Source organism: Prionailurus bengalensis, chromosome A3 (genome assembly GCF_016509475.1).
Source record: "Prionailurus bengalensis isolate Pbe53 chromosome A3, Fcat_Pben_1.1_paternal_pri, whole genome shotgun sequence".
NCBI classification, from domain to species: domain Eukaryota; kingdom Metazoa; phylum Chordata; class Mammalia; order Carnivora; family Felidae; genus Prionailurus; species Prionailurus bengalensis.
The window spans coordinates 33,847,426-33,919,514 of record NC_057354.1 but is presented as its reverse complement, the minus strand read 5'-3'; the positions used below and the strand labels follow the sequence as shown (position 1 = coordinate 33,919,514).

At 38.6% G+C, this 72,089-nt stretch overlaps 1 protein-coding gene and 2 long non-coding RNA genes across 3 annotated transcripts in view; all 3 read left to right on the top strand.

The window, feature by feature from the left end:
* The first annotated feature begins 480 nt into the window (after positions 1 to 480).
* LOC122466958 lies at positions 481 to 2,101 on the top strand. Its single transcript, XR_006292797.1, has 2 exons — positions 481 to 592; positions 1,660 to 2,101. It is a non-coding gene; the product is annotated as an uncharacterized LOC122466958 (long non-coding RNA).
* Positions 2,102 to 14,762: 12,661 nt separating this feature from the next.
* HAO1 (hydroxyacid oxidase 1) lies at positions 14,763 to 61,727 on the top strand. Its single transcript, XM_043602864.1, has 8 exons — positions 14,763 to 14,937; positions 21,331 to 21,482; positions 38,281 to 38,536; positions 46,193 to 46,368; positions 52,367 to 52,458; positions 59,162 to 59,320; positions 59,432 to 59,501; positions 61,359 to 61,727. The coding sequence occupies exons 1-8, from the start codon at positions 14,801 to 14,803 to the stop codon at positions 61,427 to 61,429; spliced, it is 1,113 nt and encodes a 370-aa protein (XP_043458799.1). The 5' UTR covers positions 14,763 to 14,800; the 3' UTR covers positions 61,430 to 61,727.
* Positions 61,728 to 70,195: 8,468 nt separating this feature from the next.
* Positions 70,196 to 72,089, top strand: part of LOC122496556 — a 2,814-nt gene continuing 920 nt past the window's right edge. The window contains exon 1 of the long non-coding RNA XR_006300854.1: positions 70,196 to 70,337. This is a non-coding gene — a long non-coding RNA (uncharacterized LOC122496556). The remainder of the gene's footprint in view (positions 70,338 to 72,089) is intronic.

Sequence of the window (72,089 nt, the reverse complement as noted above, 5' to 3'; positions counted from 1 at the left end):
TTTGTCTATGGCAATTCTGAAGTCCTCTCTTGCTTTTTTTTTTTCTTGCTTTTTAATAAAACACATTTTGGTTCTTAAGATTCACAATTAAAACATACATATAATTTCAATTGTTTGGACAATTTTAGAAGTCAAAATGTATATTTATGTCCCCCAAATGCAACTGAACATTTTAAACAAAATTATGTGGGTAAAAGTCTTGCATTACGTTCTGATTACAATTTGTAAAAGGGCAGAAACACATGCAGATGTTTTGAAAAGTGTGCTGAGGGTCTTCAGGGATGTGACCTTGTTAGTGAGTACAAAGTAATTATATGTTTACCACGTTTTAAATTGATCATTAGAAAATGATGTGTCTTTTGTTTTGTTTTGAGACAGAGAGAGAGTGCACACGCGCAAACACAAGTGGAGAAGGAGCAGAGAAAGAGGGAGAGGAAGACAATCCCAAGCAGGCTGTATGCTGTCAGTGTGGACCCCTACATGGGGGGCTCAAACCAACAAACAGAGAGATCATGACCTGAGCCAAAAGCAAGAGTGGGACGCTTAACCGACTGAGCCACCCAGACACCACCATCAGGAAATGATGTTTTAAGTAAGCATTTTATATCCTGACATGTAGTTTAGACTTTCACGTAGATGTTCTACTTTATTTTGTCTCTGTTATTAGGACATTGGTTGAGGATTGAATTTTGGCATTTAATGTATTATAATTTTCCCCATTTATATAATGAAGTAGGTTTCCAATTTTTATTTTCATGTAGAATTTCTGATTTTCAAGAATGGATTCCTAAATAGTTAAGGGGAAGTATTTCTTTACTTTCTTCCCCTGTGCTGTTCTGTCTCTCTTTTGACCTCACTGGGAATATGTTGGTTTTAAAATGTGACTACCAGTTCTTAGACACACAATTCATTAAGAGTTGGGGTTTCTGTCTCCTTCCCTTTGATCTGGGTGGACTTGAGACTGCTTTGACCAAAAGACAACTTCTGATGCCGGCTGATAAAAAGCCATGTAGCTTATGCATTGTTTGCTAGAACATTCACTCTTGGAGTGCTAAGCCATTGTCATGTAAGAAGTTCAAGCACCCTAGGCTATCATCATGTTGAGGAAGTTCTAGCAACCTGAAGAAGCTTAATGTAGTAGATGTTCTAGATGACAGTCTCAGCTGATCCTAGCCTTTGAAACATCCCAGCCACGGTGCTAGATATGTGAGTGATTAGCTTTTTGATGATTCTAGCCTCTATCCATTCATGTCATACCATCGGAGGCCCCACATCACAGAACAGAGTAAAGCCATCCTTGCTTGCTTTGTCCAAATTCCTTACACTCAGAATACATGAGCATAACAAAATGGATCTTGCTTTATGTCATAATTTGGAATAGTTTGTCATGCAGCATTGGCTATTTGGAACAGTATATCTTGGGTATATTAGCCACATGTTTTTATTCTTTTCCCCAAGCTGTCTTGTTCCTTTAAAAGGATTTATTGAGCATCATATTCTTATTTGGGTCTTGCTTTGAAATGGCTTCACTTACTCAGTTGTGTTAACAAGGAGTGTGAGAACTGTGTCCTAGATTTGATCCTTGCACAAAACCAAATTTGAAATGGCCTTTATCACTCACACATCTTTTAAATTTTATATTTTATATTTTATTGACAGGGTTTGGGAACCACTAGCCTCTTCAAGCTTTTCAAATCCAAACATCTCTGAGCTCTTTCTTTGAAGAATCTTTTGCGTTTCTCCATTGGAGAACCCGGCCAAGACTTTGTGAGCTGATTTATTTTCTTGTAATAATTCACCCAATGAAGTCAATAGCAGCCAACTCATGATGCATATTTTGCTTCCCAATTCCTTCCCTTAATGGTACATGTTCATTAAGTACATAGTCTATCTCCAAGTTATTGCAAATGACATGAATAATAATGGTTTTGCCACTGCATGACATGCATTTTTACCTTTTTTTTCCCCTCAACAGTTATCCTATCACATATCCCCTAACCAAATACTTAACATTTTTCCTTTTTTTGTTACTCCTTTTCTATGTTTTAAGTTTGTCAGAGTGTGTTGGATTCTACTGCAACAATAAAAATTCAAAATTTCAGGGTCTTAAAACAACAGAAGTTCATTCTTGCTCACACTACATAGCCATTTTGGTCTGGCTAGAGGTTATGTTCTATGATACTCACATTTGGAAACTCAGTCTGATGAAATAGCCACTATTTGGAATATTAGTAGTTATTGTGGCAGAGGAAAAGGTAGCCCCAGATGGTCTCAGTTGGCAATTAAATTCTCAGTCGACAAACTATACTTCCACCTGTGATTCCCTGGCCAGAACAGATCTTATGGCCCAAGTGTACCACAAGCAATTCAGGACATGCAATCCCAAGATGGGCTTAGGAGACAAAGAGACCTATTTGCCAAAGAGTAGTAATGACAGCTTCAGTGCACAAAGATCAGTTCCAGATGGAAGAAAATACAGGAAAATGCTTTTATGAACCTTAGAGAGCTTTCTAAATAAGACAAAAGAGCCCACAACTAATGAAAAATTTGATTACATTATAAAATTTAAATTTTTGTGCAATAAAAGATTCATAATTAAAGAAAAAAAAACACAGACTCCAGCTTTTTGAAAATACTGTGCGTTAGGTTTACTAAAAAAGTCCTTCACAAAACACCTACAGATGTGAAAAAAATATTGAAAGCATATTTTACAATGTGTTGCTGAAATGGCAAAAAGGTAACGTATATTCTCAAGACGCCAAATAAGTAAATGAATAAACATATCAAAAAAAAACCCACAAAATAAAAAACTTAAAGCTAAGCAAAAGCCCAACAGACTGATAAATGACACTGAACCTGAGGGTTGTCCAAAGGACATCTGTGAAACCCTGTCCACTGAGAGTCTGCGTGTGTGGGGTGAGGAGACAAAGCCATGGAGATTCCTGTATGAAGAAAGGAACTAAACAGGCCACCCCCTCAGTGAAGATAGTGGTGATGGGCATGAGCATGGGCGACATCCCTTCCTGCAAGGAGAGACCCAGAGGAAAATGATCTGTTTACACATCCTAGACCTGGGAAATTAGGAAAAACAAAACTAAAATTAATAATTCATGACTTTCAGTTAGTAGTCAAGTGAGTTGTCACCCACATTCGTACTGAATGGTCTAAAACATGTCAATACAATTATCCTGCTGAAGATAATTTATAGCCATTTTAAATATAACACATATTTCTAAATGCATTAAAATGTTCATAAAATAGTAAGGAATAAACTGACTAAAAATTGGGTGAGAGCAAGAGCCCAGAGAAGAAAGCATAGAGACTTGTCCCCCAAGGGTATGTGTTGATCCCAGTAGTGGATCTCTATTTTAAGGGCCTCATGGACATTGGGAAACAGAGGGCAAACCATACAGCTTTAAATGTGGATGGGGTAGTGGAGAAATGCAAGTAAACTCTTCACACCCCTCATCTCCATTTTCAGAACACCCGTAAGTGACTGCTTACAAAGTCAGCCCTACTGCACAGCATGAAAGAGGGAACCTTTCCAGAAGTTTGTAATGATTGCATACCCTTTCATCCCAGCTTAAAGCCAGGACCTCAAAGGGCAACACATTTAGTGGGTGAACCAGAAAAAAAAATCCACCTAGCTCAAGGCAACTTGCCTGTCTAGGACTTGGCTCTAATTAGAACAAGGTGGGAAAAATAAAGACGGATAATAAGAGAAGGAGGAGAAGGAGGAAGAAGAGGAGGAAGAGAAAGAGGAGAGGGAAAATGGGAAGGAGGGGAAGGGGGGAGGGGAGGAGGAGGAGAATGGAGACAATGACAAAGGAAACTAAGTAAAAGGTGACACAGAGAAAGAGAAGAGAGGAAGGGTGTGGAGAGAGAGTAAAGAAGAAAAAGAAAAGGAATGGAGACTATCTAACCACATGCTATCACACAGCTTTGAGGCTGACATTAGCATTTTTCCTGTGTGAAAAAAGTCAAGAGCTTAGTAAAAACGTACCTCTATATGTATACTTACAAAGGATCTGTCTCCAAATTTTATAAAGAAATTCTGTCACTCAGTCACAATAACAAATCTAATATAAGAAATTGCCAAAGACACAAGCAAGCATTTCATAAAGTGGGAAAATAAAAGGTCAATAAATGAGCTCATAAAATATTATCAAACTCATTAGTAAGCAGGAGAATGCAAAGTACCACCACCATGAAATAGTTTTTACCCTTGTGAGAAGTATTCTCTCCAGCTGCCCTGATAGGTTGGCATCTTGCTGGCATTGGTGCCTAGGACACTGTAAACAGCCCCTCCTAGTGCCTAGAGAAAGGGGAGAGACTGAGATTCCACCAACCCTACACTTCATTGAAGATGAAAAGCCTCTAAAAGGGATAAAAACAGGAAATAAGATATTTTCCAAGCAATAGTGTAAATGACACCTTAAGGCAAATGAGAGTGAAGACCAAGGTCTTCTATATGGAGTTCTCTACCAGTTCAGGCTCGAACTGTCCTTGAGATGAAGACAGAACAGTTCCCCGTGGGTCGGAAAGTATCTAAATGTTGTGGAGATGGCGAGGCATTATTCTGCTGAACATTTTATTGGGGCATTAGGAAGGGCTGGAAGTGAATTAAGATTTCATTGAGTCTAGTATAGTATAAGAAAAAAAAAATATCTATTCTTTGGCCACTGTGAAGGAGAGTGCTCAAATCCAGCAGGTGCCATCAAGCCGCAATTTACAGTTCTGATCCCAGACTGGGGGCTGAGGAGGGAGGTGTCATGTGGGCAAGTGCAGCCTGTAGAAGCTTGAACAAGGCTTGAACTTGTTTGGTCACCTTCCACTGTCAGCATCTCACTTCACAGAAGCCTAGAGAGGAGTGCGTGTCTCCAAAAGAATGTGAGGTATTTAAACAATGCAATTATCACAAATTAAGAAAAGCTTTTTAAGCTCCAACTGCTTCTTTCCCCCAAGAGATTAATTAAGCAACATGAGGACTATATTTTAATTTATTCATGAAGATGGTTCTCCAAAATGAGCTGTTGGCCTGCCATTGTGCAGGATGAGAGTAGATTTTTTTCAACCCTAAAAAAAAAAAATCTTCCTTTACTCTCCATCTTGCCAAAGTGGTGGTTATCAAACAATATTATTCCTAAGAATCACTTGGAAGGCTTGTTAAGGAACAATAGCTATAGAATTTCTGATTCAGCAGGACTGGAATGGGGCCTGAGAATTTGCATTTCTTTTTTTATGTTTGTGTATTTATTTATTGAGAGACAGGGAGAGAGAGAGTGCAAGCAGGGGAGGGGCAGAGAGAGAGAGAGAGGGAGAGAGAGAATGCCAAGCAAGCTCCATACTGTCAGCACAGAGCCAAATGTGGGACTCCATCCCACCAACCATGAGATCATGACCTGAGCCAAAACCGAGAGTCGGAAGCTGACTGAGCGGACTGAGCCATGCAGGCACCCTGAGAATTTGCATTTCTAACAAGTTCCCAGGGGGAGGCTAACACTGTTGGTCCTGCTGGTTCAGGGCTACACTTTGAGAAGGACCGGGCCTTCTCTTCCTTAGTTTCACCGGAACTTGGCCTGCTTAAGGTTCACTCTAGAATATTAAGTTGCCTATGCGCCAAAATTACATTAGTTGCAAGGTGCTTACAGTTTTACTCTTTAATTTATTTGTTTAATTTACATCCAAGTTAGCATATGGTGCAACAATGATTTCAGGAGTATATTCCTTAATACCCCTTACCCATTTAGACCATCCTCCCTCCCACAACCCCTCCAGCAACCCTCTGTTTGTTCTCTATGTTTTTTTTCAATATATGAAGTTTATTGTCAAATTGGTTTCCATACAACACCCAGTGCTCATCCCAAAAGGTGCCCTCCTCAATACCCATCACCACCCTCCCCTCCATCCCACCCCCCATCAACCCTCAGTTTGTTCTCAGTTTTTAAGAGTCTCGTATGCTTTGGCTCTCTCCCACTCTAACCCCCTTTTTCTTTTCTTTCCCCTCCCCCGTGGGTTTCTGTTAAGTTTTTCAGGATCCACATAAGAGTGAAAACATATGGTATCTGTCTTTCTCTGTATGGCTTATTTCACTTAGCACAACACTCTCCAGTTCCATCCATGTTGCTACAAAGGGCCATAGTTCATTCTTTCTCATTGCCACATAGTACTCCATTGTGTATATAAACCACGACTTCTTTATCCATTCGTCAGTTGATGGACATTTAGGCTCTTTCCATAATTTGGCTATTGTTGAGAGTGCTGCTATAAACATTGGGGTACAAGTGCCCCTATGCATCAGTACTCCTGTATCCCTTGGGTAAATTCCTAGCAGTGCTATTGCTGGGTCATTAGGGTAGGTCTATTTTTAATTTTTTGAGGAACCTCCACACTGTTTTCCAGAGTGGCTGCACCAATTTGCATTCCCACCAACAGTGCAAGAGAGTTCCTGTTTCTCCACATCCTCTCCAGCATCTATAGTCTCCTGATTTGTTCATTTTGGCCACTCTGACTGGCGTGAGGTGATATCTGAGTGTGGTTTTGATTTGTATTTCCCTGATGAGGAGCGACATTGAGCATCTTTTCATGTGCCTGTTGGCCATCCAGATGTCTTCTTTATAGAAGTATCTATTCATGTTTTCTGCCCATTTCTTCACTGGATTATTTGTTTTTCGGGTGTGGAGTTTGGTGAGCTCTTTATAGATTCTGGATACTAGCCCTTTGTCTGATATGTCATTTGCAAATATCTTTTCCCATTCCGTTGGTTGCCTTTTAGTTTTGTTGGTTGTTTCCTTTGCTGTGCAGAAGCTTTTTATCTTCATAAGTGTTCTCTATATTTAAGAGTGTTTTATGTTTTGTTCCCCTCCCTGTTTTTATATTATTTTTGCTTCCTTTCCCTTATGTTCATCTGTTTTGTATCTTAAATTCCTCATGTGAGTGAAGTCATATGATATTTGTCTTTCTCTGACTAATTTCGCTTAGCATAGTACCCTCTAGTTCGATCCGCAGAGTTGTAAATGGCAAGATGCAATCTTTTTGATTGCTGAGTATACTCCATTGTATATATATATACAACATCTTTATCCATTCATCCATCAATGGACATTTGGGCTCTTTCCATCCTTTGGTTATTGTTGATAGTGCTGCTATAAACATCAGGGTGCCTGTGCCCTTTCAAAACAACACACTTGTATCCCTTTGATAAATACCTGGTGGTGTAATTGTTGGGTCATAGGGTAGTTCTATTTTTAATTTTTTGAGGAACCTCCATACTGTATTCCAGAAGGCTGCACCAATTTGCATTCCCACAAGTAGTGCAAAAGAGATCCTCTTTCTCCACATCCTCACCAACATCTGTTGTTGCCTGAGTTGTTCATTTTAGCCATCCTGGAAGCTGTGAGGTGGTATCTCATTGTTGTTTTGATTTTTATTTCCCTAATGATGAGTGATGTTGAGCATTTTTTCATGTGTTGGTTGTCCATCTGGATGTCTTCTTTGGAGAAGTGTCTATTCATGTCTTTTTCCCATTTCTTCACTAGATTATTTGTTTTTTGGTTGTTGAGTTTGATAAGTTCTTTATAGATTTTGGATACTAACCCTTTATCTGATATGTCGTTTGCAAATATCTTCTCCCATTCCATCGGTTGCCTTTTAGTTTTGCTGATTGTTTCCTTCACTGTGCAGACGCTTTTTATTTTGATGAGGTCCAAATAGTTTATTTTTGCTTTTGTTTCCCTTGCCTCTGGAGACGTGTTGAGTAAGAAGTTGCTGCGGCCAAGGTCAAAGGGGTATTTGTCTGCTTTCTCCTTGAGGATTTTGGTGGCTTCCTGTCTTACCTTTAGGTCTTTCATCCATTTTGAGTTTATTTTTGTGTATGGTGTAAGAAATTGGTCCAGATTCATTTTTCTGCATGTTTCTGTCCAGTTTTCCCAGCACCATTTGCTGAAGAGACTGTCTTTATTCCATTGGATATTCTTTCCTGCTTTGTCAAAGATTAGTTGGCTGTACATTTGTGGGTCCATTTCAAATTTCTCTATTCTGTTCCATTGATCTGAGTGTCTGTTTTTGTGCCAGTACCATACTGTCTTGATGATTACAGCTTTGTGAGATGTCTTGAAGTCTGGGAGTGTGATGCCTCCAGCTTTGGTTTTCTTTTTCAAGATTGCTTTGGCTATTCAGGGTCTTTTCTGGTTCCAAACACATTTTAGATTTGTTTGTTCTACTCTGTGAAGAATGCTGGTGTTATTTTTATAGGGATTGCATTGAATATGTAGATTGCTTTGGGTAGTATTGACATTTTAGCAATGTTTATTCTTCAAATCCAGGAGCATGGAATATTTTTCCATTTTTTTGTGTCTTCTTCTATTTCTTTCATAAGTTTTCTATAGATTTCATTGTATAGATTTTTCACCTCTTTGGTTATATTTATTCCTAGGTATTTTATGGTTTTTGGTGCAGTTATAAATGGAATCAATTCCCTGATTTTTCTTTCTGTTGCTTCATTATTGCTGTATAGGAATGCAACCAATGTCTGTGCATTGATTTTGTATCCTGCAACTTTGCTAAATTCATGGATTAGTTCTAGCAGTTTTTTTGTGGAATCTTTTGGGTTTTCTGAGCATCATGTCATCTGCAAAGACTGAAAATTTGACTTCCTCCTGGCTGATTTGGATGCCTTTTATTCCTTTGTGTTGTCTGATTGCTGAGGCTAAGACTTCCAATACTATGTTGAATAACAGTGGTGAGAGTTGACATCTCTGTTGTGTTTCTGGCCTTAGGGGGAAAGTTTTTTCCCATTGAGGATGATATTAGCAGTGGGTCTTTCATATGCGGCTTTTACGATCTTGAGGTATGATCCTTCTATCCCTACTTTCTTGAGGGTTTTTATCACTAAAGGATGCTGTATTTTGTCAAATGCTTTCTCTGCATCTTTTGAGAGGATCACGTGGTTCTTGTCCTTTCTTTTATTGATGTGATGTATCACATTAATTGTTTTGTGGATATTGAATCAGCCCTGCATCCCAGGTATAAATCCCACTTGGTTGTGGTGAATAATTCTTTTATTGTTGGATCCACTTGGCTAGTACCTTGTTGAGGATTTTTGCAACCATGTTCATCAGGGAAATTGGTCTACAGTTCTCCTTTTTAGTGGAGTCTTTGTCTGGTTTTGGAACCAAGGTAATACTGGCTTCATAGAAAGAGTTTGGTAGTTTTCCTTCCATTTCTATTTTTTGGAACAACTTCAAGAAAACAGGTGTTAACTCTTCCTTAAGTGTTTGGTAGAATTCCCCTGGAAAGGCATCCAGCCCTCAACTCTTGTTTTTTGGTAGATTTTTGATTATTAATTCTATTTCCTTACTGGTTATGGGTCTGTTCAAATTTTCTATTTCTTCCTGTTTCAGTTTGGTAGTTTATATGTTTCTAGGAATTTGTCCATTTCTTCCAGATTGCCCATTTTATTGGTATATAATTGCTCATAGTATTCTCATATTATTGTTTGTATTTCTGCTGTATTGGTTGTGATCTCTCCTCTTTCATTCTTGATTTTATTTATTTGGGTCCTTACCTTTTTCTTTTTGATCAAACTGGCTAGGGGTTTATCAATTTTGTTAATTCTTTCAAAGGACCAACTCCTAGATTCATTGATGTGTTCTACTGTTTTTTTGGTTTCGATAGCATTGATTTCTGCTCTAATCTTTATTGTTTCCTATCTTCTGCTTGTCTGGGGTTTTATTTGCTGTTCTTTTTCCTGCTCTTTGAGGTATAAGGTTAGCTTGTGTATCTGAGAACTTTCTTCCTTTTTTAGGAAGGCTTGGATTGCTATATACTTTCCTCTTATGACCGCCTTTGCTGCATCCCACAGATTTTGGGCTGTGGTGTTATCATTTTCATTGGCTTTCATGTACTTTTTAATTTCCTCTTTAATTTCTTGGTTAGCCAATTCATTCTTTAGTAGGATGTTCTTTAGTCTCCAAGTATTTGTTATGTTTCCAAATTTTTTCTTGTGGTTGATTTCGAGTTTCATAGCGTTGTGGTCTGAAAATATGCACAGTATGATCACGATCTTTTTGTACTTGTTGAGGGCTGATTTGTGTCCCAGTATGTGATCTATTCTGGAGAACGTTCCATGTGCACTGGAGAAGAATGTGTATTCTGCTGCTTTAGGATGAAATGTTATGAATATATCTGTTAAGTACCTCCAGTCCAGTGCGTCATTCAACACCATTGTTTCCTTGTTGATTTTCTGTTTAGATGATCTGTCCATTGTTGTAAGTGGGGTGTTGAAATCCCCTACTATTATGGTATTATTATCAATGAGTTTCTTTATGTTTGTAGTTAATTAATTTATATATTTGGGTGCTTTCATGTTTAGAGCATAAATGTTTACAATTGTTAGGTCTTCTTGGTGGATAGACCCCTTAATTATGATATAATGCCCTTCTTCATCTCTTGTTACAGTCTTTATTTTAAAATCTAGATTGTCTGATATAAATATGGCTACTCTGGCTTTCTTTTGTGACTATTAACATGATAGATGGTTCTCCATGCCATTATTTTCAATCTGAAGGTGACTTCAGATCTAAAATGGGTCTCTTGTAAACAGCATATAGAGGCATCTTTTTTTCTTATCCATTCTGTTACCCTGTGTCTTTTTATTGGAGTGTTCAGCCCGTTGATATTTAGAGTGGGTACTGAAAGTTATGAATATATTGCCATTATGTCACCTGTAGAAATGGAGTTTCTGGTAGTGTTTTTTGGTCCTTTCTAGTCTTTGATGCTTTTGGATTTTGGGGGTTTTGGAGTTGTTTTTTTTTTTTGGTTTTTGCTTTTGTTTTTGTTTTTTCATCTTTTCTCCCCTCAGAGAGTCCCTCTTAAAATTTCTTGCAGGACTCGTTTAGTGGTCACAAACTCCTTTAATTTTTGTTTGTCTGGGAAACTTTATCTCTCCTTCCATTTTAAATAACAGCTTTGCTGGATAAAGAATTCTGGGCAGCATATTTTTCTGATTCAGCACATTGAATATATCCTGCCATTCCTTTCTGGCCTGCCAAGTTTCTGTGGCTAAGTCTACTTCATACCTGATTTATCTTCCCTTGTAGGTTAAGGACTTCTTTTCCCTTGCTGCATTCATGATTCTTTCCTTGCCTGAGTATTTTGTGATTTTTGACTATGATATGCCTTATTAATGGTCAGTTTTAGTTGAATCTAATGGGAATCATTTGTGCTGCCTGGATTTTGATGTCTGTGTGTTTCCCCAGATTAGGAAAGTTTTCTACTATGATTTGGTCACTTAAATTGTCTGCCATTTTTTTTTCTCTCTTCATCTGGGACCCCTATGATTCTGATGTTGTTCCTTTTTAATGAGTCACTGAGTGCTCTAATTTTTATTTCATCTCTTTGCCTTAGTCTCCCTCTTCTTTTCTGCTTCATTATTCTCCATAAGTTTGTCCTCTATATTGCTGATTTGCTGCTGTGCCTTATCCATCCTTGCCACTGTGGCATGCATTCGAGATTGCAGCTCAGTTATAGCAATTTTTATTTCATCCTGACTAGCTTTTACTTCTTTCATCTGTGCAGAAAGGGATTTTAATCTATTTTCAATCCCAGCTAGTATTCTTTTTATAGTGATTCTAAATTCAAGTTCAGACATCTGCTTATATCTGTGTTGATTACATCCCTGGCTGTCATTTCCTCCTGTTCTTTCTTTTGAGGTGAATTCTTTCATTTCATCATTTTGGAGGAATAAAAGGAATTAATAAGGTAAAAAAATTAAAAACAACACAAAGAAATCAAATAAAGGGTACCAGATCCTAGGTGTGTTTCGGTCTGGTTGTTGAAAGAAGCTTGATAGATTAGAGAAAAAAGGGAAAGATAAGAAAGGAAATAAAAGATAAAAGAAAAAAGGGAAAAAAGGAAAATGTTTGAAAATTTGAAAAAATAGAATAAAATGAAATGATGAAAGTAAAATATAATTTTAAAAATTTACAAAAAAGTAAAAAATGTAGTAGAACAAAATTAAGGAAAAATCTTTTTAATAAAAATGGAAGATAATAGATTTTTCACTTTCTGTATTCAAGAATAAGAATAGAAAAAGAAAAAAAATTGAATAAAAGGACCAGTGAACAGAATGAAGTACAATTGAAATTACATCTGTTTTCCCATAGATGTCAAGCTATGAAGCACTTTATAGTCCATAAACTAAGCAGGTGGAGAGACTTTGTCAAGAGCATTGTAGGCCCAGTTGGGTGGGGTTTAGTGCAATGGTTCCATTCTCCACTAGATGGTGCTGCTTAGCTTACTAGGGTGGATTGCTGGGGCACTTGTAGGCAAGTATGCGCATGCTCCGGAGGGGTGAAAATGTCATTACCCAGCTACCAAGCAGTGTTTCAGGGTTTATGGAAAATCACAGCACACATCTGGTGCCAGGTATCACCCTTGACATCCTTGTTCCAACACCAGTGAATGTGGTTGTTCCCTGGGGTGTGCTGGAACCTATGATTGTGGGGTGGCCACACAGCCTCTACCAAATGTCCTCCCAGCAGGGGAACTGCCTCTCCCCGTATGGCCCAAGGACCACTTGGACCTCATTCTCTCGTCCTGTGGATTCACCCTTCCCACCAGAGCACCACCAGGTATGAGCTGTGGACTTTCAGACTTTGCACTCCCCCTGTTTATAGAGTCTTAATGGAATTTAAACCTCTACTTTCTCTTTTCTCCCTTTTTTTGTTCAGTCCTTGTAGCTGTTTCCGCTTTTCCACTTTCTCTCCATCTGCTTTGGGTTGGGGGGTGCTTTTCCCATATTCTCCCCCACCCCCCACCCTGCCTCTGTTCTCTTTCTGCAAGCAACAACAGCTCCCTGCCCTCTGTGTCTTCTCTTTCCCCCAGTTCACCTCTCCCCACTGCATACCTGCCGAATTCTATGGTTCAGGTTGTGCAGATTGTTGTGTTAATCCTCAAATCAGTTTCCTAGGTGTGCAAGATGGTTTAGTGTTGATCTGGCTGCATTTCAGGGATGAGAGATGAAAAAAAAAAAAGCAAGGTGCTTACAGTTTTAACAATTATTAAAATTGTAATGAAAATGTATTTTAATCTGCAAAATTTGAATTAATTCTTAGCAGAATTAAGATTCCTTAGTCAACTTTCTCAGTAACTTCAGTAACTATAAAATTGAGTTATGTTTTGTAGGACTCTCTTATCATATTAACAGATGTTTACATTCCAATAGCAATTAAAATTTTTTTAATGTTTATTTTTAAAAGAGAGAGACAGAGCATGAGAGGTGAGGGATAGAGAGAGAAGGAAACACAGAATCTGAAACAGGCTCCAGGCTCTGAGCTGTCAGCACAGAGTCCAACGCAAGGTTCCAATTGGGAATAGCAAGATCATGACCTAGGCCAAAGACAGATGCTTAACCAACTGAGCCACCCAGGCATCCTGTTCCAATAACAATTTTAATGTCATTTTACCTATTGCCACACTGATGCAAAAAGTACTTTGGGAATGAACCTATGTTCAATTCAATGCCCAATCCTGACAGCTTAAAGCTTTTAATTAAATTAAGGGGTAGGAAAGTGAGCCCACACGGTGGTTTAGCAACCAACTCATACTGTGGGCAACTGAAGGCTGCAACAGAGAATACACACCAAGGAGGGGTATTTATGGGTATTTATGTACCAGCTTCCTTGAGTCTTTGATTGAAGACTTGGTGGAGGGCTGTCCCTTAGAGCATTGACTCCATAGCACTGTGGTATGACAAGTGGATAGAAAAGTAGGGTCCAAGTTGAAGAGAACATTCTTGTGCAGAGACAGGCAGTTGGAATGCAGCTGCTGAATGGCTGGTGAGCAGCTTAAATTGGAGACTCATGGACTGAAACCCAGGTCTGACTGATGTCAAAGCCATTTTTTTCTAATTCAAATCTTCCCCCAAGTATTCCATGATTGAGTGAAATTTTAGATGGAGACCACAAGGTCTTTGGAATGGCACCTCTCTACATATTCCCCAGAGTGAGACAAGACTCTTTAGAATTAGCTGTAGGGGTGCCTAGTGGCTCAGTTTATTGAGCATCCAGCTTTTGATTTTAGCTCGGTTGTAATCTCAAGGGTGATCTCAACGTTCATGGGATGAAGTCCCCTGTTGGGCTCTGTGCTGACAGTGTGGAGCCTGTTTGGGATTCTCTCTCTCCCTCTCTCTCTCTCTCTGCCCCTCCCCTACTCACACGTGCATATCCTTTCTCTCTCAAAAGAAATAAATAAACATTAAAGAATCAGCTGTTAAATGTGGGCTTACTGGTCCTTGCTAAAGCCAAATTTCTGTAATCAGCTGAAATCGTATTACGTAGAGACCTATTTTTACAGATCCTCCATTCTATAAGCTCTTTGTCACATGATATGTTCATGGTCCAAATGTGGAAGAAAACTGAGCCAGCAGCCCATTCTAGGTTCCAAGCAAAGTGCAAACATACATATCGTGTGAAAGAAGCAGCCTTAGTTAGAACTGGGCCAAGAGGGGTCATGCAAGTACTTCTCTATATCCTTCAGTTTTGATATAACAGCTAATCCCCTTCTGCTCCTCCCCAGGCCCTCCTCATGGCTTAGATGTGGCTGTTCTTTGGCAGACAGCTGTTACATGAAATTGCAAAATCTAAGCACATATTTGCTCACTTAATGTAAGCAACAGAGAAATAAATCTGAACTTTGGAAAAAGTCTATTAATAATTAACAGATAGTGAAATTATCAAGATATAGAATGCTATCCGGAAAAAAAAAATCCCAAATCTTGGGTTTGGAATAAACTGTGAAAATGTTTACCCGGTTAGTTTGTATCAGTGATTATGAACAACATGCTAAATCAGTACTTCAGAAGTCTGTATATGACTATTACAGGTCTGGGGCAAATGATCAGGAAACATTGGCTGATAATGTTGCAGCATTTTCCAGGTAAGAAAATTTATTAATTTTTAAATCATGTTTTGTGTAATTACACGAAGACATTCTATCAAAATAAGACCTCAGGTTTTAATGTTGTTGATGTGAAATTATCCGTCTAGATAGATGCTTAGTAGAGAGGGAACAATTCTTGGGGCTGTGAGAAATTTTGGGCTATCAAACTGTTTAAAAATATCCCAAGCCTGGGAATCTCAAACCATTGACTGAAAAAGCCACCCCTAATTGTCCTCACATGGAATTATGTGGATAATTAATTTGACTATGTATAAAAATAGTGATGCATTCTAAAGACTCTACTGTCTTTTTCTCTGAGTTGGACAGTGAGGGTCTATGAGCATGGTGTAGGAAGCGGTTAGCACTAGGTTCAAGATAGCCATCTTATCTGGTTGAACCAGATCGGATTGTTGCCTCAAATGTTCCCATCCTGCTGGCTTTCCCTTATCATTCATTTTGATTATTGTTGTCTCAACTTTCACTTTAGATTTCAATTTGTCTATATAACATTAATCTTTCAAGTTGCTGCTTCATCCATCATCCAAAGTGCTTCACCTACCTCTGTTTCCAAATTAGTTTTCCCTTGCCTTTCATATTTCAAAGCACAAGATGGTAGGTGTCATGGTTTATGTTTTCTGTTTGTAATAAAAACAATAAACAAAATAACTTTAAAGGAGTGTTTTTCTCTCAGCAGTTACAAAATGGTTTATTTGCTGGAGTAGGGGAGGAGAACCCTCCATACACTATACTCTCTCAAACTCATCCATCTTACATTATAGTCTTTAGTAAAGCTAGTGAATATTGTGGGTGTTCATTGATGGTGATAAATTAAAGAAAAAGGGTAGAAAATATCCAGAAGAAAGAATCTGCTTTCCTGCTTGGCTTCTTCTGTCTAGAGCAAAATCTCTCAAAAATCACTTTTCTATGTGTAAATTAGGAAAAATGAGATGATTCTAACCAAGGTGGTCCCTGGCAAATAGCACCGATGTACTGTCAGGAGTCTGAGAATGGGGTGAAGGATGGGGCCTCCCCCAAACTTCTCTAAGCCTTGACTTTGTCTCAGTTCTTCTCTGGAACCCACATGGCTCTTCTGTGGAAGAGCCACAGAAAGGGAAAATTTGGCTAAAAGTGGAGGGGCTTAAAATTCTGTATGATCTTTTTCAATCATTTAACATTCTGGGCCTCTCCAAACTTTTCTGTTCCTGGAAGATGTCCCTTCCTGGGCCCAATAGCAGCTCCGTTCACCGGGTAATATGGCTTACCTCCTGGTAATCTCCTGAAAACAACACTTTAACCCAAAAAGGTTATTTTAACCAAGGAAATTTCAGGCCCTTGACAGGTGTATGGAGTTGGTGTCTCCTTGCATTTCTTATGTCATAATGCTCAGGTGACCATCTATTTCCTCAAACCCCCTTTAACACCCTTCCGCTCATGCTACTTAATTAATGGACTCATGATTATTAGGAATCTCTATAGGCTAGGTTCTATACTACATGCTGAGGATAGAGCAATGAGCCAGACAAAGCTCCTGTTCACAGGTGCTTACATTCCAATGGATGCACATTGACCTTTGACTTCCATAATGCTGGTGGGTTGAATTGATGCAAAATGTACCCCGAACAGCTGGCCTAGTAGAGGCCTTAAAGAGAGAGCAAAGGGGTGCAGCACATACAGGCACCTCTGCAACCCTAGAAATTCTGGAAGCTTTGTCAGACATGGAAGGCATTGTTGAGTTCCAAGTTGTGGACTGGAAGAGTGCCTCATGCTTGTGTGGGTTTCATGGTACTCCAGTAAGTATTCCCACCCTGTGCATGTACTCAGTAACTTCAGGACAGAGCACAGATAATGAGAAAGAGTTTGCAATGCCATCCTTTCCATGAACCTTGATCTTTCCTTTTTGTTCAGCTTGAAAGGGAAAAAACATGGATTAATCAACTTTCTCTGGAGGTTGGCTGATGTTATTTTATGATCAACCACTTGAAGAGTTTTTATATTGCAACAAACGTTAGCAGCCATTGCTTATCTAACACCTCAATTCCTCTTTTCTTGTGTAACTTTCTGGGTGACCCTTCATTCCTCACCTTGTATCATTGAGCTGATCACATGGAACTAAGAATAGATTTTCTGCCAGAGTTGTGGTGACTTTGGGTTGACGGGATGAAGGAAATCAATCTGAACTCTCTCATTCTGATTCAAATGAAGACTGCAAAACAACCAAACCTCAGATAACCTGTTGTGACACAGTGTCAGGGCATTTTAAAGACATTTATGAAATGTGTACACTTTCCCTCCCACAAGCACAACAAAAGGTCATTCACAGTGACAGCTGTTATCTCTCTGTGCTCAGCTCTGACAATCACATTTTGGAGTTTTGGGGATATGGCTCACTTATGTGACCTAGCAGTTGCTTGTAAACGTTTCTGGGGTAAGACTTGCGACTCTAATGTTATCATGGCTAAAAACTGATAAAATAAAATAAAATACAAAAAGACACATGAAGTCAAATAGATGGAACCATACTGAAGAACAAAGTTACCTATCGTAAACATTTCGAGAACAGTAGGTGTTAGCTTGCAACATTTTGCATGATTGGAATCATCATGACCTGATTGGAGTTAACTTAAACACACACACACACACACACACACACACACACAGTATGTTGTTTCTCTTACACATTAACTCAGTGTATCCTTCTCAACCATGGTCTGCACTTTGTGGCTTCTGGTGAAATCATCACTAGTGGAGACTTAATTCTGTAATTTGGGTGTCTAGAAGTCCTGATGAAGTTAGAAAATGAAGCTCCTTTCTTTTCTGTTGTGTCATTTATTGACACTGAAAATGGGGTGATTTTCTTTTAAATAACAGGTGATAAAGTGATGTCATTATTCCTTTATTGCAGTGCCTCACAGGTTGATAGTGATCCAATTAAATGTTTTAAAGATGTCACAATATTAAGAATGAAGGGTAAAAAATAAGATTACAGGGGCTCCAGGGTGGCTCAGTTGGATAAGCGTCGGACTCTCAATTTCGGCTTGGGTCATGATCTCAATGTTCGAGAGTTTGAGCCAAGTTGGGCTCTGCGCTGACTGTGAAGAGCCTGCTTGGGATCCTCTCTCTTTGCCCCTCCCCTGTTCTCCCTCTCTCTCTGTCTCTCTAAAAAAAAAAATTTAAAAACGTTTTAAAAATAAGATTACAAAAATTGTGTTTTGTATACGTATTTACATACATTTTATTTGCTTTAAATAGTTTAAACAATTAATGTGAAGAAATTGGACTGCAGTATGATCATCTTACAGACTTATGAAACATTAATTCACTGTGTTCAGTTGATGGGATTCAGTAACAGCACTTGGCTTTACAGCTGGGTGATAAGTGTCTTCTTTCAAATACAGTATCCCATCTTGGGGAGTGTATACATCACCAGATTTTTTTGTAAATTAAATGTGAGGCTTTTGTTGGGTCAAAAGTTCTGTGAAAAGATCCCCACCTTTACCCCCTACTTCCTTTACTCGGTCATCTTATTTTCCATCCTTCGACAGAGGTTTATTATTTGATTGGTTCAATTGTTTTGTCCATCTTCATATCCTTTTTCCAAAGTGGAGGTCTCATAAGAGCACAGTCCAAGGTTACATTCAGCTACTATTTGATGTAAGACTGTGAAAAAAAAAAAATCACTTCTATTGGGGGTGGAGTCAGGTGGGACTCAGAAAGCTATTGGAACTACTTGACAAGGTTAGTTGTAATTGTTCTTTGGAAAATATCAAAAAATGGAAAACTTTTTAGAGAACATACACTTCCCACTAGATCGATCTTATATAATTTTGCCTGAAACTTGCATTTTGTGCATTGGTTGGTGAGTCTCCGTAATGTCACCGTCAGAACAGAAAATAATGTGTGTGGGAAAGCCAAGAACACAGTTATTAAAGGGACTGCGCCACCATGTGGACAAGCATAAATAAAGCTACTGTCTGGAGATAGAAGGGTTGAGCCTTGCCTTCTACATAGGAATTAACATTTAACAATGTCCTTTCTCTCTCTCTCTCTCTCTCTCTCTCTCTCTCTCTCTCACACACACACACACACACACGATGCCCAGCAGCTCTGTGTGTGCTCTTCATAAAAGCTTTCATTGTTTCCTCAGCTCTAAGTAAATATTAATGCCTTCCAAGGCCAACAGCTGCTATTAAAATCGTTTTATCTCATTCTCATAATACACTTAGAGATGATTGGTAATAAAAACTCTCTTCAAGGCTTCTGCCTTTCCCCCTTCAAAATGGAGATCAAAGAAGCATGCTGTGAGGGTCAGTCCAAAAGAAAAGACTTCCAGCAGCAAAGCATGTGGTGTGACAGAAAATAATGACAATTATGATGTTCAAAGGAATTGCAGAGAAATCACACAGTGAAACTTCTTTATTATGCTTTTCAAGGGCTGGATGTTTTTACTTTATTATGTGGGGAAGGGTTAGATTACAGACCCAAAGCAACATGAAGGCAGAATTTCTTCTTCCACTACAGGAAGTAGGCTCCAGTTAAGACCTTGGAGGTTCAATTTATTTTGGTTACTACATTTCTAAATCACACTTCAGTATATTAACTAAAAATCTTGTTCTCTCTGGAAGCAAAGTAAAATCTAGGTAATAAAAGGTGAGGGCTGGTTAGGTAAGTATGTATGTGTTACACACATGTTTGTTTCTTAGTGCTCATTAGAAAGACAGCTGTATTTTCTTCAGTTCTAATGAGTTACTAATGAGAAAAATAATCCTGAACAAATAGGACATACAAATTTCGCTGAGAGGAAAGAGAACTTGTTCTCCTGTAAATTTTACTAGTAAAGTTTTTGGTTCTTGGTTTATTGATAGTTTTCATCACAACACAAAAGAATTGCAGGAAAAGTCATTTAAGATCGTGTTCAGGAGTCAAAAATTCTTCAAACCAAAAGTCCAGTTTCTACCAAATACCCTTTTAGGAGAAAATGCACAATTAAACTAAAAAGAATTATCTTCCCTCATCACCATACTTCAGTGGATACTGACTTCCGTTTAAGAATTTTGAAGAAACCACATTATAATTTTATTTTTTTAAGTTTTTTTAATGTTTACTTAATTTGGAGAGAGAGAGAGAAAGAGAGACAGTGTGAGTGGGGGAGGGGCAGATAGAGAAGGAGACTCAGAATCCAAAGCAGGCTCCAGGCTCTGAGCTGTCAGCACAGAGCCTGACCTGGGTCTCAAACTCACCAACCATGAGATCATGACCTGAGCCGGCATCAGATGCTTAACAGACTGAGGCACCCAGGCACTGAACCACATTAAAATTTTAAAAGTAATTACCTGAAGTTACTGTCTGTTATTTGAAAAGAAAAACAAAAAAACAAAAAGGACAAACTGTACATAATATATCTTTTTTTTTTAATTTTTAATTTTTTTTGAGAGAGAGCAAGTGCACAAGTTGGGGAGAGAGGCAGCAGGGGAGAGAGAGAGAGGAGAGAGAATGTGTGTGTGTGTGTGAATCTTAAGCAGGTTCCACTCTCAGTGAGGAGCCTGACTCAGGGCTCAATCCCACAACCTTGGGCTCATGACCTGAGCCAAAATCAAAAGTCAGATCCTCAACCAACTGAACCACCCGGGTACCCCTCTTCTTAAATTATAATCTAATCCATGTTTTTGTATACCATCTTCAAAATGACCTGGAGGAAGTGAAATGAAAGCTATGTTCACACAAAAACATTTACATAAATGTTTACAGCAGCTTTATTTAAAATTGCTTCAAACTGGAAATGTTCCAAATATTTCTTAGCTGGGGAATGGGCAAACAGACTGTGGTACTTCTGTACAGCAGAATATTGTTCATCAACCAAAAGGAACAAATTATAGATGCACATGGCAACATGGATGAATCTCAAATGCATTGTGCTAAGTGAAAGAAGGCAGACTCAAGAGGCTACATACTTTATGATTCCATTTATATGTTCTTGCGAAGTAAAACTATATGGACAGAAAAAATACCAGTGGTTGTGAGAGGGTTGGTGGGAGACAGAGTTTCACTGCTAAGGGAAATGGGGAAATTTTTAAAGATGGTGAATTGTTCTTGATTGTCTTGGCACTTATACGACTGCATGCATTTGACAAAGCTCCCCAAACCGGACACTCACGTGGGTGAATCCTACATATGTTAACTACACCTCACTAAGAAGGATAGCTTGTGAAATTCATTATTATCTTATTGCTAACGTGCTATCTTAACAAGCATTGAAATTGCCCCTTTTCCTTCAATTTTGTTATTTGCTGGGTGGGAAAAATACAAGAATATTTTCTCTTTTTAAACTAAAATGTAATATCAAAGCCTTGGTTATGATTTTAAAATTCTGAAACGCTTTTTTAAAAATTCTAGATGGAAGCTGTATCCGCGGATGCTCCGGAATGTTGCTGAAATAGACCTGTCGACTTCTGTTTTGGGACAGAGGGTCAGCATGCCAATATGTGTTGGGGCTACTGCCATGCAGTGCATGGCTCACGTGGATGGGGAGCTTGCAACTGTGCGAGGTAGGAAGAAAGTCCTCACTCAAAAGGACAGAAGAGCACTAACATTTAGTGACTCTTTTCTGTGTATGCATCAAGCAAACACTTCCCTAGATATGTTTACACTCACAAAAACTAAGCTCATTGACTCTGCCATTAAAATACCTGTTTTTGCACCTTCTCCTCCTCTATTTTCTAGCTGTATGACTCTGGGCAAGATACTTGTGCCTCAGTTTTATCAGCTGCAAAATAGGGATAAAAATAGTACCCACCTCCTCAAGTTACTATCAGGATTAAATGAATTTGCACAAACAAAGCACTTAAAATAGTGCCTTGCACAGAGTGGTGGTTCAATAGCTTTTAGTTATATTATGTGTATTAATACCCATATTTCAGAAAATAGAGGTCTGAGAAATTAACTTGGCTCACCCATGGTCATACAGCAACATAGTGGCAGAGATGGGATTCAACCTCATGGCTACCTTATTTCAAAGCCCTTCCTGCTTCCCCAAACCATGTGAGTCTCACAGGGAAACAGCAAATGCAGTGACCTGGTTGGTTGCATTTTCTGCCATGGCTTTGGACCATGATTCTGTTTTACGAATGGGTTAGATTCCCAATAGAGCATTTCTAACTGCCTTAGGAGAGAGAGATGAGAAATTCAAATATGATGTAAAGAAATTCCTTCTTAGGGCTAATTTATTAACTTTCAGTCCCCTAGCAACCATGAACATTTGAAAAGGTATGTACAGTGATAAATCTACCCCCCCCCCAACTTCAAAACCTCCTATAAAACTCCTATCTGACTTCTTTTGATACTAAGCAGGGCAGGAAATTCAGGCCCAAGGAGAGGGAACTAAATACTATTTTAAAGCATTTCAGTTCTAAGTATTACCGATCTTATGGATTTACTTCCCTTCTTGAAACGTCTACCATAGAATTCTGCTAGGGACATCAGCATGACAGAGTGAGATTTTGCTGGACAGACTTAGGTTAGAGTCTAGAACTTTTTTTTTTTTTAATTCTAGGACCACACACAGAGAAGTGACCTTAGGACCCAGCCATTTGTCTATGAGAAACCTGAAATATGGGCAGGGAGAAGGAGAAGGGAGGAGGAGAAGAAAACCAGTATCTGTCTATTTACAGTTGGAATAAGAAAGGCCTTTCCTTTCTTATGGCTTTCAAAGGCCATAGACAACAACCATTAAAACAAAAGCCAACAAATCAACACAAAAACCCAGAAACTTCTATGCTGTCAAAGTTCTACAAAAATTGATAAAACAAGTGGCAAACAAAACAAATTGAAATTACGAGGCTGCAAAGTGTTAATGACCTTTCTGTCATTACACTTGAATAATGCAATAACATCTAACCCCAAATAGATGAAGAGATATAAGTGGAAAAGGACAAATAGGAGATTCATAAATGGACACATAAAAATGGCCAATAAACATATGAAAAGTATTCAATTTCCCCAATTATCAAATGCATACAAATTATAACTATGTGTTTTATTTTCTGAATATCAAATTACCATTTTCAGGTTATACAGTGTGATGCGGTTGTTTACAAATATTGATAAGAAGAGTGTAAGCTGGAATCATATTTCTAGAAAATTGTTTGACAATTGTTTATCAAAATTTTAAAGTATGAATTCCATAGGATGCTGTAAGTCCTCTTCTAGGCATTGCAAGGAAATAATTATGACTTTGAAGAATAACATCTCTGCATGGATTCTCCTGCCTTTGTTATTTTTAATAGGAGAAAAGTTAGAAAAAAGAAAAACCCAAATGTCCCCATATTTGGAGATTGGTTGTAAAACAAAATAGGGTGCATTAAAAATGGAATCAATTTTTTTAGTGATATGAGAGAAAGAGTGTGGTGGTGTGGAAAAATGTTGTGGCATGTTTTTTAAAAAGCAGTTACAAACAATAGTCAGAAAGATAAATATATGATTTCACTCATATGTGGAATTTTAGAAACAAAACAGATGAACAAATATTAAAGAATCCATCCTCAGAGCAGCCCAAAGAATAGTACTATATTAAGCCCATTTTACACCTGGGAAACTGAGGCATGCAGCAGATGAATAACTTGCCCAGAATCACACAACTCATAAATGGTAGAAACAGGATTCAGACCTAGACAGCCTGGCTGAAGAGTCGTGGCTCCTTACCTCCCTGAACTGCTTTTAATTTCCAGAAAATCCCATAAAATGTCATGAGAAGAAGCCCATTTATCTGTCAGTTACAATTCCCTAAAATAACTGATTTATCACGTTATGCACATGCAAAGCAGCCCCCCCCCCCACCCAGGGGAGTGAGATACATGATAAACATTGGGACAGGGTGGAACAGTAAGAACGAAGAGGATGTCGTGACACTGAGGACACAGAGGAACTGGCAATGACATGTTACACACAATGCCCTTGAGAATCTAAGACCCTGGATCAGGTTGTTGTGAGGGCAGTGATATCACAGTTTAGATCTAGATTTGTAGTAGAAATCTCCTGTAAGGATTTTGACATTCCTAAGGTTTTTTTCTATGGTCCAATTACCATCTATGGATTGATGATTTATTTAATATTTAAATTAACCCTGGGGGTGCCTAGGTAGCTCAGTCTGTTAAGTGTCCACCTATGGCTCAGTTCATGATCTCATGGTTGGTAAGTTTGAGCCCAGTGTAGGGCTCTGCGCTGACAGCTCAGAGCCTGGAGCCTGTTTCGGATTCTGTGTCTTCCTCTCTCTCTCTCTGTCTCTGCCCCTCCCCTGCTTATGCTCTCTCTTTCTCAGAAATATGCACATAAACTTTAAAAAAGTGTAAAAAATTAAAAATAAAAATGTATCCTTAAATTAACCCTGAAAGACAATGGTGATCCCCCCATAACCAAGAGTACTCCTTGGTTGGTATGTTTGGGTTGTGAGATGGATAGGTTACTTGGAAGGAAAGAAAGTATATGTACCTGGAGCAGATGCTGTTGGTGTTCAGGTTATATCCCCTTGTTACTTATCATTTCTATAAGAACTTGCAACTTTTTGCCTGTATTTTCTCTGGCAACAGGAGCTGATAGATGGGTGGGTTGGGGGTTACCTTCCCATTAACACACCCTTCCTTGACTGCCTTATCTTCCTTCTTTCACTTTCCTATTCTTCAACTCACCTTGTGATTATTCCCAAATAAAAGACTTGCACTCATATCTTTGCCTCATTGTTGGCTCCTGGAAGAATGCAAATCAAGGTGAGGACCATTCAAATCCCCAGGGAATGATCAGGCTTGAATAATTAGAATGGACATCCAGAAAGTTCTCAAAGCTGCCACAGTACCACAATCTTGCCTTCTCAATTGGCTCTCTAGACTTCACAGCACCTTGCTTAAAGGGTCTTTTGGGCTTTCTTTTCACCACTGTGGAGCACATCCCCAGTATAACTGGGCCTGAGAATGGAGCTCTATTTTCTTATACAGCTTTGTGGTTGTAGAGTGACCAATGGAGCTACTCTTTCTTCGTTTTCAAAATGGCAGTGAATATAAGGTTACCAAATAAAATGCAGGGAACCAGTTGCATTTGAATTTCAGATAAACAGCAAGTCATTTGTAACTGGGTCATCCTATATGTTTATTTGCTGTATCTGACAACCTTAGTTGAATAAGAGCTCTTACTTCTAGGGGTCCTTTGAAAATTACCTGAGAATAATGCTAGGAAAAGCTTCCCAAAATGGGGTGCACTTTTTATTTGCCCCTCAGAGTCCCAAAAATGTCTTCCACATATTAAAAAACTTACTTTCATAAAAGTATACTCCCGAGGTGCCTGGGTGTCTCAGTCAGTTAAGCGTCCAACTCCTGATTTGGGCTCAGGTCATGATCTCAGGATTTTTGAGTTTGAGCCCCACATCGGATTCTGTGCTGACAGCGTGGAGCCTGGTTGGGATTCTGTCTCCCTCTCTCTCTGTGCCTCCCAAGCTTGCTCTCTCTCTCTCAAAATAAATAAAAATTAAAAAAAACTTAAATAAAAGTACACTCCATTTACACTTTAGTGGGAATGAAAGTTGCTCTTTTTACTTTGCTAAAGATATTTTTAATTTAAGCTTTATGCAGGGACCTCAAAAATGACTTTAAGGGTCAGATTGGTAACATAAATACCCAGAGAGGGATGAAGTTAGGAAAACAACAATGCAGGCTCGATGGTGGAGACTGTAGCAAACCTGAGATTGCAGGTTCCATAGAGGGGGGCAGCCACATTTTAGTGCTAGCTAACTACTGCCCCAAGGGATTGAGGATGTTGGGCTGCCAAATCTCCAAAAACTTTAAGAGAAGCCAAAACCCTTGATTTTTATGTGTAATCTCCTGGTTTTTAAATGTTGGCAAATAAATCAAAAATTCTCTAAAACACTGTTTGGGGCAGTAATGTGTGGGCCAAAGCAAATACTTTTGCGGGCTACAACTGTCCCCTGGGCTGTCAGTCTGGGACATCTGATTTATGTGGAATTCACCACTAACTAGTTTCACTTCTGTAGCAGGCCATTTTCACTCTCTAGGAGGATTACGTTTCCTCACTGATAAAGTCAGCTGCTTAAGCAAGATCAGCGGTTTGCGTATCATGTCCCAAAGAGGTTGGGATTGTTCCCAAGAGTCTTGGGGAAGTGAGGTGTGTCACCAACCATGGAGCTACTTGTGTTGCATGTTGGGGTTCAAAAAGACAGTTAAAAAAAAGAGTTCTGCTGTGAAGCCAAGAATGCAGACAAAATCTCTACAATGAGAAAACTCAAAAACCCAAACCAGAAAATTCCTAACAGGAAGATGATTTTACCATTTTTTTTTTCAGGTTAGAAATGAATGGTTCTGTCCTTCTTTAAGATTTCATGAACTAGAGAAGCCATTCAAGGTAGAGAACTGTTCTTCTGAAATCCCACCCTTATCCTCTACCTTCTTCCTCCTGTGCCAGCCCTGGAGAGTGTAGACGGTGGAGTGAGCATTTATATGTGATTGCTTTTCATTTCTCATAGCTGCATTCTTGGGATAGAGGAAAGCAAATAGACATATATATTTCCGGCTCTTGCTGAAAACACAAATAGATGCTTAATAAATGCCACAGAAATTAACTGTTGTGAAAAATGATGATAGCCAACATTTTGGCAATTCACGTATGCCAGGCAATTTGCATTTATTAACTTATCTATGTCTTACCCATCTTAAAACATGAGTGTAAAACTCTAAAGATCTTCTTTTTTTTAATGTTTATTTATTTATTTTGAGAGAGAGAAAAAGAGCGTGAGCAGGTAGGGGCAGAGAGACAGGGCAGAACCCAAGTAGGCTCCACACCGTCAGCACAGAGACCGATTTGGGACTCAAACTCACCGACCACAAGATCATGACCAGAGCTGAAATCAAGAGTCAGACGCTTACCTGACTGAGCCATCCAGGAGTCCCAAAACTCTAAGGATCTTTTTCCAATTCCTGTGGTTGTGGAAACTGAGGCTTGCAGAGGTTAAATACCTTGTTCAGGGATATCAATCACTTTCTCAATGCTGTGTATAAGATCCTGATCAGTGACTGATATTTCCAAGTATCATTAACTACAGCAAGAAGCCTAAGGCAAACTCTATGTTATAGTCTCAGAATATTAACTGCAATTATGTTTTGCAAATATGTTAATTATGCAAATATTAACTGCATTCTATGTTTTTATAGTTTTATCCCTTTGATTTTGAGAGGATGGACTAAGCCACCGAATATGAAACTTATTAGGAAATATGAGCCTTCAGCAAAACTCAGGAGCATAAATAAAGGGGCTTGAATTTTAAGCAAAAATTAAAACTCCTAAAAATCTTTTAAGATGGAAGGAAACTAACCAAGAAACACTGAGTGGAGAGCAGTTTGTCATGCATTGTGTTATGAATAAGGGATTTATTGCAGTATATGATTTAGTTAACATTTTAATAATTGACAATTGTTATAATATTTAAGGAGCCATATAAACACCTCTACTCATAAACAGCGCATCCATCTGAAACCCTATTAGATTGGTTTTTGATTTACGTTTTATTCCTCTTATGAGCTTCAGGGATGATTACAGAATCATTTCTACAAATAGTTAAAGTAGTGAAAGAAATATCAATGATAAATATAAATGCTAGTGTAATATAAAACAGGTAGTCTCATTAGGTGAAATTTCCATCTTGCAAGAGAAGTAAAACATCTCTGACTTCTCACGGAGCAAATTAACAAAATGCTTACTATGCCACAGAGGCTTTTAGGACATTATCATAGAAATCTCTCTGGTTTTATGCACAGTGGCTGTAATGAAATTTTATTTCAGCCTCCATGGAACTACATTAGCTCCTTTGCTTCATTTAAACATGAGAAATCAAGAGGAAGGAGGAGATTGAGTTACTAATTCATCCCTTTGCTTCTGACTGTTATATGTCCACGCGCCACATGAGGGAGTGCCAGGACCTCAAATAGAGAGAAATTAAAGCCACCTAAGGCGTTCTAGGAATGCTCAGCATATTAGCAAATTCTTAGTAAAGTGTCAAAAAAAAAAAAAAAAGAAAAGAAAAGAAAAAAAGATTTTAAAAGAAATTCCTGCCCCTGGATGCAATTAGAGGCTACCACACAGGATTTGATAGGCCATAAAACCATTAACTCTAAACACTTTCTTTTTGAGCCTAAAAGGCTAGAACATTCCAAAGTGAAGTTTTGGGACTTGGCTATGACTTGACCACCTATTAAGATGCAGGTGGAAGAGATGGCGGAGTAGCAAAAGAGCCATACAGACCCCAAAGAACTGAATTAGGGCATAGGTGAGAGCTTTAGCTGTTGAATTTTCTGGATTTTCCGAGATTAAGTGATCGATTTTGACATTGAGTGAAAGACCATTCAGCAAGAAAAATTGTCATTTCCTTTGCTCCAGACCCAAATGATATATTTTTGAAAGCTTTATTGATTTATATATTTATGTGTTGTACTAGGTGACCAAGCAGATATACATTTCAGCATACCTATGAGGAAAATATCCCATTATTCTTAATTTTACCTAAATACAGGAAAGCATGAGATTTCTTTATGAAGCTTTTTTTTTTCCCCTGAAGTGAGTAGTGCCTTTTATGCACCAGATACTGGACTTTACAGCCCCATCATTAATCCTCACAATAGACCTGTGATGTAATTATCATTTATCATTCCCCTCATTTGACAGTGGAGGAGAAGGACGCCCTTGACCAAAGTCTAGGGCTGGCCCATGATCAAGATGGGGCTTGAACAGCAATCTGCCCTCTAGAGTTTGATCCAGTTATTTGTCTTAATCCATTAACAAAACTAAGGAGGAATAAGAAGAAAGGACAGTTCACTAAAACTTTGTCCAAATTATATCATTAAACACTTGGGAGAGAATACCTCTTTGCTTCATTGTAGTAAAAATCAACCAATTCTCACCTTTATTTTCAACCTATTTCAGCTCAATTTTATGTTTCCCACAATCAAAATTCAGTGGACATGCTCATTCCGCACACACAACTCACACACAACACATAAGCATAGACACACACACACATATACGTATATATACATTCACACATATTAAAAGCTTATGGACCTTTTTTATATATATACATAGGTATACAAAATATATAAAATGTATATATGTGCATAGATATATCAAAATTTTATATCTAAAAATTTTCCAAGAAATGGTAGATTCGGGATTGAAACCACTTTGCAGTAGGACAAACTTCAATCAAAAACAGCTAGTAAAAAATTAGCCTCTCACTACATTAAAGACCAACATCAAGTGGTATGATTTTTAGTATCTCGCACCAGAATTTAAGCTATCGGGCAGCTTTCTTGAGAGCATGAGATTGCTTCTTCTCAAATTATAAGTGTGCCTGATGACATTAAAGCATGATAATCCAGAAGTCAGAGGCTCATGTGTGTGTTTCAACACCGAGGTTGTTATACTGAGGGAGGTTAATTGAGGTCAAGTGCAGGCTTGATCTGCCTTGAAACCATCATAAAAGGCATCTCACTATGGTGTGGTCTCCATGTGATCTGCCAGTTATATGCCAGGACCTGACAACTTAATAAAATGACAGAATAATAACCTGGGGATCATTACAGTAAAGTTAATGTTTTAGTCTAATGCAGAGTTCTACCCCAGAGACACAGTGGAAGCAAGAAAGGGAGGGCACAGATGTCATTGGGACTAGTTATTTCTTGAAAATCTTTCGATGCAGACAAAAAGAGCTCTCAAAGTTAGTGACAGTGTGATCGCTCAAGGTTAAACTGCTCCGGATTTAGACAATGGACCATCTTGAAAGCACTGGAAAGATGAAATCTGGTTTTCTGGCCTTTCTTGGCAGTGTTGAAATTGCTTAAGTTCCCTAAATCATAAATTAAGATTTGTTTGACCACTTCTAAGTATTTCACACATAATTATAGTGGAAGTTTCAAAACATTATTTTTCTAAGTAATCTCAAATTGTAATTTTAGACGTGCAGACAATAAATAATTTTTACTCCATCTTTAACAACTCTGTAAATGGCAGTTCCTGTGTGAAGAAAGGTGGGCATACCCAGTGGATGTTAGGGTGCACATTTATGCAAACACCTTAGTGTGTCAGACCCTGAGTTTTGAGCCACACAACTGCTTGGTACTTTGTCATTGCATATTTTCCCCATTGCACAATGACTTCCTGTGCAGAGGACAGAATGCGTTTTCTCAACATTTTCAGCACAGCTGTCTTGGTGACTAAGTTTTGCAGGAGCTTTTTAATCAAATGCACCTAAAAATAACTTTAGTCACTTTAATCATGTTATCCTTTTTTCCTTTAAAAACACAATTTTGGAAACATAACTCACCTTTCCCATAAAAGAGAGCTATTTTCAAAGAAATAACTTGGACCCAAAGTAGCACATTGCTTAACCATTCTGCTCTAATCTGGAAATATGATTGACCCACATGAATTAATGTTTCAAATAATAGACGTTTACTGCCATTGGTAACTAATAGTTTACAATTTCCTCTGTGGTGGTAGCTGTGGATGAACATCATCCTCAAATGTATTATAATTCCCCTCCCTGTCAAGCCTAGCATGATAAGCTTTAGTTTTACTTGGTGATTCAGCATCTTATCTATATGTGTAAGATTGTTGGACAATACATTAAACATTTGGACACTATTTTATAATTGGTGAACTATCTCATCTTTCAGTAACTTCCCTCTCTCTTATCTTCTTCAATTTTATTTTTATTTTGTTGTTAATATTTGTTTCTAACCCCAAATCTAGGAAGCTGGGCAAGTCCTAGATAAGCAAGGTTTTAAGATACGTCTGATGATGGGGCACCTGGTGGCTCAGCTGGTTGAGTATCCACTCTTGATTCTGGCTCAGGTCATGATCCCAGGGTCATGGGATGGAGCCCCTAGTTGGACTTCATGCTGAGCATGGAGCCTGCTTAAGATTCTCTCTCTCTCTCTCTCTCTCTCTCTCTCTCCCTCCCTCCCCCTGCACCTCTCCTCTGCTTGAGTGCTCTCCCTCACGTGCTCTCTCTCTCTCTCTCGGCATATGTGTATATATATATATAGATATATATACATATACGTATGTATATATATGTGTATATATGTATATATATACACATATATGTGTGTATATATATGTATATATATGAGTCTCTTGGCACATTATGTATATATATGTATATATTATGTATATATATGAGTCTCTTGGCACATTTAACCATTACCATATATATATATATTATATATATATATATGGTATATATATATATATGGTATATATGGTATATGGTATATGATATATAGTATATATATGGTATATATATATATGGTGTGTGTGTGTGTGTGTGTGTGTGTATATATATATATATATGGTGTGTGTGTGTGTGTGTGTGTGTGTATATATATATATATATATATATATAGTAATGGTTAAATGTGCCAAGAGGCTGTTGGTATAATGCAATTTATTCCTTGACTTTAAAACTAGTAAGGGATGAATGCATAAGAAATAAGAAAATGTGGCAGTTTTACCTGTGCCCTCCTCAAAGGGACAACAATGCAGAAGACAGACAGATTCATTGGCAAGATGTTTCTGGCAACTGGCAAGCTGGGAGCCAGACACTACCCACCCTACCACCACTGGTCAGTTTGCTGTAAGTCCTAGCTTTACTTATGCCATCAGTTATATCCAACTAACTTGAATGAGTCCTTGAGAAAGAAAATATCCACCTCATTGTTCTAAAAGTATAGTCCACAAAACAAAAGCATTAGCATCACTCAGGAGCTTGTTAGAAATGTTAGATTTCATATCCCACGCCAGAACTACTAAACCAGAATCTGAATTTTATGAACATCATCACATGATTTCTATGTATATCTGAGCTTGAGAAGCACTGGAAAGAGCCTAGAATGAAAGTCTTTGGTGGCTCCCAGCCAATGATGTAGTTTAAATCCTCAAAGATGAAACAGTGTTGGATGTAGCATGAATATCATTCCCACCTGAAGACCCTATAAGATCTTCTGAAAGCCTGTTGATATCAGGGTGACTCAAAACCAAGGAGAGGAATGTGTACAAAGTGGTTTTGGATTAAAGAATTTGGACAGGTAGGCTTAGTGTCCCCTAAAATTTAAGTCCACAGAAGGCTTCCTGTCTTCTCTACTTTACATCCAGATTTCCTAGATAAGAAATGAACACTTTTATTAAGGCTTGCTTGACGGAAAGCAAAACACTGCCAAGATGTACAAGCACAATTGCATTTCTTAGCCATACAGGGGATTCTGCCAGTTCATGCCACTTTGCAAAGCTACTTACTTGTTCTAGCCCAATTAAATCACTGTACATTGGAGCTTAGGGTTTGTATCAACTCCAGAAGTGGTTGCATTGATATCTAAGATGAGTTGATGTAAATAAACCTCAGTGGTTGATTATAGGTTCCATAGTGTAGGAAATTGAGTTAGATCTACTGAATGGCAGTTTGGGGAGGCAGAACTACATTTGACTAAGGTCAAATCTTATACCAGATTATTGAAGACCCTTGTAGCATTTCCCCAGACTAGAGCATGTGATTTCACTCTAATAAGAAATTTGTTGTGGGTGGGTTCTAGGATAACTTTTATTCTGTTAACCAGAATGCACAAATGTTTTTCACTGGCCCATAGCCAGTGTGGGAGGGACGGGATTGTGGGTGATAGTAAACAATGATATTAAATGCATTTATTTCCATATTATTATACTTATGGTTTTATTGCAAATAAAGCAAATAAAAAAATATAGTGAGAATTTCTTCTGGTATTGCTGTTGTTGTCTTACTAAGGAAATGCTGACAGCCTCTCAGATCTACTCTGCAGACTGTCCTCAGAAATCTGTAGACAGATAAGGGATAGAGGTGGGGAGTGGGGAAAGTCGTGTTTTTGTTGCATCTCTCATATTATTTTCTGTTGTCTTGTCCCTGGCTTTTCAAAGGAATGTACACCCTGGGAATGTAGGAATTATCTGCTTTGATATTCTCTTCTTATATCAGCCCTATCATGGAGTTCCTTGGCCTGGAAAAGATTCCTCTCTCCTTTGAGAGCTTTCTTGTTTAAGGGACTCTCTTTGACACTCTCTTTGCAAAGAGGAATGGGTGTCTTGATCATCAAAACCAATGCTGGGAAAAGCTGGGTGTAGAGAAGATGATGAGTAATGATAAGAAATCCAGGTCCTTGTCAACATTCTGAGTTTATAAGGCTACCTAGGACTTCTTTTCCTATGTAGTGTTAGACATTCTCTCACTTAACCCTTTAAAATTGCATGGCTTCAGAGTTTACACAGAAAATGTTCACAAACCTTGCCTCAGTGTTGACTGTCTAGCAGTGTTATGAAGCAGACAACATAGCAGCTGTGGTTACAGATATTTTGCAGATGAAGTGTGCCTCATGGATGGCCAGCCTGGGACAGTAGCCCAGGCTTTCTGACTCTCAATCCATTATAGCTTGTTGTTTTTTCAAGAAATACATATTATTACCTAGGTCATTTCCAGGGCTTTATCTTCAATGCTTTATAATTTTTTAAATGTTTATTTTGAGAGAGAGAGAGAAAGAGAGAGACAGAGCATGAGTGGGGAAGAGGCAGAGAGAGAGACAGAGACAGAGACAAAGAGACAGAGAGACAGAGGAGACCCAAAACTTGTAGTGGGCTCCAGGTTCCATGTTGTCAGCACAGAGCCTGACATGGGGCTCGAACCCACAAACTGGAGGATCATGACCTGATCCATAGTTGGACACTTAACCGACTGAGCTACTCAAGTGCCCCTATCTTTGATGCTTTAATGTCTACAACCTTACTAATGTCTCTTTTAGTGATATGTGTGTGTGTATCTCATATGCATTTAAAAAAATTTTTTTTAATGTTTATTTATTTTTGAGACAGAGAGAGACAGAGCATGAACGGGGGAGGGTCAGAAAGAGGGAGACACAGAATCTGAAACAGGCACCAGGCTCTGAGCTGTCAGCACAGAGCCCGACGCGGGGCTCGAACTCACAGACCGCGAGATCATGACCTGAGCCGAAGTTGGCCGCTTAACAGACTGAGCCACCCAGGGACCCCTCATATGCATTTTTTATAACAATGGCATAATGTATTACTGCTGTCTCTAAATAAAGAAGAGGAAAAAATTAAAATACGAATACATCTAGAGGATTAAAGGTTTAGGTTTTTATTCTTGAAAATATATCTTAGGGATGATAAAAGAGGGAGTGAGTGAAAGTAAGGAAACAGAGTCGTGGGATGTCATATGGGATCAGTGTTTACTTGATTGTGTATCCTCCTGGATATTGTATCTCTAGGATATGCTGGCTATAATGAAAGCCAAGATTTTTAGACTTGGATCAACATTAGGGACTTTCATCTTGGGCAAGGGCCAGGCCTTGTCTTTACCACCTCAGATGTGATCTCCATTTTGCTAGGAGTTATGAAAATGCAACATACGCTGGAGTCTTCTGTTGCTACACCGCAACCTGGACACACAGCTCCATGCAAGTGAACCACTGTCCCTTGTAAAATGAAATCTAACAGTTGCTGCTTTTGAGAGCAGGTCAGAGTTTCATTGCAGAAAATTAATATGGAGTGAAAGCGGGCTTCGAAAACATTTATGCACTGGACTAGGATAACTTTAATTAGAATTTTATAACAAAGTCTGACTATGCCAAGTGATTTATAAAATTAAAAAGCTTGTAGTTTTTGTCCCCAAAGAGCAATGTGGGCTAGAAGGGTATTTTCTTTATTTATCAGGCAAAAATGACATTTGAAACATTTAGCAACCAGTACAACGAAAGACTTTAACCAATTAGAAGAGATGCTCAGATGCTGGTTTCTAGTGCCCTAACAGCATTCTGGATGCCCAGCAGCCCTGCCAGGCATTAACATTTGAATTTCTGGGTTGTAAGGGTGGGGGTCCAGGGATTCCTTGAGGAGAGAAGAGAATGATGCCACATTGAAGGGACTCAAGAAGGAGGGTCATTTCCTTCAGAGCCATGGTTATTTGCCAGTTAGAATGGAAGTGTTTCAATATTTTAACAGGCAAAGTTGTGATTGTCTCTCTGAATGGTCCTTGCAAAATCCCAGGGTGCTCTATCTCATTCAACACAAAACTGTGTTGAAAACCACAGATGTAGGGGCGCCTGGGTGGCGCAGTCGGTTAAGCGTCCGACTTCAGCCAGGTCACGATCTCACGGTCCGTGGGTTCGAGCCCCGCATCGGGCTCTGGGCTGATGGCCCAGAGCCTGGAGCCTGTTTCCGATTCTGTGTCTCCCTCTCTCTCTGCCCCTCCCCCGTTCATGCTCTGTCTCGCTCTGTCCCAAAAATAAAATAAAAAACGTTGAAAAAAAAGTTAAAAAAAAAGAAAACCATAGATGTAATTCATCCATAATTGTCTTTTTTTTTTTTTTTATCACAGCATATGATCACAGGTGAATGGGGATCACAGTGGGCAGTAATATATGTTCCAAGGAGCATGAAGCCTTCTAAGTTTTGCTCCTGTTCTCTCCTGGGAGTAATATATAGTCTCAACTCGTAGTATGTCAGCACAGGCTCTGAAATTCTCTCTGCATCCAGCATTTTCTCCTGAAGTAAAATCACCAAATATTTATTAAATGCCTACAGCTGGAAACATTGGTAACTTAGAAGTTTAAAGGTCCCTGATTCTCAAAACTCCAGCCCCATATTATTTAATCATTGAAAAATAAACATTGAGCACCAACAGCTTCAGGAACCATTAGTTTCAAAGCAGTAGACTCAGGAAATAGATGGCATGAACTAGCCTTGCTTTCTCTGGACATACCCACCCAAGGGGACTAGACAAAAGGTTTGTGAAGGTCAACACCTCTTGCAAATTTGATAGCTTAACGATTTTAATGGTCTTTGTGGAGTGTTTGTAGATATTTCTTATGAATTCAAGATCTTTTTGAGGATTCTTGATCTTTATTGACAGAGGAGCCGCTCACCGACATGATGCCTTTGTATACACTACAAAAAGGTGTCCTATCATTTGATGGTCCTCTTAGCTGAACCCCTTTGTGTAGCTACACTCTGTACTGCAGTATGTGGCAAGCCCTACACCCTGGTTTCCATTTCCATGCCTTCCCAGAGCTGTTGGCATGGTAGCATCCTTCAGGGATATGGCAAACCTACTCCCTTTGGGGATGATGGCTCTGAAGAACTGGGAGAACGCATTTATTTATGCTTGATACCAGAGAGTCTTTTGGGCATCTAAGAATTCTATCTAGAAAGATCATTGCCCTGCAGAAGTAGTCAGACATGCTGGGTCCTCATCCCACTCAGCTCTCCATTTCTGTGCAACCTTAGAGCACATCCTCTTCAGGGCATATTTTCTCTGTGATAAATTGATGGTGAGGGGATTCTGACCCAGTCAGCATTCCCTGGTGTTCCTTCCAAACAGCAGTAGATGACCTGGAGCTATTTTCCATATTTATAAATCTTAATGAAAATCAGACAATGGTCTAGATGTGCATATGTGTTATTACTTAATAAGATGTGGGTTGTGACAATATTTTTGCAAGTCATGAGCCTCTTGAGAGCAATTCTCAAGGCACACTTGGAGGGAACAAATTAGCTGCCCACAGACAAGATAATCTCCAGTTTAGGTCTTCTTTATCTGAACTCTCACCTGAACCACAGGAACACAGCACCTACCATAGGAAAAGTAACATTTGTCCAGAACAAAATCCATTTTATTACCGTGTGGACTTAGAATTTTACTACCAAATGATAATGCTACTACTTAAATTTCAAAGTGTGGTACAGGGGACTGGCAGCATCAGCACCTTTGGGAACTGGTTGGAAAGGCAAATTCTCAGGCCTCATCTCAGACCTACTGAACTAGAAATTCTGGGGGAATGTTTGCACACTATGTTTTCACAAACACTGAAGGGAGATTTGAAAATGCACGGAAGCATTTTAGCTTCTCAAAGTCGTATCTTAAACAGCACATCACTTGATCTCAACATCACCCAAGGAGCGTCACTTGGACAACTACTTTTACTGCCATTTGATATATGTCAGGCACACAGATAAGTTGAATGACCCAGGGTCATATGATTAGTTTACATATGGTTAGAGACATATTGTCTCTTGCCATGTTTGGTATTTGGCATACAAACATTGTATCAGTTTCTCCTCCACTAAAGATGACCCCAATTCTACTGCCTTTTACCTTTTTTTCGGTGAAAAGCTTATCCCCCATGTTCTTCCCAGTTCTCTAAGACTATTGGTTAGGTGAATCTATCTAATTTATTACTTATTTTTCACTTTCACTGTGCTCATTTCTTGATATCTTGCTCAAAAGGTTGTGAGGGAGCTGCTATGTACTTGGGATGTCTAGCATACATATTTTATAATATTAAAAAGTACAACATAAACGGGAGAATGCACCCTTAACAAAATGTTTGAAGATAAAAGTTAAAAAGTTAAAAACGAAGAAAAAAATTAAACTCTCCAACCTCTCATTAACAATTAGTTTGTTTAGGTTTATAAACCAATAATCACACTGGTACAAATGTGGAATTATATGTGTCATTTTGTAGACTTTTCAAAAATATATCTTGAAATTCTTTCTGTATCCACAAATAATATTATTCTTTTATAACTGTAATAGAAACAGAATATGTACATAGAAAGAGAGGCAAAGGTAGGGGGATTTATTTGTGGACCCTGGCAAGTCTAAAACCTAAAGGGTAAGCTGTCAGGTTGGAGACCTAGAGAAGAGTTCATGTTGCAGTTTGGGTCTGAAGGCAGTCCGCTAACAGAATCCTCAGGGAAAGCCTTCAATTGATTGGATGATCCCTATTCACCTTACGGAGAGTAATCTACCTTACTTAAAATCTACCTATTTGAACGTTAGTCTCCTTAAAACATACCTTCACAGCAACAACCAGATGTATTTGAGCAAATTCTGGAAACCATCACTTAGCCAAGTTGACACACAAAATTAAACACCACAAACATATTGCCTTTAATGGGTGTGTACCTTTCATTTTATATATGTACTGCAGTGTATCCAATCCCCTAAGGTTGGAGATTCAGGTTGTTCCAAATTTTTTCATCCCTACCCATAGTACATCTTTGGCTATTTGACTCATTTTTCTCTTCAAGATCAATTCGGAGTGTAGAAAGGAAAGCATATTTCTAATTATTTAAAGAATTGACTTCTTATTGCCAAATTGCTCTTGTAGATGTTTCCACACCCTTGAGCCACAGCCTGAAGGCTTTGGAGTGAGGAAGAATGCTGGGCTTGCCTTTATCTTCTTTCTTCCTCAGCCTGCAGGTCACTGGGAACCGGGATGATGCTGAGTTCCTGGTCCACTTCCTCAATTGAAGAAGTGGCAGAGGCCAGTCCCGAGGCACTCCGCTGGCTGCAACTGTACATCTACAAGGACCGTGAGGTCACCAAGCAGCTAGTGCAGCGGGCAGAACAAAGGGGCTACAAGGCCATATTTCTGACAGTGGACACTCCTTACCTCGGGAACCGCTTTGACGATGTGCGTAATAGGTTCAAGCTGCCACCTCAACTCAGGTAACCATGGATCTCTGATCACCTCGGCTCCTGAACTGATCTTTTTTTTTTTTTTAATTTTTTTTTCAACATTTATTTATTTTGGGGACAGAGAGAGACAGAGCATGAACGGGGGAGGGGCAGAGAGAGAGGGAGACACAGAATCGGAAACAGGCTCCAGGCTCTGAGCCATCAGCCCAGAGCCTGACGCGGGGCTCGAACTCCCAGACCACGAGATCGTGACCTGGCTGAAGTCGGACGCTTAACTGACTGCGCCACCCAGGCGCCCCCTGAACTGATCTTCTAATTCTCTTCATTTTTGTCATGTACCAGCTCCAAAGGTTTTTTCCCATGTCTATTAAGATAAAAAGAAAGCTTTTTCCCGTGTCTATTAAGACTAAATAGCTAAAAGAATGGAGACAAAAGAAACCACATGTTTGATTCCCTATCTCCTACTCTATTCAGCAATGTTCCTCTTTCATTGTGGTTCATCAATGGGTCAAGATTCATTCATTCATTCACTCACTCACTCATCTAGGCAAAACCAATTTATCTAGTAATGTAAAATTAAACTGTGATGGTTTTATCAGGTCATTTAGCCTGTCTGTTAGCAAGGAATTGTCCTTTTCCCTGTAATATTTTAAGACTAGATTTATATTGTGTCAAAGCTAGGAACTCCTGGAGTTTATTGAGAAAGAACCCTCATCTCTTTAACCTGGAGGCCTTTTTTTTCCCCTTTGTTTTTTTCCTTACCCTAGTTCCCGCCAAAATCTGCTCTTAGGTTTTTTCATATCAATATGTGACTGATGGCTTTTAGGGATAAAGCTATCTGAAAAGGAATCAAAATATTCATTTTAATGGAGGACATTTTGATGATGGGATTTCAAGGCATCCATCCATCAGAGTACGTGAAAAGATAAAGGATTCCTTCCCAGGATCCTAGACCTCATTTTACAATGGGCCATTGCTTACTCTGTCTGTATATGAAGTGAACACTTCTAAAAGATCCAAATCCAAAAGATTCTAAATCAAATCAGCATTCCATATAAGGACAAGAAGGTTGTTAAAAGGTAGGAATTCCATATATGGTATAGAGTAACATGTATCTCAACCACCACGTAAGTCCATGTATAGTCTTATCTGAGTGTCACAGAACTATTATGTAGCTCTGCTGTGTCTATATCTATTTGAGTATAAACTACCATGCATAAAATTTTGCCATCATTGAATGATATGTAAATTAACTCTGTGGTGCTATCTCTGTGTTACTTCTAGGCAGATTTAAGATATTGTCTGTGTATGTGGTACCTTCAATAACCCAATGACAGAAAGAGAAAGTACTCTCCTTGACAGAGCTGTCAATAAACCTGTTCCGTGTATCCCAGACACTGGGTTACCCAAACACTCTGTCTTTCTAAGAGAACAGAAACAAAAACAAAAGTCCTGACATATTCCCACTTCTTGCCAAATCCATCAGAAGTAGATGGCTTCAAATTTCCTTAATATGAAATCTGTATTCACCTTACTTCTCTATTTTGATTACCTTATTTATTAGACTTTCTAAAATAATTAGTTTCCCGGTATTCAGGTTTCTGACAGGAAACATTCTACGTTATTTTCCCTTTGGCCATTTGAAAGAGAATTTGGTATTCCTTTTTCTCCTCCCCTCACAACGACTTCTACTGACAACAACAATAATAAATAATACATTAGGGTGTTATACACCCTACTGTATACACTTGTTAATTAATTCTGGCTGATATCGCTTGCTTCTTCGGTGCCAGGGCCACTCTGTCAGGAGCAGGAGGGTTGATTTGCTTTCTCCCCCTTGTCTTTTGCTCCTGGGCTCCTGCCCAGATGACTGGAAGGACCAAGAGACAAAGGCCCTTTTCAGCTGTCCATGTGCTCAGGAGTGGCCACGACTCCCCAGCTTGTCACATCTCCCATCTGAAGATGATCAAATAATGAGCAACACATCCAGGTTACAGGGAACACAGGAAACACCCCACAGCCTGGTGCCCCGGACCCCTGGAGTGCACACTGGCCTTGTTTGTTCTCCTGGGCTTCGGGGCAGGCCAGCACTCTCTGGTCCACTCCTCAGCAGCTCACATTCAGCAGTCGAAGGCAGAGTGCACTAATGGGAGGCCCAGGCTTCCGCCTGAGGCCACATACAACCAAAAAGCTCATCTGTTACAGCCTGATATGAAATCAGGTTTTTTTCCGCAACTGACCTGACTCATAGAAGGTGAAGCCGGGCTTTTCAGAAGTGAGGTTTGGCAGGCGGGGGAGGCAGGAAATCCAGAGAAGAATGAGTCTGTAAAGCAGTGGCTCCTTCCAGCCCTAGCTACTTCCTCTGCTGGGGAGGAGAGGGGGAAGGGTAAACAGGGTGGGGGAGGATCCCGACTCTTGGCATCTGAGACCAGCCAGAGTTCAGGAGTTTGGTAGTCTCTGCTTGGTCTATATGCAAAACACATGTATGTGTGTATTATGAATGGCATGGAGCTTCCTGAAACTGAGGGAGAATAAGGGGAAGTCTCATCTGCTCTTGGAAGAAACAAAGAATGGGGCCAGTTCACTAGATTGATTGCTCAGGCTTTGAGGCAGGGGACTTTTCCTCTCTCTACCCCCTGGAGATGGTTCATTTACCCTGAGTAAAGATTTGGCTCTTTAGTGTAGCACCAAGGCAGTTGAAAGAAAAGAAAAGAAATTTCCAGCCATTGACTAAGATCAAGGTAAATCATGACACCTATTCTTTTGGTGATTTGATTATAGCCCTATAGCCCTAAAAGGACTTATTAATCACACCAGCCAGAACATATCACAGGGAAGAAGATCAGATTGCCACTATCTTCCCAGGTCTGTCATGATAAAAGTGGCCTGCAGGGCTTCCCAGGAGCAGGACCCCGTTATCTCTTTTCCCTTATCACCCGGCACCCTCACCTCCATTCACTCTTCCCAGCTGTATGGGCTTGCCTACTGTTCTTTCAACATGCCAGGCTTGCTGGTTGGTGCCTTACAGCCTCAGAAATGACTCCTCTCTCCATCTTATATGTCTTTCCTCAAATCCATGCACAACTAACTTCCTCACTTCTTTTACACTTTGACATCAAGGATGGATCTACATGTCTTTCTAGTGGAAAACCCAAATAAAAACAAACAGTAGAAATCAGAATGGAGATACAGTACGTTTGGGAATCCTGGGTGGTGTTAAGGGGAGAGAAAGATTTGCAAAGGAGAACTTGATACAGGGCCAACAGCCTCTAAATTCTTTGGTTAGGAAAATATTCAAAATGTAACTGTGTTAAACAAAATAATAACCTCCCAAAGACATTCATGTCCTAATCCCTGGAACCTGTGAATATGTTAAGTTACATGGCAAAATGGATTTTGCGCTTGTGATTAAGTTAAGGACCTTGAGATGGGAAGATTATCCTAGATTATTCCAGTAGGCTTAATGTAATTAAAAGTGTCCTTAGGGAAGCAGGAGTGTCAAAAGTCAGAGGAGATATGATGATAGAAGCAGAAATTGGAAGGGTGTCATCAGAAGTCAGGGCATGTAGGTGTTTACAAGCTGGAAAAGGAAAGGAAAAGATTTTTCTCTAGGGCCTCTGGAAGGAAAACGGCCTTATCAACACCTTGAGTTTAGTCCAGTGAGATACATTTTGGACTTCTGACCTCCATAAATGTAGTATAATAAGTCTGTGTTATTTTAAAATCCTCATCTGGGGGTGCCTGGGTGGCGCAGTCAGTTAAGCGTCCGACTTCAGCCAGGTCACGATCTCGCGGTCCGTGAGTTCGAGCCCCGCATCAGGCTCTGGGCTGATGGCTCGGAGCCTGGAGCCTGTTTCCGATTCTGTGTCTCCCTCTCTCTCTGCCCCTCCCCCGTTCATGCTCTGTCTCTCTCTGTCCCAAAAATAAATAAAAAACGTTGAAAAAAAATTAAAAAAAAATAAAAATAAAATCCTCATCTGTGTCATTTTAAAGGTTTGCAGTCATTTGCTATAGCGGCAACAGGAAACAAATACAATAACAATGCTCTGCTGATTTCCTCTACCAGGTACCTTCTCAGCGAGGCCAAGTCTGATTATGATATCTAAACTTTCAGTTAAACCTCTACCAGCTCACATCCCTCTTATTCTGCTTTACCTTTTTTTTTTAATTTTACATAGCTCTTATGTTCTAAAATACTCCATAAATTACTTATCGATTACGTTTGTTGTTTGTTTTCTGTCTCCCCTTGCTAGAATGTCAACCCTACGTGGCCAGGTATTTTTGGTTGTCTTACCTACTGGTATCTCCTAAACATCTAAAACATATAGCAGGTGCTCAGTAAGTAATGTTGAATCCATCAATGAAAATGTACTAGATTACATGAGATTTACCCAATGAAACATGACTACTAAGACATTGAACAAGAATTTGAGCTCAAACTTAAAATCCATGCCCTGAACATTTCTTCTAACTGCCCAGAACAATGAGGAAGAAATTAGCAGGGTTATGTTCTCAATATAAATGTTTTCCTAACCAGCATTAAAAGCTAGTGGCCTATGCACAAATTTCTGTATGTATTATGAATCTCTCTCCCTTTCATATTGTGTAGATATCATGGGCTCTACTGGTTATTGTTTTATATTTTGTTTCCCACCATGGGGACACAAAGCTTTGTCTTTAATGTCACACCATCAGTACTTACAGTAAATAATATTCTCAGGCATTCAAGGCACAATGAGTTTCTTACAAAGCCAGTTCTTTCCTTTGCTTTTGGGTCATTTAAACAGGGTGGGATTTGGAGAATTAAGTCCCAAGTAATTGTGTTATTACTTTGACGTTGCTCCTCTCCTTCCTTGAGAAATGGAACACTTTGGTTATCGGCAGCCACTTTAAGTGTTTCTTGTGTATATGTCATAATTCAAATAAAAATAGTATTCACGGAGGTTTCCTTCAGAAGCACTGGTAAAACACTCCATCGTGGGTCTCTGTCAAGATATCTGAAAACTTTTTCTTGGCTTCTGGCTTTGAACAACGTTTTAGAGTAACAACAAGGCTTCATTGTGCACTGAAATTTCTGTAAGGCAACATTCATTCAAGTGTTGATCTGCATTTCACCATCCAAGAATAACAACAGTTATTTATATAATTTTATCCATGTTTCTGTTTTTTCCTATCCATTTCACCCTTCCACCCCGCCTCTGCTGAAACACTGTAGCTTGTTTGGGATGGGGGTGGGGTGCTATGCAGAGTATATATACATACAGATGTTTTTCTTCTTTTCCCCCCTGGTCTTGCTGTGGAACAGACAGACCTAACCTTTTTCTTATTAACAATATTATTTAAAAGTTCGGAATTTAATATCACTTGATACCATTTCTAGGTAATATTCTGGAATAGGTCTTCATAATAAGGGTATGTTTATAGACCAAAAGCTTAGCTTAATTCAAATGAAGATGAGCACAGAATACCAAAGGCTGTGATAAAATGTACAACCCTAAATGGTTTGATAAAAAGAAATGCCTAGCTAGGTATTTCAGCTAAAATCCAAACCAAATCTCAACAAATAGATGGGTACCAGTAAGACTCTCATGAAGTTGAAATTTTCTATGATCCTTAATGGTCAACTGAGTCAATGGTCTATAGGACAAGCTGTTCAATCCTTATTGAGAAAATGTCGCCAATGGCTTGAATAGAGTTAGGTGGGATATGAATGTTCATGTCCTTATGAGAATGTATGCCACTCGAGCCACACAAGGAGCTATTTTAGCTGAAAGTATACTAAAAACATTAAGCCTAGTTTGTATTAAAAGAAGTCTTATGATTGTTTTGAAAAAATTAAAAATAGTGTGCCTATGTACTTTTAGGTTTATATAAAAATTGTTAGAGTCATTGCTCCAAAATTCTTTATATGTTCAATGGCAGAACTAGCAGAAAGAAAGAAAGTGTTATGACTAAGCCAGAGAATAATATACAGCTGTATTTTATCCAAATTGGAGATTGAATAGCAAGGTAATTTATAATGTGCAGAAAAACAAGGTGAATCCAGGTCACTGTCATCATTCAAAGATACCCTTTCGGAGAGATGAAGTTTGCAATTGGATTTGGGTCTGTAGGCAGCTAAGTCACAGGGGGTGATGCCATTGTATATCCAGATGGTCATCTACCCAGTTAATGATCAAAGGTACAGGCAGAAAAAACTTTGTCTCTGGTTTAGGGAACTGCCAAACTGTAGCCAGGATATCAGGATATTAAGCCAAGAGAAAAGACTTCAGGTATAGAATGAGCCAGTAGCAGAGTCTTACCAGTATGTCAGAGAAATCCTGGTCTAAATTGTTCAATAAAATTAGACATAGGGAGAGGCAGCAACTCAGTGAGGTTGTGTGTCAATTTGGGTTCCCCTAGGAGGAGACTGTGAGCCAGTGATTTAAATGCAAATAGTTTCTTTGGAAGATGAAGTGAATACTGAGCGGGGAAGTGGTGTCAGGGAAAGGAGGCAAGGAACAAAGGTCCTGTTACCAAGACAACTCCAACTGTAGGCAACTGAAGCTCAATCCTGATTGGAAATTCTGGGATATGTAGAACCTGTCTCAGGTTTAGCCTGCTTAGGGGTGAAGGAGCTGGGGTATTTATATGCCAACATTCCTGGCACTTCAGATCTCCTGTGTGTGTGGTTACTAGGGCTTCAGGAGCAGGAGAAAGTCACATGTATTAGATTCTCCAGAGAAGCAAAATCAGTAGGACGGACACACACACACACACACACACACACACTATGAGGGATCCACTCACATCATTATGGAGTCTGAAAAGTCCCACAATCTGCTGTCTATGAGCTGGAGGCTCATAGACTGGTATACTTCCAGTCCAAACCAGAAGACCTGAGAACCAGGGGAGCCAATGGTGTTAAGTCCCAATGTGAATCTAAAGGCCCAAGAATCAGGGGATGATAGTGTAAGTTCTGGTCCAAATCTGAAGGCTTGACAACCAGATGTTTCAACGTCCAAGGGTAGGAGATGATGGATGTTCCAGCTCAAGCACAGAGAACACATTTGTCCTTCTTCCACTTTTTTGTTGTATTCAGGACCTGAACAGATTGGATGATGCCCACCCACATCGATGAGATGAGAGTTATCATCTTTGCTCAGTCTACTGACTTAAGTGCTAATCTCACCCAGAAACATCCACACAGACACACCCAGAAATAACATTTTACCAGCTATCTAGGTATCCTTTAGCCCAATCAAATTGGCACATAAATTAGTGGTCGTACCACAGGCAAAGAAATGAAGATCTTTGTAATTGGAAAGCTCATGCCCTGCCAGGATTGTCTGAAAGATTGGTAAGTTTGAGTCGGTAGGCAGACAGCCTCAGAGGAAACAACTAAATGGAGGAGGAAAAGGCAAGAGCTGAGAACCCACATGCTGGGAAACACTTCCCACCACTCCCTGTGTCCACCATCACCACCAACAACATAATAGGAGGGCAGGAGAAAGAGTCTATAATGTTTGTCACACTTAGTCTGGAATCTTACCTCAAAACATGGGAAATATGCATGCAAGCAACCTATAGATGGTTGAAGAACATCTAATTGATTTGAAAGGCTGACATTTCATTTTTCATTGAATGAGTCTTTGTAAAATTATCTCTAACTCTGGGAAATTCTCATTTTATGTATCTTTATTTCAGAATGAAAAATTTTGAAACCAATGATTTAGCATTTTCTCCAAAGGAAAATTTTGGAGACAATAGTGGACTTGCTACATACGTATCTAAAGCAATAGACCCATCCATCAGCTGGGAGGATATTAAATGGCTGAGGGAGCTGACATCACTGCCAATCGTTGCAAAAGGCATTTTGAGAGGTTTGTGTTTTTCTCATACTGTTCTCATGATTCTTTGTAGATATGATCATGATATTTTTAAGAGAAAATAACCAAGAAAAATTAATGTGGATATCTAAGGAGACATTCCATCTCTCAATTCTCCATATTGATGTTTGTGAGTAAATATTTCCTCATTCTTAGGTAATACACAGAAGACCTTGTCTCTCATGAAGTAAGAAGTTAACCTTTTTTAAAGTGTTGGGTTTCTGTTGCCTTATCTTGGAGCCATCACTAAATCATGGAGCTTGACAAGGTCTAGGCAAAACGTCTTGAGTTCATTGTTTTGGCTGAAAGCTACAACAAGCTGCTTCTAGACCAAGAAGAAACCCAAGGATGATATTATGACAGCCAGACCTCTTTCAAGAGCCTTTTCTATTTTTCTCTGTTCCTTGCAAGTACCAATGGCTAGGACTGATTTTTGAGTGTGGTGAATCCCACATGAAGAATGGTTGACTACAACATTAAAATCCTCAAATATCAAGCCATGATTATTAAGAAAACTGACTGCTTCTCCAGTATCCACATGTATTCAAATCCCACAGGGAAGTACCAATGACTTGGATAATTTGGAGTATAAGTATAAATGTATTCTCCCACAGAAATGTTTTCCTGCCTTTGAAAACATTTTTTTTTTAGTTAATTATATAGAAAACTGCCAAAACCTTATTATTTAAATGTGAATGTTTAAGTAAGTGGCTCTGAGATGAGATATTCTATTAACTTATCTCAGGGTCAACAACAACTTCTTTTTTTTTTTTCAACAACTTCTAATCAAAACATTTTCATCAGATTTACTTGAATATGTGAGTCACATGGCCCCTATTTATAAAGCTGTAGACCTGCCCTTGGCTTTATCTATTTAATCTTAAGTGTGCAGAAATAAAGTTAATAAAAGTAAAAGAATGGGTCCAGCAAAGCTTTTAAATAGTGGAAATACATTTGAATCCAGACCTATCTTCATTTGTGCTTTTCAAAAATATTGTTACATTCTTTCTTGTTGATCATTGTACTAGTTCAAAATTTCTGTGGATTCCACTTCAAAGAATACTTCCTAGTGTTATAGACATCTTTAAACAACAGTTTCACTTACTTAACTGGCATACGTGTTGTCATCCATGATTGTTAGCACTACTTCCTATACCTACATTCAACTGTAGATACTATAGAATATTAACCCAAAGGTTCTGCCCCATTCATTCATGCATCTATTCAGTTACTCACTCACGAAGGCATTCATTTTGTAAATATGCATCATGATTATTGTGTGCTGAAGTTAAAAATGATAGTAATTTGAGGTCTTTGGCCAAGAGGAGAGCCCATTCTTGTAGGAGACAGACATAAAAACAAGAATTTGGGGGCAATAAGATGTTACAAGTGCTGAGATAGAAATCTATGCGGTATTAGGGTGGGGTTTCAAATAGGGCATGGACACTTATAAAAGCAGGTTAGGGAGTTTCATTTTAGAATGACAGATAATGTTTGAGTTTTGCCACAATATCAAAAGACTCAGACTGAAATAATAGCAAAATAAAGCAGTTCTGAGTAACAATTTATAAAACATATTTGAGAACCACTGAGATTCTTAATCAGGGAAGCAACCTCATCAGATTAGTATCTTAGAAAAATCCAGCATTGTTTCATGGACCTGATGGATGGAGGTGGCAAAATTGTGGTGAGGGGGACACTTAAGAAACTTGTTGCCTGGGCGAGAGATGATTGTGGCTGACCTCAGGAAACTGAGAAGGTGGAATTGAATTAGAAAATTAATGTAGTTCCAAGTATTTAATTCATTCTCATCACAAGTGTGGCCCAGGGCAAAGGGCTTAAAACACAAAGAAGAATGAAGTCTTAGTATAGTCCCATATTTGTCTAATAGAGAACATATATAAGAATGAGGTTATTTACATTTTAAACAAGCTTTTCAATTTAGGATTCCCAATATATATCATTTTCTCCAACTGTGTCCTCTAGGATATGATGTGTGTCTATTTAATTAGACTTTACTATCATGTGTTATGTTGAAAAATACTCTGGCTTCTAGAACTTCCTTCTGTGGTCATCTTACCTAGGACCACCACCCTCACCGTCACTTCTCTTTTATTCTCATCCATGTGAATCATATCATTTCTTTCCACATATTTCATAATGTTTTACACATAGTAGATAGCCCAAATGTTTATTGGCTAAAATCCTCAGTGAAAACTATGAGTCTATATAATTAGAGAGACCTCAAAAAGGAAGAGAAAGAGAGATGGAGCATTTGGCATTTGAAAGGAAATAGCTTATTTACAAATGTACAGTTTACATTGTCTAGTTTCTCTGTGACTATTTGTTTCATTTATTTAACAAACAAGAATTGTCTCCATGACAACAACTGCATCAAGTAGTGCAAAAGCTCACTCTTGATGGGGGCGGGTGAAGGGGGCAGTTCTGGGAAATCCAATTCTGTTTCACAGATCTTCTTCCAGAAGTCACATGGATAGACTGAGCATCACCCATCCTCTTTCATTTTCTTTTGATGAAAAAGGTATAGATGATGTTTGCGGGAGCATGAATTCACATATGCTGGAAAGATCTCAGTGAAAATTCCCCCCCTTACCACCACTTTAAGAATTGCATCTTAATGAACGCAAATTGAAGTGCAAGATGTAATCTCTTGCTGTGGTTAAACTCTGCCCTTGGAAAACTTCAACACAAACTCTGAACATGTATTTGAGGCAGGATTTGGTCTTCACCAAAACTCATGCTAATAAACAAATGGCTTTATGAGCAAAGGCATAATGCTTTTCAGGGTAGTTTTAAAAATAAAAAAAAAATTAAACTCTTCTGTGATATTTCCATAGTGGCTTTTTTGTTTCTCAAAACTGTAACTAGCTCTTTTCCTATACACATTTTTTTACAACACTCTCAAAGCTATTCAGAGTTTCTAGATTGTGCTCAAAACTGCTGCCATGCAACTAGGATTTAGTTACTAAATTCCTATGAGATAGCAGAGTCCTGAGTCAAAAACTCCATGGGCTTGAGGGTAAATCTTGAGTACTTAATTAAATATAAAAATAATATATCAAGAAGATAGCAAACAGTGCTATTCCCCATTGACTATTGCATTTGTCAATCAATTAATGTATTAACTGGCAAATTAACATACGTGGAATGCCATAACAGTAAACGTTAAGGATTAATGAAAATACCAAAAATTCATGAACTTTTTGCAAAGCCAGAACATTTTCACCCTCCTATTAAGGCAACATTGTTTTTCTCTCTGGATTAAAATAAAATGTGAAACTTTGGACAAGGCTTCATAAGCAGTTAATGAAAGGGGTTCATATCTGGTCATAAATTATTCTTACTTTGCTTCTCCAGATACTCAGGATCTTATCTTCTGAGTAAACCATTCTATCATTTCCCCCTACATTCCCAGCACTGCCTAGAAGAACCTGGAAAACCACTTGAAATGATAGGAGATAACAAACTGTTACTTAAGCAGTGCTTACTTCAAATGAAAGGCTCTTTATAATCATAATCCTGACCAGGATGAAAATTTATTGTTATAAACAAAACTCAATCAGACTTGCCAAAGGCATCCAGCAAACGAATTTTCCTCCACTTACTCATCTGAGTTTATACTTCCTGCACCATCAGATGAAATTAATAGTAACAGTTAATATTTACCTGAGTGCTCAACATGTGTCAGGCACTTTCTAAACACTCATTCAACTACTTTAATTCACAAGCCAATCTTATGTGAATTACTATCCCTATTTTATGACTTAGGAACCCTGATGCACAGAGAGGTTAAGAAGCTTGCCATTTATGTAGCAGGCAAGTAGCAGATCCAAATTCAAATTCAGGTGGTCTAACTACTAACCCTAAGAAGTTAATCATTTTTTTTTTCATATTGTATAGGATCGGTTTGCTGATAATATTCAGTTTCTGAGAACATAGGTTGTAACTACATGTATTTTGATTTTTTTTTTTTTTTTTTTTACTTTTGATGTTTGGTATCATGCACACAATTAGATAACCAAAGCAAACCTCCCCAATTCCACATACACTTTACATTGTATTAAGGCCATATTTTTAAAGAACCATTTACCCAAACAGAGTGTAAATGATAATATATTGGGTTTCTGGTTCCAAATAATGGATGAGTAGATATGTACCCTCTCATCAAACCCATTAAGCCACTGAAAATAAAGTAGAGACATACAAAACTGCATAAGTCTTATGACAGCAGAGGAATGAAAGATAAAGGACACACACAACAGAGAAACTTCAAGAGATTTATGAGAGACACAAAATGTAAGGGAACGTGTTTATAGGAGGAAATGCAAAGAAAACTCCCCCTCATAATAGGCCCAGAGGAAGCCCTGGAGGAGACAGGAGATTCTGTAATGATTGTCTGAGAGGCACCCAGGGTCTAGTCTGCAAGTGTGACAGAGATGGAAGATGAGAAGTGGAGAAGAAAGCCAGGAGATTCATGAGAGTTCTGCTTGTGAAGCTCTTACAGAAGCCAGCCATCCTGTCCTCCCTCATCGCTTGTGCAACAATGGGCCACTTGACGTGGTAGCTCCATCCTTTCTAAAGAAATGAATGAATGGCTGGAACAACCTATGGGTGGAAAACATTGACAATATGACATGATGCTGTTCTCGGCTCTGAGACTTAAGGAGCTCACAGTCCAGTAGCCCCTAGTTAACAGTCAAGTTCCGCTGTGCGCTCACATGACGTGTTCATTGTTATGAGTGGAGATTGGGTGGGCAAGTAAGTTCTCTGATCTTTTCTTATAAGGGCACCAATACCCTCATGAAAGCCCCACTCTCATGAACTCATCTAACTTTAATTGCTTTCCAAAAGCACCATCTCTAGATACTATCACGTTGGAGGTTAAGGTTTCAACATACAGACTTTGGAGGGATTCAAACATTCAGTCCATGAACCATGAGTTTAACATTTTCATGTACATATAGTTTTAGAAGAGAAATAATACTAGCATCATTTATTTAAATGGATATACTTAAAAACTAGCACTCAATAAAACACAGGTTTGAAAATGATGGTTTAGCATACAGTTTAAAAAAGGTCAGAATTACAGATTCTCTTATGAATCTTTTTTCATTAATCTTGGTCAGGTCTGCCCTTAATCTCCATTGCTGGATTTATGAATGTATACAATGTTTGGTATCCATTTGGTTACATTTCCTAAATATGCTTTTCACTACAATGTTAGGCCAACTATTTCTGAGTGTTAAATTTGAGTATCAGTGTCATTTGCCTGATTCTGTTAGCAAATGTGTTTTTATTGTGAGCATGCTGAAAACAATAGTTTGAAATATAAAATATAAAAAGTGTGCTGGGAATTGATTTGAGAGAATGTTAATCTATTTTAAAACTATATTTTCAGAAGTTGATATATTTTGAAGCATGATTAAAGACATAACATATAATTTTAATTTTTGTACATTTTCATATACTTCAATGGGTGAAATACATTTAATTATAGAACAATACAACTTAAGATAATTATTGAAGACATAACTTTGTATTAAAGAATATTTTTGGAATAGATTTGTTCCTTTCCTGTTACACTTAAGGTGCTTTCCACTGATGTATTCTTTTATGCTATGCAAATTGCAAAGGGGTAATTCTGCTAAACACTAAATGGTATTATCTCATTAATAATAATAAAAATGCTTAGTAGGAGTACTTCCTTGTGAGACTAAATAAATTTTAACTGCATATCAATTTGCTATCTACTGAAAATTTTATGCCATCATTAAACTGTTGTCAATGCTAACACTTTGGTCAAGGAAACTATCACTACTATTCTAGACCTAACCCTTGGTGTATTCCTATGCTAAAGATTCTGAGCAAGGTATGAGGTCAGCCTCCCTTTGACTGGGACCTTTCAATTTCTAAACCCATGTCTTCTGTTAAATTGCCTTTTCATATACAATGGCTGTCTTTCTCTTTCTAGGTGATGATGCCAGGGAGGCAGTTAAACATGGTTTGGATGGGATCTTGGTGTCGAATCATGGGGCTCGACAACTTGATGGGGTGCCAGCCACCGTGAGTTTCAGCAAATGCTGAGATTTCCCTTTGGAGTTTTCATTTCTATCACAGTTTGGGGTATCTCTGTATTTACCTCTACCCTGTGTATTGTGTGTGTGTGAATACTCAAGGTAAAATATGTGTGAATATATGAGATCTTTGATTTTAAGTGTAGTGGCATAGAACTACCTAAATTTGATCATTAATTAGTCCAGTACAGTTATTTGTAAACTTTTAAAAGTCATCATTAAAAAATAAGTCATTTGTGGGCAGGGATTATCTTTGTATTCATAGGTACACTGAGAGGTACAATGTAAATTAGAGTATAAGAGAAATGGTTATGTCTTGAGAGTTAAGAGGAGCTAACAGATCCATTGTAATTATAAAAGACTTGGGTGGAGTTTGAGATCACTGGTATAAGAGGTCAGGAGGAAGGAAAGACTGAAATTTCCTCTGACTGTGGGAGTTGAACAGCTACAGAGAGAGGTTGGGTGGGTGGGGAAAGGAATAGAAATTCTACAGCCCAGGTGAGAGGAGGTCAGCTGCAAATGGGCTACTTTGCTTGAGCTGTGCATGACCTTGGCTGCATATTAAAATCACCTGGGGAACTTCAAAGACTCCTGATGCACAAGCTGCATAATACATCAATTTATCAGAATATCTGGGGACAGGGGACATAGGCACCAGTATTTTTTAAAGCTACCCAGGAGATTCCAGTATGCATCTATGATTTTTTTTAATACACTGTACAAACTGTGCCAGGCAAATCAGAATCCAGAATGTAGACATAAAGTAAACCAGGGAGCCTGGGGTGGTTCAGTTGTTAAGCATCTGACTTTGGCTCAGGTCATGATCTCACGGATTCCTGAGTTTGAACCCCACTTCAGAAGAAAACGAACCCTGTTTGGGTGAACACGAGCCCCGCTTTGGGTGAGCCCCACTTCTCTCTCTCCCTCTATCTCTTTCTGTCCCTCATGGAATTCTCTCTCCCTTTTTCTCTGCCCATTACTCACTAGTGCCCTCTTTCTCAAATAAATAAATAAAAAATAAATAAATAAAGTAAACCAAATTGGCTTGAAAGCTGTGGGACTGAGTTAAAACTGTGAAGGAGAGCAGTTAGCCCCAAGAGGGCCAAAAGCATTTGACCCCTGTTATCAGAATCACTCAGTCATGGTTATTATATGGATGACTTTAATTAGGATGACCAGTGAATTTACTCAAACAACTGGAAGTACAGCAGGAGAAATAATTTAATTAAGTAGTAATGGATTACTCTTCACTGAACTATCAGGTAGATTTAGATAAGTCCATAAACTAGTTGTGTGGGTCTTGGAACAGACTAAATGATGACAGGGGAATACTGGATGTCGTCCATGTTTGTACTCCATTTTTCCTAAAGCATCAATGGTAGGAATGAACTCATCTTTGCACACTGTAGGATCACAGAGTCAAGAATCAAATCACAAAACTGGAAGTTTTCAGTCCTTTCTAATTCAGCTTTACTTATAGAGACCAGTCTTCTTAAATGTTGCCTGCAGGGAAAGGGAGGTGGAGAATGAAGACCCCCTCTGGGCAGGGAGGAGAAGTTGGTCACAGCTCAAGGCTCTTTTGCAGATTTATGCCTCTCTTGTGTATGAAGACATAGACTTAGTGTGCAGGCCAAATTAAGTTTGTTTTCTAAAAATAAAATCTAAATCTACTGAAATCAAATCTAACTAGATTTTAAGGGGAAAATATCTAAATGGTGTGGTTTATTTCCCTCTGGCTGAGGGGATATGGAAACTTATCTAAAAGGGCTTTTTGAGCTGTGGTCTCTGAGACTTTTAAAAAAAACAATGACACTCCCCTTCACATGCTGTGTGCAAGAGAGGAGATGCTTGCTTGACTTTTGCCTCATACTTTAGAGCAAATTTAAGGCCCATGGTGGTGAGAGAAATGTGAGATTAGATTCAGCTTACACTGAAGATGTTTTTCCCTCAGTGTGTAGGTTTTGAGATGAAGAGCAAATAGTTACAAATTAAGTTTAGGCCAATGTCCTTACACTCAAGGTAATAATGTGGCCAACATCACTCTTGAAGAGGGGCACCTGGCTGGCTCAGTTGGTAGACAATGTGACTCTTTTTTTTTTTTTTTTTTAATTTTTTTGTCAATGTTTATTTATTTTTGGGACAGAGAGAGACAGAGCATGAACGGGGGAGGGGCAGAGAGAGAGGGAGACACAGAATCGGAAACAGGCTCCAGGCTCTGAGCCATCAGCCCAGAGCCCGACGCGGGGCTCGAACTCACGGACCGCGAGATCGTGACCTGGCTGAAGTCGGACGCTTAACCGACTGCGCCACCCAGGCGCCCCGGTAGACAATGTGACTCTTGATCTTGCAGTCATTAATTCAAGCCATACATTGGCTGTAGAGCTCACTCAAAAAAAAAAAAAAAAAAAAAAAAAAGAAAGAAAAAAAAAGATTGCTCTTCCTCTTGAAGTAATTAGAGATCAAAATGACAGCATCAAATCAATTTTCAAAACCCATTGTACTGGAATATCTCAAACTGGGGTCCAAGAACAGATTCTCTGGAGTCTTTGAATTCTAGAAGCATTTTTTTTCAATTTTTCATTTTTGTTTTGATGCTAACTGGACCTAAACTACCTTAAGCTTAAAAATATTCTTGGGTCGCCTATGTGGCTCAGTTGGTTGAGAGTCTAACACTTGATTTCAGCTCAGGTCTTGATCTCACAGCTGGGAGTTGGGCTCCACATATATATATATATATATATATATATATATATATGTATGACACTCTTTTCTTGTGAAAATGTTTATCTACAAAAAATTTTCATAAAATAAAATAATATTTGGGTTGTTAAGTCAAGTGTTTCCAAAATTGAGTCCTTGAGCACGTTCTATGAGATCCAAGATATTTTTTTTAAAAGGGATCCATGTAATTCTACCTTTGAGATACGCTGATGTATCAGTTAGCCTTTGCCGTGTAACGAACCACTTGGAAAGTTACTGGCCAAAATTCAATAGCTGTTCCTTCATGTCACAATTTTGTAAGTTGGAAATTTGGGCTGAGATTGGCTAGGAGGTTTTTCTGGTCTCGGCTGGGCTCACTCATATGCACATGGTCAGCTGCTGGGTTGACTAGGACAGGCTGGGGTGGGGTGGCCTCAGTAGGGACAGCTCTGCATTGTCTCACATTAGATAGGTTGGTTCTCACAAGATGGCAGGTTTCCTAGAGGGTAATTGCAGACATGTAAGGCCTCTTCAGACTGAAGCTTAGAATAGACACATTGTAGCTTCTCTCTATTCTATTCTCTCTACATTCCATCGGTAAAAGTAAGTCACAAGGGTAATTCAGATGCAAGGGATGGGAAAATAGACTCTCCTATCCCCATGCCCACCGCCCCCCCACCCCCCATGATGGGAGGAGTAGAAATGTCACATTGCAAGGAAATGAAGTTAGGGAGGAAAATAATTGCAGGCATTCTTGCTATAGTAAATAGTTAAACCTATAGGAACCAGTGATTTCCTAAACACACTTAGTAGAAACCCCACCCAGGGCTTCCTGGTATGATGTATGATGAGTGGAGTGGGGTAAAGGGTCAGAGGAATATTTCCAGACAGTAATGTGAACTCTGGCTCTTTTGTTTTTAACTAAATCAGCTCTGATTTTATATGCTTTGTCTGTGTTCAATTGCTTTGGTTTGAGACCTTTAAAGGGTTCCATGCCCCAAATGTCAGCCATCAAGAGTATATTGATGGATGCTGTGGGAAGATAGAAAGGTGAGAGCTCCCTGTGAGTAGAAGTTTTGTGGGACAGGGAACATCCTGGAAAAGTGTGACGTCGGCAAGAATGGGAAAAGGTTTCATTGCGAGTCACAACCTTGTGGATTCTTTTTGGCTCCCTTAGACCGTCTGCATATTGGTTTGAATAAAGCAGGTCCTCAATAAAGTGTTTAGTAAGCCAGTGAATGGATGGATGAGTTAGCAAGTATATTGGGATTTTACCACATTTTCCCTTAGATTAATCCCACCAGAGGTGAGCCCATAATTAGTTGTCTAAAGAACCACTAAGGAAAGAAAAGCCAAAATGAATGGTCTCTGAGATGTGTAATAAGCTGAAAAAAGGAAACATAACAGTCATAAAATAGTGGATTTGTCTACTGTATTTATTTATTTAATCCCCTCTGATCAGAATTATTCTCTAAAATATATACCCAGCAGAACTGTAGCTACTGAAAGAAAAAAGGGGGAAGACAGAAAAACTCAGCAGTGGATAGAACATCCTTGTCCACAGACACACAAAACACCAATCTGGGTTCCGTTATACAGCCCAGAATTCACATTTTAAGTATCCTTATTAGTTTCCTTTTAGGCCAGGTTGGGCATTGGAAATAACGTAAACAGACTTGATTTGCGTGACTTTGAAAATGTGTATTGAACCCAAGCTAGCTAATATTTTTCTTTGGTTTTGGTTTCAAATGGGGAAATACGCTTAATTATAGCTTGCATCATCTTTTGGAAATTGTAGCATTTATATGTTGATGTAACTTGCCTGACTGTAAAAGGAGGACTATGTATAGGTAAAGGGGCATATGTAAATGGATCCAAAGCATGTTTGGCAAGGCAGAAAAGCCAAAAGGAAAAGGGGAAAATCACATTACCTGCCAAACACTTAGGAGCTGCATGCCAAAAGTTGCCTTCACTTCCTCCAAATGTGTAGCCGGGTTTGGTCTTCAGCCCTTTACATAAAACTCTATTTAAGTTTAGCCTCTAAAATTTCGGGGGAAAGTGGGAAAGGCTTTGAGTGATTTCAGTACAATTATGTCTAGGAAAACTGCACTTGAACACATGGTAGCTTCTTCAGCATACATTTTAGATGTGGATTGGGCTTAATTTTATACTTAAATATTTTGGAATAAATGTGGGTTATTTCTACAGATTTTGGCCTACAGGTCACCTTGTGAATTGTTTGCATTCTCAAGTGCAAAGATTTACATAAAAATAGACAACTGTATCAGCTATTAGCTACTAATTATATTGGCTATTAGCCAACTGTATTAGCTATTACCACATAATACTATGAGACAACAGATTCCAGACTCAGAGACTTAAATCTGCAGTCATTTATTCCCATGAAACTTTGTGTCAACTGGAAGGGGGCGGGGGCAGGCTGCTTATCTGGACTTGGTACTGGTTAGGTGGCTGTGCTCCAAATTTCATGTCCAGCTGGGCTTAGCTGGGCTAGCTTTGCTTCCTGAATTCCTGAATATCTATTCTGGGGCCCCAGGAAAGGGAAAGCATTGCCCAGGAGTTTCTCCTCTCATGGCAAGTGGCACATGTGCCAGAGAAAGTTGAAATGTATGAGGTCGTTTAAGGTCTATGTCCAGGAATGGCACTCTGCCACCTCTGCTCACATGTTATTGGCCAAAGTAAGTTGCAAGGCCAAGGCCAATGTCAAGGAGCAAGCAAGTGCACTCTGTTTCCTTTAGAAGGAAACACTGCAAAGTTACCTTGGAAATGGAGTGGTTTCAGAGTGATGTGAAGGATCAGGAACAATATTGCCATCTACCTCTATGAGTCTCTTGTGTTCTTTGGTGCTGATATAAGTCCATCATCAATTGCGAATCCAGATGAGGACCTTCAAGGTGCATGTGGTCTTGGTCCTTTTAAAGCAAAGAAGGGCACTGGGTGGCTCAGTTGGTTAAGCGTCCGACTTCGGCTCAGGTCATGATCTCACGGTTCATGAGTTCGAGCCCCGTGTTGGGCTCTGTGCTGACAACTCGGAGCCTGGAGCCTGCTTGGGATTCTGTCTCCCTCTCTCTGTGCCCCTCCCCCACTTGCACTCTATCTCTCTTTTTCTCTCAAAAATAAATAAGCAGTAGAAAATAATAATAAAATAAATTAGTAAACAAACAAACAAACAAAAAACAAAGCAAGAAAAATATTTTCATGGAGATTTCCCTAATAGATGGCTAGATGCAAAATATATTGGATGAGGAAATCAGAGACTAGGTTTTTCATTAGTAGCCTTGCTTGCATTTATTTTTATGTACCACTGCTTCCACAGACAATTAAGTATTAATTTTAACAATTGTTTTTCAACAGGTAAATAATATACAGAATAATTTACATGATCAAGATATTTCATTTGTTTTTATACATTTTATAAAGCATAGCTATAAAAGGTCATTACATGTATTAAAATTATGCTTATATTTTATTAAATCATGGTCTTTAGGGGCGCCTGGGTGGCGCAGTCGGTTAAGCGTCCGACTTCAGCCAGGTCACGATCTCGCGGTCCGGGAGTTCGAGCCCCGAGTCAGGCTCTGGGCTGATGGCTCAGAGCCTGGAGCCTGTTTCCGATTCTGTGACTCCCTCTCTCTGCCCCTCCCTCGTTCATGCTCTGTCTCTCTCTGTCCCAAAAATAAATAAACGTTGAAAAAAAAAATTAAAAAAAAAAATCATGGTCTTTAAATTTGAAAAAATTTGAAAAAAGTTCAATTTTGAAATAAAAATAAGCCACTCAACTGAAAATTTAGTTGGTTTTTACTTACTAACATTTGCACCCTACTCTTTCAGGAAGGAAAAATTTTAGTGTTGATTCCAAACCTGCTTAGCTTCTTTAATGCTAAATCCTGTCAGATGGTCAATGGCTGTGGAGATTGAGCTGGGTAACAACTTAACATGCATACCGTCACATTATTGACCACTTCTCCCTACAGATTGATGCCTTGCCAGAAATCGTGGAGGCTGTGGAAGGGAAGGTGGAAGTCTTCCTGGATGGGGGTGTTCGGAAAGGCACCGATGTCCTGAAAGCTCTAGCCCTTGGAGCCAAGGCTGTGTTTGTGGGAAGGCCAATCATTTGGGGCTTGGCATCCCAGGTAATTGGAGGATGAAGAAATAAATATATAAAACAGAACTACAGTGACATAAATGCATGAATTAAGTCAGACTGACTTACCCCAAAGATCTGTATCTTTTTACTTGCTTAGGGAGAGAAAGGTGTTCAAGACATCCTTGAGATCCTAAAGGAAGAATTCCGATTGGCCATGGCTCTGAGTGGTAAGACTGGCCATTCTCCTTTTCAACTTTCGTTTCTTCTTATGGGCTTTAGGCCAGGCTCCTTGGTGGAGAGAAGTAAACTTGAGGGGAAACAAGATGGACTCATTTGGGCTGTAATTAAATTTGAAGTTGGCTCCATGTTTACATCTCTAGTGCAGAACCCTCTGAACAGAGAAGTGCTCAGTGTACACAGCCAGCAACAGTCGCTAAGCCTCTATCTTTGACAGTCTCACCAGGGATACGTTGGTGAGTGTGAGTACCTGAAGGGTGAAGCCTACACTATACTCTTCCTTATCTCATAACAAGTGAACAAAAAATCTAACTGGCTAGTCAACACCTTCACTGGGATGTCTAAGTGGCATCTCAAACTCTACCCGTCCCAAATGAAACCACAAACTTTTCCTATTGAAACTACTCCACCTCCAGACTCTCCGATCTCAGTTTATGTTAATACCATTGTTTCAAAAACCTTGAGTTATTTTTGACTCCTCATTTCCCTCACACCCTCACGTCCACAGGACCTCTATCTGCAAAATGTTGTCAGAACCTAATCTCACTCGCTATTACAAGAGTTCCTCTGTGTCTTTCTAATCAGTCCCTCTCTCCCCTTGATATTGCAGGTCTGTCTGTCTGTCTGTCTGTCCTTGCCTACCTCACCCTCCCACCCTGATCACAGCAGTCAGAATGATCTCTTTACACATTAATTCAGATCATTCCACTGTTCTGATAAGGACCCTCCAATGACTCTTGGTTTGTTTACTCAGTGTAAATGCCAAAGTCCTTACAATGGTCTACAAGACCTTTATGTAGCTTGACTTCTGTCACCCCTCTGACCTCAACTCCTGCTGTCACCCTTGCTTATTCTGCCCGGGCCACATTTACCTCCTGCTGTTCCCTATGTCAGACATGTTTCAGCCTTAAGGCCTTTGCAGTGACCATTCCATCTTTCCAGATGCTGTTCCCAGGTGTCTACATGGCTATCTGCCTCATGTCCTTCAAGTCATAACTTAGATCACCTTTTCTCAACATCCTGACCACCCTATGTAAAATGGCAGTCCATCCTCCACCCACCTGCTCAGCTTCCAGTTTTCTTTCCCTGTTACTATTTCATTCTTCTCCCACAGCACCTATCACCTTCTATAAACCATCTATCGTTTCATTTACTTTTTAAATTATTTGCATCATGTATTATCTTTAGCTCTGTAGAATACAAGAAGCATGAGGCAGGGATCTTTATTGTATTCAATTCAGCATCCCCAGTGTTTACAGCAGCTCCTGGCACTTAAATAATATTTGCTGAAGAAATAAGTAAAAAAATAAAAAAAAATCACCTTATTACTAGTGGCTGTTTTGAATCTGACTCAGAATGGACCTTGAGATGCAAAGAATGACATTGAGTCCAATGATCAACTTCCAAAGGTAATGAGAGTTTCCTTTTCTGTGATCCATGTCACCCAGATTGTCCTCATGGATAGAATTCCTGAGATCAATGGTCTACTCCTACTGTGCTGAGCCTGTGTGGACACAGCCTCAGTGAGCAGCATGCCATTCTGTGAATCCTCACTCTGCATTTTAATTTGCTGCAGACATATCCTAAAAGAGAGCTTTCAGCCACTGACTCTCTATTAAATGTGGCAGAAAGAATATACTCTTTGTGTTAATAAAAATATGTGCCAGTCATTTTGTGTTAAGGACTGTTTAGGTAATAAAAATGGTCTCGTGCCACATAAGATTTGGCAAGCCTACCTTGAATCATAAACCTTACATTTGTCAAGTTTTACATTCCTTGGGAAAACGATTACCTGCCTGATTATTATTGCATTCATGTCATATTAAATGTATGCATTATTTTCTCAGGGTGCCAGAACGTGAAAGTCATCGACAAGACATTGGTGAGGAAAAACTCTTTGGCCGTTTCCAAGATCTGACAGTGCACAATATTTTCCCATCTGTATTATTTTTTTTTTTCCGGCATGTATTACTTGACAAAGAGACACTGTGCAGAGGGTGACCACAGTCTGCAATCCCCACTTCAATACAAAGGGTGTCGTTCTTCTCCAACAAAATAGCAATCCCTTTGAGCTCATTGCTTTTGACTTTTCAATGGGTGTCCTAGGAACCTTTTAGAAAGAAATGGACTTGCATCCTGGAAATATATTAACTGTTAAAAAGAAAACATTGAAAATGTGCTTAGACAACGTCATCCCCTGGCAGGCTAAAGTGCTGAAAAACAAAAGATATCCTTTGGTAAAATTGGAGGTAGCTACCACCGAGGTAAAAAGATAATGATCTCACTGTTTATTAATTTGCATTGTGTTTAGATATCCTTAAGCCGGGTTCTTAAGTTGTAAGCTCAGGTTCAAAAGGTTGGACCATGCCAGGAGAAACAGGAGATTTAGATTCCCAACACGGGAGGTAGCCCTTGATAGAATTGGGTCAAGCTGGTGGGAATATGTGACTTTCTGGATACTTTTTAACACCCTGACTTATGCTACTTCTTTGAACGTAGATTTCTGTTCACATCTTTAGTGCCTGCAGGTATCTGAATATTGTATGACATATATATATATATATATATATATATATATATATCTTCTTAATCAGAAAAAAATAAAGCATTTTTGAAAAGAGTGTATCTGGTCTATTCATAACAAGATGAAATTCAACCATTTAATCTCTGAACCCTAGTAACTGCCCTGTTCCCCCACTAATTCTCTTATACCTTCTAGCTCTTCTTTATTCTTTTGCTTCTTCTCCACTTAGAGTCATAAGCAGGGCCAGTTGCATAATTTATGAGGATTATGCCAGATGAAAATGTGATACCCTTGCTCAAAAAGCAGGAAAATGTCCTTTCTTTCCTTCCACAGTTTTTCTCTTAACCTGTCGTGGTATCCTTTATTTGCTATTTAATGTCCTGTTTCCTTGGGTATGAGGTTACTTACAGAGCAAGTGTAGACCCTCACAGGTGCCTGAACACTGCTCTGTGATATGCTCTGACTCTCCGATGCCTGTTCCCAGGACCCAGCCAGAGGTGGACAGTGGCACTGTCAATGACAGGTGGGTGAGCCAGCTGCCAAGGACTCATTTAGGGGAGGTGGGCAGATGGCAGGAGATGGGACATTGTGTGATTCTAGGCTCCAAGCCCCTAACACGTTTCGTTGTCCCAATGACTTTTACTTATAAGACACAAACTCAAAGGTAAAATTATTAAGAATTTGAATCCAACAACCACAGAGCGTTAAACCCCAGTGTGAGGCCCCCTTCTGAGTGTGGAGGTACTGTGCAGCTGTACTGGCCTTGCGCTCTAGAAGCCCTGGTCATGTGACTTTTAAATTTGTTCCTGAAACCTGGCGTTGGCAGATTAGTGGTAAACTTGGTAGCCAAAATAACTTTGAAATTTAATTTTTTGCCATCTCCCTGGTTGTTCAACCCCTGTGAAATAGTAAATGAAACAATGGATAGAATCACTAACTAAAAATACAATTTTTATGTTATGTTTTATCACTTTGTTTTATTATTCTCGAATCTCTCTCTCTCCCTCCCTCTTTTCTCCCTTTAAATGCTGGGCCATTCCCAAATACTATGATGGAATGTCATAGCTCTTTCTTTCTAAAATTATTGATTTAGTCTGATAAAAAAGAATCATTTAATCTGATAGAAAGGAATAGTTACCCCTCAATATTTTCTCCAAATGCACAGAAGGAATATCATTGTCATATCATGTAACTGTCTAATGCCTGTACGATTAATGTTACTTAATAGGCATATAATAAGCACCTCTTTGATTCCCACAACTGATTTTGAAATGCCTCTGCTGTCGGCAAAGAATTTCTACTTTGACTATATCATAGTATGTGGCCGAGAGGTGAAAATAAAAAGTTGATAACTTTCCCAGCAAATGGAGATCCACACATGGCATTCTAAGAAAATTTTATGCAACTTATGTGAGACTGGGGATTCGTGGTCTTAATTTTTGAATTTCTGGACACTTTTATGACCTCCTCAGCCATGCTACCTAGTTGAATGTAGACTTTCAATTTTCCTACGGAGGTATAATATCACTGAAGCCTTTATGGTATATATTATTTCCATTACCAGAAAGATACAAAGTCATTTTTACTTTCCTTTGAGAGTGTCTCCAGTCCAGGTGTAATAATACTAACACTAAAGCTATCTGATGGCTGAGACAGAAATGGAGCATGTTGGTTGCATGTCTCCTGCTGAGAATTTGTTTCATGAACTTGATAGAAGTTCTCTGAAGCCACATGACATTTCTGTTCTGAGTTTTCTGAAATATGTTGGGAAGGGGTCAAAGGGAATGGATAGTTGAATATAGGCCAACCCTGCTTTCCTTGAATGTCACTAATTTAATGTGTATAGTGCTCTAGAGTAGTATTTCTCAAACTGTAGAGTATATCACAGTCACCCAGAGGACTGATTAAAACAGAGTGCTAGGGGGGCGCCTGGGTGGCTTGGTCAGTTAAGCGTCCGACTTCGGCTCAGGTCATGATCTCATGGTCCGTGAGTTCGAGCCCCACATCGGGCTCCGTGCTGACAGCTCAGAGCCTGGAGCCTGCTTCGGATTCTGTGTCTCCCTCTCTCTCTGCCCCTCCCCTGTTCATGCTCTGTCTCTGTCTCAAAAATAAATAAACGTTAAAAAAAAAAAAACAGAGTGCTAGGCCTCATGCCTATAGATTCTGATGCAGCAGGTCTGGAGAGGGGCTGGAAATCTGCATTTCTAACATACTTCCAGGTGAGGCTGATACGGCTCTTCTGGGCAGCACACCTTGAGAACCGCCCATCTAGTCGAGAAGGAAGCATCAAATCAGATTTGCCAGGCACATCATGTAATGAGCCAGTTGTTGGATGTGGACCATGCCCCACCTAATAAAGGGCAACTTCTCCTTAGCCAATTGATTATTTTTATTGAATCTTATTCCTTATTGAGGTAGAAAGTGCTTCCAGTGAGGTGTGTAGAGGGTTGAAACCTAAGTGCATAGGTGAATGTATTTTACATATACACCCTTACCACCACCACTACCACCCAGATCAAGATACTGAATGTTTCCATCATCCCCAAAAGTACCTGCTCTGCTAGAAGTAGACTTATGCTAACTTCCAACACCACAAATTAGTGTGGGCTGTTCTTAAACTTCGCATAAGTGAAACCTTACAGTGTATGCTTTTTGTTTTGGTTTCTTTTGCACCATGTATGTGAAGTCCATTCATGTTGTTGAGTATATCAGCTGTTAGTTCTACTTATTGCCCTGTAGTACATCCAGTGTAGAAACTACCACAATTTGTCTCTCCATTCTCCTAGAGCTACTTGGTTGGGTTATTTGCAGTTTTTCTGCTGAAAGCCGATTCCAGCTAAATATAAGCACAGTATTATTTTCTGGTTTTTCAAGAAAGGAGCTAGACATCTATGTTGTTACATAAACATTTTAAATGTTGGTGAATATTTAACATTTTGAACATTGAGCAGGTCATGTTAAACATGGTTGCGGCCCATGTCTGGCCTACGAGTCACAGGATCTCAACGCCTGTAACATCTTGTCCTCACAAATGTTTCCCTCATGGCTAAAATGCCTCTTATGCCCCTGTACAGAGTCATGCCTGAGACATGTAGCGCTGATGGGTGCCTGCCAGCAAAATTTCCCAGAATCTCTTTTGTTTAAGCTTACATAGATTCTGCTCCCTAGAAGATTGTGGGTGTGAAATAAACTTCCTTCTCTCCACCAGGCTTGGGGAGCCCAGGTTCACGGTCCTATAGGAATGAATTGAATGGTATTGATGCTTCTTAGCGTGCAGTTTGCAAAGTGCATCTGTGTCATTGCTGTGTTATTCATTCATTTATTTATCTTGCCAAAACATTAGCATTTGTGAAACAGCTTTAGAGGGTTGTGGTGGATTAGTACAGCATGAAAGGAAGTTGTGGCTTGTTCTCGAACAGGGAGAAAAGACTTTTCATTGTAAAATTCATAATCTATTTACTGTCTGATGGACTGTATTACATGTCAGTTGCATAGCAACAAAACAAAGTTTGTCTGTTTAGGAAAATCTGAAGGTTTCTTGTAACATAAAGATAGAGGATTCTTTCTGAACTTACATTTGCTTCAACACGCACTCTGTCACATGCCAATAATAGAACAACATCATGATGAGAGTTTATTTTAGGTAATATAAATGTTAACCCAAATGATGGAAGGCTATTATTATATGTTTATGTGATGGGAAATCTTATCTATTTTAAAAGATGCAATTTCCTGTCTTTATCCAAATCTAACTTGAGCAATAGCTGTCTTCTTTTCTCCCTAATGTGGTTGCCCATAGTTGGTTGGGGGGAATAAGAAATGTTTATTTTTATCCAGTTTATCTTTGTTTCTCCACTGATTTTTTTTTTCTGAATATCATTTTAGATAATGAGCATAGGTTCAGCTGAAGATTTTCCAGGATCTTCTACAAATCAAGAATTGTGTTTCCCTGAATAATGTCAAAACAAGGGCTGAATTCAAGCAAACAGTGAATTTGATTTTCTTTGTTCATTTGATTCAGCATCACTGGGGAAGAGATTCTGACTTGGTTTCTCAGCTGTTATTCTCTGGTTAGATCATCCATCTTGAAAGCTGATTTGTTTTCCATTACAGTCAAACTCCTCAGTCTGTTTCTAAGAGTGGGATCTTCTCATTGATCGAGTTGTTTATGGTAATATGCTTCTGGTTATATGCTAGAGCCTCATTACTAACCTCACGAAATGGTCAGGGCATACCTGCCCAAAAGCACTGGATTAGGATCCTGAAGATCTGAGTGACCTAGCAGAATGAAAGCTGTGAAATGAAGACATAGCATGGTGAACTATGTGAGAACAGATCATGGATTATAAATTGGCATTGAAAGTCTTATTAATAATAATTATTAACAGGAGACATAAGGTAAATTCTGATATGTATTTTGTTTTTATATTATTTATTTTGGAAAATTAACATTTTTTTTGGTGAAAAATCTTTAAGGATTTCAAACAATTCAACAGAGTAGAAGTAAGAATCATATATTTTACCATGTAGAGATAATTGTTACTTATGTTAGGTGAGTACTATTTCAGATATTGCTGTACCCATATAATAAATAGCAGTTGGATAGATAGAAACGGCTTCTATAGAATAGGACAACACAATACATTTTACATTTAAGTAAAATATTCAATCTAGTTGTACCTGAATTTAGTAGAAGAGAAAGTGAAATTGAAAGGAATTCTTAAAATTAAGGTAAATGCTTCTTTCAAAAAATAAATGCAGCATAAAAGTGCCTGTTCATCATATTTTTTAAATTATGAAAAACTTAACAGGTTGGAGTAATTTTTTGTTCTGGCATACACATGTTTCATTTGTAGACAGTATCAGTCAACTTGTTGCTATAAAAAATGAAGAAATTATCCTCTTATACCTACTATCCTCTTTTTCTCTCCCTTGTCTCTCAACTTTCTTAATATATTATTAGTCTTATACCATCAAAATAGAAAACATCTTCCTATGTAACAATAATTTCCAAAATTGTTGAATTGAGTACAGGTGCAGCTGGAAAAAAAATAACATATTTATCAATAGGTTACCAGTCTCACAGCTGGTAGTGCCCAGGAAGAAAAGGCATTGAATGAACAGCAGCCAGACTCATGCTGCAGGGTGAATGAAACTCCTTTGGCATGAAGCCTGTGTAGAGGGTATTCAGGAGCCTGGAAAACAACCTTTAACTTTCTTTTAATGTATCAGTTTTCATTGAAATGCGTTTAATACTTACTACAGTATTCAGAGCTTCCACATTCCCTGGTTCTTGACTTTGATTCACGTGTTCTTGGTTTCCTGCATTTTTTTTGGAAATTGTATTTTCAAAAATAGCTATATTCCTTGAGTTTGTGTGTGCTTAAAACTCTGCTGCATGCTTTTACATTTGAATGACAGATGAATATATTTTGGGATCACATTGCTTTTTGTAGACATTTTGGATTGCCACCTGGCATTGAATCTGATGTGGAGAAATGGACATGGGCTGGTTTTCTTCCCCTTGCTGTTTACTGTGTCCTCCTCCCAAAACAAAACAGAACAGAACAGAGCCTTGTGTCTGAAAAACGATTTCCTTATTTATGAATTTTAATAGTTTCAAGTGAGGTAATGTGACATATCACATGACTCAGTTTAAAAAGAGAACTATGCCAGGACACCTGAGTGCCTCAGTCAGTTGAGCATCTGACTCTTCATTTTGGCTCAGGTGATGACCCCAGGGTTGTGGAATCAAGCCTTGCATCAGGCTCCACACTGCTTAGTGTGGAGCCTGCTTAGGATTCTCTCTCTTCCTCTCCCTCTACTCCTCTCCCATTCTCTCTCTCTCTCTCTCTCTCTCTCTGTCTTTAAAACAAAACAAAATAGAACTATGCCTAGAATGCTGTTTTATTTTTAATTTAAATGTGAAAAAGCCAACTCAACCAATATCAACTATTAACATATTTTTACAGCACAGCCCTCTATTTTTATGTTAGCTTGACCAATAATGGTATAACAATAGTAATATCAGTGGTTATTATAAATTTTTGGACATTTGTTCCATTAAAACAAAGTTATTTAAAGATTCTTATTATCCAGTCCAGGGCTACTCCATGAATGTTCAATGAGGATGAAAAAGTTTTATATATGTGTTGTCTAATATAATAGCCATTAGCTACATATGGCTGGCTATTGGGCACTTGAAATATACCCAATATTAGATGCTTCAACTTTCTTTAATTTTGATTAATTTAAATTTAAGTATTCGCATGTGGCCTATTGGTTCCATACTGGATTGAATACATCTAGACATTCAGAACAACCTGAAGCATCAAAGAAACTTTATCTAATAGACTCAGGACCAAACTTGCTACCTTGTTACCCTGGGCAAGTGATATAAGGACTTTTCAATGCAGCTTTCCCAATTAAATAATAAACTGTTAAAGTAGCTCTTACCTATATGGCAGGGACATCAATTGTAATAATAAATGTAATATTGTTTTAAATTATTTTAAAGGAAAATACTCTTTTGATCTGAAGCAGCTTTGTGTTTTGTTTTTCTTATTAATCTTTCAGTTGTGGTTTATGGGAAGATCCTAAGAATTTTGCTTTAAAGTCTTGAATTTATGGCCCAACCCAGGCACTAGCGAGCATATCTTGAGAAAATAATCTTGAATGTTAACTTTCATATTGTAGGTGGAATAGTAATATTACTAGTCAATAAGATGTAATAATGAATAGTGACTCCCTTTGAAACTGTAAGGAATGATATATATATATGTGTAAGCTATTATAAAAATAACAGTAATAAGAATATATGCCTTGTAGTGTAATGACTGATGTCTTGGAAATCTGAAAGGAATGAGCAAAGTTTGTTAGACATAGTGAAGTATGTCCTGTAGAGTAGACAAAATCCAGTATCCTAAATAGCCAACTGGCATTAATAAGGAGTCTTTCTCTAAGCAAATTTGGCATCTTCTTGATCCAGGAGCACAAATTTCTTTGCCATATGAACAAGTAGCATTGCCAAAGTCAAGAACACACTTTGGTTCTGATTTTCCTTTATTGTTGTTGATACCAGATTATCTGGTTTTAATATTAATGAGCAAACCTCTCAGATTTTTGCAAAATTTCTGAATAATAGTAGACAATAGTTTTAACATATTCAAGAATATGGTTTTGGTTTCAATATTAATTAACATTATAGCAATGCTTCTTATTTTAAACATTAATAAACAATGACTTAAATTTTTGAGAATTTCTAAATAACAATAATTTAATATGTGAACATTCCTGTTTTAAGTAGTGATTTTTTATTTTTCTATTTTTTATTTATTATTTTTTTAATGTTTATTTATTTTGAGAGAGACAGCACGAGCGACGGAGGCACAGAGAGAGGGAGACACAGAATCCGAAGCAGCCTCCAGGCTGAGCTGTCGGCACAGAGCCCGATTCAGGGCTCAAACCCATGGACTGTGAGATCATGACCTGAGCTGAAGTCAGATGCTGAACCAACTGAGCCACCCAGGCGCCCTAAAGAGTAATTTTTTTAAATGCACTAAAAAAGCAGTCAGGAAGAAACTCTTTTAAGATATTCTTCAATAGTCTAACTGAGTAAGGTTTAACATTCACTATTTCCAGCACTCCAACCACACACACACACACACACACGCAAAGGCAACAACCTTATAAACCAAGAAAATATTAGAAGATTCAGGCATTAGTAAACTGTTAATCTGCAAAAGAGAAGAAAAGTTTTAATTTATGTGATTATTAAATATCTGTGATTATGGCAAGGCAGTGTATATGAAAACCAGAATCCATAACTTTGAAAATGCAATCATTGGATCAACTGGTGGTTTTGTCTGCACAACTGCATAAACAATTTGCCTACTTTCCACTAAATTGACCAGATGCTTTGTTGTCATGTAAACACAATCTAAATGAAATCCACAGATTCCCCCCCCAAACCTTATTTTAGCTAAATGTTTCTTGGCTAATCTTATTCCAGGTCTGTTAACAATTTATCCAGCATGATTTGATTGGCTTTCACTTCTTTTGCCACCTCTTGTCCATCCTTTATTGATGCAAGTGTAAGTAAATAAACATAGAAAGAAAGGTCTTTGTAAAGCCTGACACTCCTTGTTGGCTCTTTCACAGGAAGGGCATGGTTAAAAGGGCATGGGAGGTTCATGCCCAAACTGCCTCTACATTTGAGATGCCTACTCTAAGGAGCTTCTCTCTGCCTCTAAATATCCTCTCTGTTAGCACCCCTACTTACAAAATGCTTCAAAGACTTCAGGTAAGTAAAAACGTAGCAACACATATTTTTTAAAGTTAATTAATAATGATATATGATGAATTAATTAAGATGATGCAGTCTCTAGTAATTTTCATAAATGTTCACATTCTTGTTGCTTATCCAAACCTTCCTGATGATGAAGGTTCACAAGGTCCTGGGATATTTTTTATCTTGCCCAATAGAGGGGAATGAGAGATGATAGAGCTGCAACAACAAGAGAAGACTCGCATCATGCAAGAATCAAATTCTCCATATCAATTTCAATTTATGTTATGGGCTGCTGACCCTTCTGAGTTTTTTAACTCTCATTCAGAAATAAAGCATACATCATGTTTTCTCAGTGGTCCAATCCAGTATAAGAGACAACATTGTTTCTAGTATAGACTCATTTACATTTTTGCTTCCACCAAACTAAGAATTAAGAATGAAACTGAGAAATATGGGACCCTGTTAGAAAATGCTCATAATCATACCTTGTCTGCTATTGAAGCAGTTCAGTAAAATGAATAATTATGCTTGTTACTGGCTATCACATGATAACATATCAGTTACCAAAACAATATGTTATTAAAAAAAAAAAAACCTTTTAACTAGCTTTATGTGAAAGGTGTGAAGCATTAGGAGAGTGGAATTTTGTGGACATAACCTTTAATTTCCTAGAGGACCCTAGATGCCATCAGATATTTCTCTGAACATTGAGGTCATGCCATGATGAATACTGGAGTAAGGGATGCCATCCAGATCTCTGGGCTTGTGACAGAGACCTCCTTCTGTTATGGCACACTGCTTTCTGCACTGCTCTTTGGTGCTTTGAATATTCATCTCAGAGAGGTCAGAGTTCTATTATCACTAACTGTAATACTTATTAACCCTTTAGTATGACAGAAATGCAGTGTCAAGAGCAATAGACAGTATCTCTCGAATGTGTTCTTTCTACTCACGTAGCATTGCTTCCAGATCTTGCCACACTGAGTGCATTCAGGGGAAAGCAAACAATATGGTAAAGATGTCTGGACATCAAGTCATGCTTATGGAAGGTACCACAGTCTTGGGGTTCACATGATAATCTTTACTTTCTTACATGCTATTAAGTAAATACATGAGTAAACTTATGCCACGTTGTCCTAAGTACAAAACAAACAGCAATAAGGAAAAATCATGAGGAAATAGTGCTAGAAGCTAGATTTTCACATCCATGAGAGCAATCTCTCTGTCTTGTTTTTGGTAGAATATTATCAGCACACTATCTGGAATTGTATTCGATAAATGTGTGTTAAATTAATCATTGAAGATTTGTTGGGGATATTATAGAGATTTTTTTTTAGAACCAACTCTGACATTCTGTGTTTGGCATCAGATATAGCAAATACTTAGTGAAATTTTATTTAGAAATTTAAAATTGAAGTATGTAATGGAAAATTCTAAGAATACTGATTTTACATGTATTTTATGATCATGAATAGCTATTGTGAAGTTGTGTTTGATTTTCAAAATAGAAATTAAACAGGAGATATTATACAATTAAGAACTATAATTTTCTCAAGGATATATTTCATAATTTCAAATTTTTTATCACATTTTATAATAAATAACTACCAAACTGAGTTTGATAAATTGTCGAAATGTTGCAAAGTCATAGAACTTTAGAGTTGCTTGGAATATGTCAGATCATGTGGCCAAATATTAGATGTATTTAGTAGGCAAGCCCTATGATCCACTCTGAATAATGACTGTAGCCAAATAAGTTAGGTG

What these genes read in the sequence shown, in the direction of transcription:
- HAO1 (XM_043602864.1), top strand. Translation starts at nt 14,801, where the DNA reads ATGTTTACCCGGTTAGTTTGTATCAGTGATTATGAACAACATGCTAAA. An exon ending in AAGCTGCCACCTCAACTCAG is followed by an intron (nt 38,537 to 46,192) that starts GTAACCATGGAT and finishes TCTTTATTTCAG; the next exon opens with AATGAAAAATTTTGAAACCA. An exon ending in TTGATGGGGTGCCAGCCACC is followed by an intron (nt 52,459 to 59,161) that starts GTGAGTTTCAGC and finishes TTCTCCCTACAG; the next exon opens with ATTGATGCCTTGCCAGAAAT.